Source organism: Callorhinus ursinus, unplaced genomic scaffold, assembly GCF_003265705.2.
Source record: "Callorhinus ursinus isolate GAN/ISIS: 27379988/994484 unplaced genomic scaffold, GSC_fseal_2.0 scaffold2, whole genome shotgun sequence".
Lineage (NCBI taxonomy): Eukaryota > Metazoa > Chordata > Mammalia > Carnivora > Otariidae > Callorhinus > Callorhinus ursinus.
In genome coordinates this window covers 103,784,735-103,856,823 of record NW_027397064.1, presented here as the reverse complement: position 1 = coordinate 103,856,823, position 72,089 = coordinate 103,784,735, and the positions used below count along the sequence as shown (strand labels likewise).

At 39.0% G+C, this 72,089-nt stretch overlaps 1 pseudogene; it reads left to right on the top strand.

Moving 5' to 3' along the window:
• Nucleotides 1-21,819: 21,819 nt before the first annotated feature.
• LOC112811236 (double-stranded RNA-binding protein Staufen homolog 1-like) lies at nt 21,820-63,894 on the top strand (annotated as a pseudogene).
• Nucleotides 63,895-72,089: the final 8,195 nt, after the last annotated feature.

Genomic DNA, 72,089 nt, shown 5'->3' with positions numbered 1-72,089 from the left:
AGAAGAGCCTTACATGCACAGAGACATGAGCAGTTGAGAAAAATCAAACACACAAACATACCTCACTTAGTGGTCTGACCCCATATTTTGATGTTGTGTCTGCTATCCACTTTTACTCTCACTCTTCCTCATCTCCTTGTGCCCCACTTCTGGGCAAGTGGATAAGAAAGCCTGGCTGCTCTCTCCTTTGGTGCCAGTGGATGATGCTATCCACGGGAGTCCCTGGCTGCACATGAAAAGCCAGCCCCACCCCAACCACAGTAAGCACCCAGGCCACTCTCCTTCCCGTGCCCTCACCAGCCATTTTGGAACCCTTAGAGAGGCATGCCCTGCTCGCCCCAGAGCCGTCACTTATGTAAGTGATAAACCTTCCACAGCCTCTTGGTATGTGTGCAGTGTCATTAGTCTTGATAGATTTTGAGAACTGATCACCCTGCTTTTGCAGAATGACCATAACACATACATATACACCTGAAATTTATTTGGTTAACTATTAAATGCTAGATAGAAACACTCTTCAATTGAATGATTGCAGCACATGTCTGTCTTTTTTTCTGTGCGAAAGCCCTCCTTTCGCCGCTCTTCTCCCCTGAATCTTACAATGTGCAGATTGTCCAATCTGTTTTTTTCCTTTTTGTAACGCTTTTATTTAAATTCCAGTTAATTAATATACAGTGTAATATTAGTTTCAGGTGTACAATATAATGATTCAACAGTTCCATATAATACTCGGTGCTCATCACAAGTGCCCTCCTTAATCCCCATCACCTGTATCACCCATCCCCCCCATCACCTGTATCACCCATCCCCCCAGCCTCCCCACTGGAGCAGCCACTCTGGAAAACAGTGTGGAGTTTCCTCAGAAAGTTAAAAATAGAGCTACCCTACAATCTAGCAATTGCACTACTAGGTATTTAATCAAAGAATACAAAAATACTTAATTGAAAGGGATAAATGCACCCCAATGTTTATAGAAGCATTATTTATGATAGCCAAATTATGGAAGTAGCCCAAGTGTCCATTGACTGATGAATGGACAAAGAACATGTGGTATATATGCACACAACGGAATATTACCTACTCATAAAAAGAATGAAATCTTGCCATTGGCAACAACATGGATGGAGCTAGAGAGTATTATGTCCGATCTTTTTTTTTAAGTTTTATTTATTTAAGTAATCTTTACACCCAATGTGGGGCTTGAACTCATGACCCCAAAATCAAGACTCACATGATTTTCCATCTGAACCAGCTAGGTGCACCTGTCCAATTTTTTTTTTTTAAGTCATGCTCAAGGAAATCAAACTGATGATACAAATTAACATTACAGCGGAGCAAATTGGCGGAGGAGTAGGAGACCTAGATTTCCTCTGGTCTCAGGAATTCAGCTGAATAGGGATCAAACCATTCTGAACACCTACGAACTCAACAGGAGATCGAAGAGAAGAATAGCAACAAATCTCTGAACAGAAATGCGACCACTTTCTGGAAGGTAGGACGTGCGGAGAAGTGAATCCGAGGCGATATTTGGGAGGATAGATGGCGGGGGAGGGGGCCTCCGTCGGCCGCTTCTGGCAAGGGATAGGACCGCGGAGCACAAAATCGGACCTTTTAGAAGTAGGCTCTGCTGAGGGACGTCGCTCCAGTGGCTAAGCGGGGAGTGGAACCCTCGCGGGACAGTGTGCTCTCAGGACCCTCAGGGTCACAGAAAGATCGGGGGTGCCTGAGTGCGGCAGAGCTCCCAGGTATCGGAGCGGGGAAGCCGGCTGCAGAGACGGAGCCCAGGCGCGGGCTCTCAGCCAGGGGTAGCCATAAACTGTGATCCGCGGGCCACTAGGGCCACTGCTCCTCCAGCAGGGACCTGACAAATGGCAGATCTGGGGAGACTCCCCTTCTTCCCCCGGGAAGAGCAGCGTGGTAGCACACCGCAGGGATCTGCTGGATTTGGAGACTCCACATGGGGTTGGGTGCCAGAGATAAAAACGTTCCGTCACAGCCCGGTGAGCACGGAGTGCAGCTGGAGACCAGGGAGATGGGAGTGACTGCTTTTCTCTGGGGGCACACTGAGGAGTGGGGCCCCGAGTTCTCACCTCCTCCGGGCGGAGATTGGGAGGTCACCATTTTCACCCTGGTCCTCCAAAGCTGTACCAAGAGCTTGGAGGGAAAAAAAGCTCCTGAGAGCAAACCCAAGCAGCTTGCTTAGCCCGGACTGACAAGGGCGGGGCAATTCCGCCTCCGGGAAAGACATTTGGGAACCACAGCAACAGGCCCCTCCCCCAGAAGATCAGCGGGAACAGTAAGCAAGCCAAGACCAAGTTTACCGATCAAGGAGAACGGGAGAACTCCAGCGTTAGGGGAATACTGCCCATAGAATTCATGGCTTTTTTACCATAATTCATTAGTTTTTCAAAGTTAATTTTTTAACTGTTTTATTTGAATTTTTCTTTTTCCCTTTTTCAACCAACATCTTATCAATCCCTTTAAAATTTTTTTTTTCATTTTTAAAGTCATATTTTTATCCCTTCATAGTAGTTACCCTTATTTTTGGCATATATATATATATATATATATATATATATATATATATATATAAGTTGTTCTCTCTTTAAAATTTTGAGATACAGTTTCTTCTAACAGATCAAAATATACCCTAAATCACTAGTGTATGGCTTTGTTCTAGTCTCCTGCCTGATCACATTCTCTCCCTTTTTTTTTCTTTTATCTTTTTTTAATCTTCTTTCTTTTTAAAAACAACTTCTTATCTTATCAATTCCTTTTATAAAATCTTTTATAATTTTCATCTTTACACTCATCTTCCATCCCTTCATTGTATCAACCCTTATTTTATACATATATAAGTCTTTCTTTTTTGTTAAGATTTATTTATTTATTTGAGAGAGAGAATGAGATAGAGAGAGAGAACATGAGAGAGGGGAGGGTCAGAGGGAGAAGCAGACTCCCTGCCGAGCAGGGAGCTTGATGCGGGACTCGATCCCGGGACTCCAGGATCATGACCTGAGCTGAAGGCAGTGGCTTAACCGACTGAGCCACCCAGGCACCCTACATATATAAGTCTTTCTTCCTTTAAAATTTTACCAGGCACTTTCTTCTAACAGACCAAAATATGCCCAAAAGCTAGTGTGTGGCACTGATCTATGCACAAGCCTGATCATATTTGATCATATTCTGTTTTTTGTTTTGTTTTGTTCTGTTTTTGTTTGTTTTTATCTTTTTCTTTTCCTTTTTTTTTTCTCTTTCTTCTTTCTTTCCCTTTCTTGTCCCGTGGTTTCAGGTCTTTTCTGATTTGTATAGAGTATATTTGCTGGACACATTGTTAACCTGTTAGCATTCTGTTTTCTCATTCATCTATTCTCCTCTGGACAAAATGACAAGATGAAAAAAATCACCTCAGCAAACCGAACAAGAAGTAGTACCATCAGCCAGGGACCTACTCAATACGGACATTAGTACAATGTCGGACCTAGAGTTCAGAATCATGACTTTAAAGATACTACCTGGGCTTGAAAAAAGCGTGGAAGTTATTAGAGAAAAGCTTTCTCTAGAAATAAAAGAACTAAAATCTAACCAAGTCGAAATCAAAAAGGCTATTGATGAGGTGCAATCAAAAATGGGGGCACTAACTGCTAGGATAAATGAGGCAGAAGAGAGAATCAGCGATATAGAAGACCAAGTGATGGAAAATAAAGAGGCTGTGAAAAAGAGAGAGAAACAACTACAGGATCACGAGGGCAGAATTCGAGAGATAAGCGATACAATAAGACGAAACAACATTAGAATAATCGGGATCCCAGAAGAAGAAGAAAGAGAGAGAGGGGCAGAAGGCATATTGGAGCAAATTATAGCAGAGAACTTCCCTAATGTGGGGAAGGAAACAGGCATCAAAATCCAGGAGTCACAGAAAACCCCTCTCAAAATCAATAAAAATAGGTCAACACTCCGACATCTAAAAATAAAACTTACAAGTCTCAGAGACAAAGATAAAATCCTGAAAGCAGCTCAGGAGAAGAGATATGTAACCTATAATGGTAGAAACATTAGATTGGCAACAGACATATCCACAGAGACCTGGCAGGCCAGAAAGGACTGGCATGATATCATCAGAGCACTAAAGGAGAAAAATATGCAGCCAAGTATACTATATCCAGCTAGGACTACATTGAAATTTGAAGGAGAGATAATAAACTTCCAGGACAAACAAAAACTAAAGGAATTTGCAAACCCGAAATCAGCCCTCCAAGAAATATTGAAAGGGGTCCTCTAAGCAAAGAGAGAGCCTAAGGGCAGCATAGATCAGAAAGGAACACAGACAATATACAGTAACAGTCACCTTACAGGCAATACAATGACACTAAATTCATAGCTTTCAATAGTTACCCTGAATGTAAATAGGCTCAATGCCCCAATCAAAAGACACAGGCTATCAGATTGGATTAAAAAACAAGACCCATCAATATGCTGTCTGCAAGAGACTCATTTTAGAACCAAAGACACCCCCAGATTGAAAGTGAGGGGGTGGAAAACCATTTACCATGCAAATGGACACCAAAAGAAAGCTGGGGTGGCAATCCTTATATCAGAAAAATTAGACTTTTAAACAAAGACTGTAATAAGAGATGAAGAAGGACACTATATCCTACTTAAAGGGTCTATCCAACAAGAAGGTCTAACAATTGTAAATATCTATGCCCCGAACATGGGAGCAGGCAATTATATAAGGCAATTAATAACAAAAGCGAAGAAACACATTGACACCAATACAATAATAGTGGGGGACTTTAACAACCCCTGACTGAAATGGACAGATCATCTAAGCAAAAGATCAACAAGGAAATAAAGACTTTAAATGACACACTGGACCAAATGGACTTCACAGACATATTCAGAACATTCCATCCCAAAGCAACAGAATACATATTCTTCTCTAGTGCCCATGGAACATTCTCCAGAATTGATCACATCCTAGGTCACAAATCAGGTCTCAACCTGTACCAAAGATTGGGATTATTCCCTGCATATTTTCAGACCACAATGCTTTGAAACTAGAACTCAATCACATGAGGAAAGTCGGAAAGAACTCAAATACATGGAGGCTAAAGAGCATCCTACTAAAGAATGAATGGGTCAACCAGGAAATTAAAGGAGAATTAAAAAAATTCATGGAAACTAATAAAAATGAAAACACAACTGTTCAAAATCTTTGGGATACAGCAAAGGCAGTCCTGAGAGGAAAGTATATAGCAATACAAGCCTTTCTTAAAACAAGAAAGGTCTCAAATACACAACCTAACCCTACACCTAGAGGAGCTGGGGAAAAAACAGCAGATAAAGCCCAAACCCAGCAGGAGAAGAGAAATAATAAATTTCAGGGCAGAAATGAATGAAATAGAAACCAAAAAACAGTAGAACAGATCAACGAAACTAGGAGCTGGTTCTTTGAAAGAATTAACAAGATTGATAAACCCCTGGCCAGACTTATCAAAAAGAAAAGAGAAAGGACCCAAATCAACAAAATCATGAATGAAAGAGGAGAGATCATAACCAACACCAAAGAAATACAAACAATTATAAGAACATATTATGAGCAACTCTATGCCAGCAAATTAGATAACCTGGAAGAAATGGGTGCATTCCTAGAGATGTATCAACTACCAAAATTGAACCAGGAAGAAATAGAAAACCTGAACAGACCTATAACCACTAAGGAAATTGAAGGAGTCATCAAAAATCTCCCAACAAACAAAAGCCTAGGGCCAGATGGCTTCCCAGGGGAATTCTATCAGACATTTAAAGAAGAATTAATACCTATTCTCCTGAAACTGTTCCAAAAAATAGAAATGGAAGAACTTCCAAACTCATTTTATGAGGCCACCATTACCTTGATCCCAAAACCAGACAAAGACTCCATCAAAAAGGAGAATTACAGACCAATATCCTTGATGAACATGGATGCAAAAATTCTCACCAAAATACTAGCCAGTAGGATCCAACAGTATATTCAAAGGATTATTCACCATGACCAAGTGGGATTTATCCTTGGGCTGCAAGGTTGCTTCAACATCTGCAAATCATTCAACGTGATACAATACATTAACAGAAGAAAGAACAAGAATCATATGATCCTCCCAATAGATGCAGAAAAAGAATCTGACAAAGTACAGCATCCTTTCTTGATCAAAACTCTTGAGTATAGGGATAGAGGGTACATACCTCAATATCATAAAAGCCATCTATGAAAAACCTACAGTGAATATCATTCTCAATGGGGAAAACCTGAGAGCTTTTCCCCTAAGGTCAGGAACGCGGCAGGGATGTCCACTCTCACCACTGCTATTCAACATAGCATTAGAAGTCCTAGCCACAACAATCAGACAACAAAAAGAAACCAGAGGAGACCCCGAATAGCCAGAGGAATATTGAAAAAGAAAAGCAAACCTGGTGGCATCACAATTCCAGACTTCCAGCTCTATTACAAAGCTGTCATCATCAAGACAGCATGGTACTGGCACAAAAAACAGACACATAGATCAATGGAACAGAATCGAGAGCCCAGAAATGGACCCTCAACTCTATGGGCAACTCACCTTTGACAAAGCAGGAAAGAATATCCAATGGAAAAAAGACAGTCTCTTCAACAAATGGTGTTGGGAAAATTGGAAAGCCACATGCAGGAGAATGAAACTGGACCATTTCCTTACACCACATACAAAAATAGACTCCAAATGGTTGAAAGACCTAAACGTGAGACAGGAGCCCATCAGAATCCTAAAGGAGAACACAGGCAGCAACCTCTTCGACCTCAGCCGCAGCAAAGTCTTCCTAGAAACATCGCCAAAGGCAAGGGAAGCAAGGGCAAAAATGAACTATTGGGATTTCATCAAGATAAAAAACTTTTGCACAGGAAAAGAATCAGTCCACAAAACCAAAAGACAACCGACAGAATGGGAGAAAATATTTGCAAATGACATATCAGATAAAGGGCTAGTATCCAAAATCTATAAGGAACTTATCAAACTCAACACCCAAAGAACAAATAATCCAATCAAGAAATGGACAGAAGACATGAACAGACATTTTTCCAAAGAAGACATCCAAATAGCCAACAGACACATGAAAAAGTGCTCAACATCGCTCAGCATCAGGGAAATCCCAAGCAAAACCTCAATGAGATACCACCTCACACCAATCAGAATGGTGAAAATTAACAAGTCAGGAAACGACAGATGTTGGTGGGGATGTGGAGAAAGGGGGAACCCTCCTACACTGTTGGTGGGAATGCAAGGTGGTGCAACCCCTCTGGAAAACAGTATGGAGGTTCCTCAAACAGTTGAAAATAGAGCTACCATACGATCCAGCAATTGCACTACTGGGTATTTACCCCAAAGATACAAATGTAGAGATCCAAAGGGGTATGTGGAGCCCAATGTTTATAGCAGCAATGTCCACAATAGCCAAACTGTGGAAAGAGCCAAGATGTCCATCGACAGATGAATGGATAAAGAATTAGTGGTATATATACACAATGGAATATTATGCAGCCATTAAAAGGAATGAGATCTTGCCATTTGCAACGATGTGGATGGAACTGGAGGGTGTTATGCTGAGTGAAATAAGTCAATCAGAGAAAGACATGTGTCATATGATCTCACTGATATGAGGAATTCTTAATCTCAGGAAACAAACAGGTTGCTGAAGTTGTGGGGGTTGGGAGGGATTGGGTGGCTGGGTGACAGACATTGGGGAGGGTATGTGCTATGGTGAGCACTGTGACTTGTACAAGACTGATTAATCACAGATCTGTACTTCTGAACTAAATAATGCAATATATGTTATGAAAAAAAAAGTAGATAGCAGGAGGGGAAGAATGAAGGGGAGTAAGTCGGAGGGGGAGACAAACCATTAGAGATGATGGACTCTGAAAAACAAACTGAGGGTTCTAGCTGGGAGGGTGTGGGGGATGGGTTAGCCTGGTGATGGGTATTCAAGAGGGCACATTCTGCGTGGAACACCGGGTATTATGCACAAACAATGAATCATGGAACACATCAAAAACTAATGATGTAATGTATGGTGATTAACATAACAATAAAAAATTATAAAAAAACAATTTAACATTATAGAACAGCATGTTTTAATCATATTGATTAGGCACACTGTAAAAAGATGGATAAAGTCCAATTGGTATACGATATGGACATATTCACATGATACTAGTGGAGTTTAGCCGAATAAATGAAAAGTCTGAAAAATTATGCACCATTATCACAACACTGGATGATATGAGGTTGTTATTTATGTTTATTTTATTCTTTGTTCTGCTGAATTTTATTGTATATTTCATAAATTATTGTCTCTCAATGGGTGTTTCATGGACTTTTGCAGCCCCAAGACACTTCTATGGGTCTGCAAGGTCAAAATTATTTTCATAAAACCAAGATGTTAGACTTTTGTGTTAATGGTGCAAAAGTAATGATGAACAAAAGGCCTTAGCACAAATCAAGCAGAAACACCAAACTCAGTGCTAGTTGTTATTGTCATTCTTCCCCACTGTGTACTTTCAGAGAAAAACAAAATATGCCACTTTCACTTAAGAATATTTTTGATGAAGAAGTAAAAATTATTTGTAATTAATTATGACTCAATAGGATACATTCTTTTAATATTTTGGGTAAAAAATACCAGAAGAACACATGAAGCATTTGTGATGCATATTGAAATATAATGGTTGAGTCAAGGAAAAACAGTTGTGTGACTTGTAAGCTAAACATGTTTCTTTTTTCATGAAACCCGATTTTTACCCAAAAGAAAGACACAGTGGTGGTTATTTAAATTTGGGTATTGGCAGACATTTTGAAGAAAATAAACTGAGTTTGTCACCTCAAGGACAATAACTGAAAGCATTTTTGCCAATGATAAGTTTCAAGTTTTCAAATGAAAATTAGATTTTGGAAAACCAGTATTGGTCAATATGAATATGATAGCCTCACAATATTCAAAATTTTCCTGATGAGATTGGAAATATTATTAAGGACTGGGATTTTTTGATATTGTATGATAAAATGTGTCAAAGTTTGGAGGATATACATGAATTAGTGAATTGATATGTTCTAAGTGAGCAAATTACAATGTAACAAATTCATACATGGATAAAAGATTTATTTAAAATTCAAGATTCCCCAATTAATTTTAATGTAACATATGAGTTAAAAAGTTTTTTGTAATGTTTCCTAATAGTACACTGTAACAAATCTTAAGAAGTAAACCAGTTGTTGAGTTCTAATGTAGTAACAAAGACAGTTATCCACATGAACTGAAATGCCTATTCAAATAAATTTTATTTTCCAATGACATACCTATGTGGATTATATTTTCTTCATATACTTAAACCAAAGGAACAAATTGCAATTTACTGAATGTAGGTATGAGAATATAGCTGTCTTCTTTCAGACCAGATCTTAAAGAGAGATAAAAATGTAAGCAAGCCAATGACACTCTTTAATAAATTGTTCTTATTAAAATATATGTAGTTATCTTTCATAAAATAGTGATAAAATATATGTTTGCTGTAACTTTTAAATGAGTCAAATTCATATTGAAATTAAAAGTTAATTTATAATAATAATATTGATAGCCATAACTCATATAAACATTCTGCAGGGTCCTCAGAATTTACTGGATTATAAATGAGGACTTGAATCAAAAAAATTAGAGAAACACTTCCACATGACAAAGAGATAAAGGGTATGATAAAGTTACCTATAAACCTCCTCCCCTATGAAAATTTCTCTTATAACACCCTGGATGTAGTTTCTCTTCTTTGTTCTCTTTATATCTCATAGATAGATCAACGAATCACACGTGGTTTTATGTCACTCTGTCAACTAAATTAGTTGCTCTTCGAGAACAGAGCCCAAACCTAACTTCTTATTTAACAGTGTGTTTAACTGCACCTGGCACTGTGCCTTGCTTGAAAGGCATGCTTATCGCAGATTTGTGGAACTCAGTTAAACTTGGTCACTCTTTTTTCCGACTTATTTTGATTATTTAATGTCCTATCGACAGAGTCTTGGAAAATAAGTTCATGGCGGGGAAAGACTCACTTTATCATCAATAGTTAACTCCCTTTTGTGCTACCCTTAAGGAGAAAGATTGCATAGAGAGGCCATCTATTCAACAAGTATTTATTTGAGGTAATGACAGTAGCTGCAGGGTCTGCTGCTTTTTGTGTCGCTTTGGCACAGCTCTATAATTCAAACAGGGCCATCTCCCTTTCTATCAGCTCTTGCCTGTGAGGCTCCATTGCAAAACCCAACTAGCTGCTGATGTCACTATAAAAATGACTCAAGTGAATTACCTACATGCACACGCAGTGACAGGGATATAAGGACACAGTGTGGCTGTTACATATTCCTTGGCACTGCAAGGTAGGGCATGGTGGGAGAATGTCCTCCTTTGTGTTCAACTCTATGGGAAATTCGGGTCAGCAGATTGGTGCTTGTATTCCCCGTCTGTGCTTAAGGTAGGAGAGAGTGATGAATATAATGTAATAAATTGTTGGCTTTATGTTTTGTCTATGATTTTATCAGTGCAATAGGACCATCTTAATACTTTGTTAGAGGCTTGAGCAACCATGGTGGCCACTTTCTAAAGTTTATGAGTTCAAAAACCATATAGAGCATATAGTTGCCTAGTAATAGTATTACTTGTATTTTTTTTTCTAATTGGCTCAAATATTTCAATTCTCCCGCTAAAAAGCCTAAAATCTTGAAGATAATGGCACACGTTTTACTTCTTTTAATTCTCTCACTGTAATGTTCACATATGAATTAAATAGCTTTGTTTAAAAACTTCTAGATGACGGGGCGCCTGGGTGGCTCAGATGGTTAAGCATCTGCCTTCAGCTCAGGTCATGATCCCAGGGTCCTGGAATCGAGCTCCACATTGAGCCCCACATCAGGCTCTTGGCTTAACAGGGAGCCTACTTCTCCCTCTCTCTCTGCCTCTCCCTCTGCTCATGCTCACTCTCTCTCTCTCTCTGTATTCTGTGTCTCAAATGAACAAATAAAATCTTTAAAAAAATTTATAGATGAGGGTAGGAATAATTCAAAGGCATTTTGCTCCTTATCAAGTCCAATGTAACAGTAAAAAGTAGGATTTTTCAGAGGATTCCTTATACTTTGAACCAAAGTATTCGATAAATGTCTAACTTAGTGCATGCCCAGTAATATAATGGCAACTCCTTAAGGACAGATATTTGAAATATTATCTGATACTCAAAGAGGGAACCACACAACAGATTAGGAAGATTACAGAGTAAAAACACCAGTTACAATCATAAGGAAAGAAACAGCATTTAAAAATAGAGAAAGTATGACCTTTCTTGAAGGTGCTCTAAGTGCCTCACTAGTCATAAGTAGGAGACACAGAAATCTATTAACATTTCAAGAGGAAAAATGTCATATAGATGGCAGCTTCCTATTATAACTGCCAAGAATATTGAAGAAACATATTTAAGCGGCTGCCTCACTCACTTAAGGGGTGCCATCTATTAACCTCCTAACGAGCACTTGTAAATTATGCAAATGCTCTACATTATTGATATAACATAGTCACTTTATTGGATTTTGATAACGTGTCAAAACATCTTGAGCCTCATCTATCCAAGGAGCTCAGTTCACCACTCTTGTTCAGTTTCTATGCAGTTCATTGGCACTGGAAAGCTGACAAGAGTCAGTCTTACATAGTTGTCACATATTTAAACCCATCCAGAATCAGTCAATCTATATTCCCTGGGCTAGTCCCTCTTATGGGAAAAGGATGTTTTCAGAAGGAAAGAAGTTCCAGAATGACATTTAGGAAGGGGAAGCTCTCATGTGCTAGAAAAAAACAGGCATACTGTGTAGGGTGGTCGCTGAATGCACAGTATTGTGGAGGATGTACATTCCATACAGGATGTTCATGTTTTGTGGACAACTGGGTTTATTCAATGTCTTCTCCCTGTAACCAGTAAATACACTGTTTTCACATAGAGACCATGCATTTGCTTAATATATATATAAATATTTAATTCTGAGATCACTGGGTGCCTGGGTGGCTCAATAGATTAAGTGTCTGCCTTTGGCTCAGGTCATGATCCCAGGGTCCTGGAATCAAGTCCTGCATCGGGCTCCCTACTCAACAGGGAGTCTGTTTCTATCTCTCCCTCTGCCCCTCCCCCTGCTTGTGTGCTCTCACTCTGTCTCTCTCAAAATAAATAAAATCTTTAAAAAAAATAAATACTGAGGTCACCTAAACAATACCTTAGTTGTGGTAAACAATCAATGAACATGAATAATGTTATTCATTAACCTATATAAACTAGTCTTCATATACAATTTAAAGACGTTTTGTAGTGAGACTAGTTTTTCCCTCCATCTCTTCCAGTATGTATTTCACCTAGAGAAAGTGCCTGGAAGATACACTTAGTGAATTGAAATCAAGGCTTATCCAGGAGAAAAGCATCTTTGATGACATTGAATAGGGCTTAATTAAGAGCAGAGAACAAACTGCTTTGTTGAGTAACACAGTAACACCTCATGTGTTAACATGGTGGGTGAACTTGGGTGATTGGTTTAACCTCGATGACTCTCACATTTATAAACGAACTCATTAAAAACCTGAAGAACAATTTGGTGGTGCGAGCAAAGGGAAGCATCCATAGTGACCACTACCTGAAGAAGGGGCATGCAATGGTCTGCACATGGTTCAGGTGAACATCACTTCTGTGCTGTGTTAATGTGTAACCCCAGGGAGAAGAAAGTGCTTATTATCTTGGACTAGCATAAAAGGGACAACACAGTTTAAAAGGAAACAGCTGGAGTGTGATCTAATCTCCCTGTTCCAATTTACTTATGTATAAAACATGCATAAAAAATTAAACCTCACTGAACAATTTGTCTCCTCTCTGTTCCTGGCATGCCTCAGCCCTCCAGAGGAGCAGTCCTGGCTTGAGAGAACCCAGGGATGCCTTTAAATAATACATAGATTATTTAGAGAACATAGCTTTTATAAATTCAATATTAATTTGACTGTACCATGGTAATTATATCTGAATCATAAATATATCCTGGTGTTCAGGCCTCCCTAGTTGATACCACTTGACCCCCCCCTTAACTATGACAACAAAAATGGTAGAGATCTGCCCCAGCTTTGGGGAGTGACATCAGATTAAATTAAGCACTCATACGTTTATGGATCAGCATACAAAAGCAAAACTACATCCATAAGGGATGAATAATTCATCAGAAATTTGCTATGTAGTTCCTTGGTCGTATGTAGATAATGTGAACTAGTGGTCCTGCATGAAACTCCCAATATGTTTATAATAACGAGAGTCTGTCCTTTAAAATTTTACACTGTATGTTTCAATATTTTTGTAGAAATTATTTATCAGCAAAGGGATATTTTCCCACCAGTATAATTTTCTATCAATGAGATATTATAAATCAAATACTTACTATGTGCCCAAGGCTGTGTTAAGCAAAAAGCAAACAAACAAGAAACACTCCCCAATCCTTAAGAAACCTAAAACTTATATGTCACTTCAAAAAGCATTAGGATGGCTATTCTCAAAAAAAAGGGAATATAACAAGTGTCAATGAGGATTTGGAGAAATTAGAATTCTGTGCACTGGTGGTGGGAATGTAAAATGGTGTAGCTGCTGAAGGAAATGGTATGGAAGTCACTAAAAAAATTAAAAATAGAATTATAACATAATACAGCAATTGCACTTCTTAGTATGTTATGGAACCTGGACTGGATCACCAGATGGAAGGACCAAGCAACACCCGGAGATCTCGGAGGATAGGAGGTTTATTTAACACTGGTGGGCTCAGAGGAGGGTGATCTCCAAAGGTCTGAGCCCCAAACACAAATAAAGGGGGCAATTTATACACTTGTACTTCTGCATACTTGGCACTTTTGGCATGTACGTGAGGCAGGGCAGGGAGAAGAAACCGGAAGAGCCCCAGGACAAGGACTTGGACTCTCTCACTGGCTTCGTCGGCCATCTTAGGACACAGATTTTCCTTATCATCCCCCCTTTTGATGCCCCTTAAAACACCTAGTTTAGAGGGCATCATTTTCATCTTCTACGGGGTGATAACAAGTAAGGAGTAACTGGAGTCTGATTTTAGCAAATTGAGTAGTGATAAACCTAGTAAGGGCATTAGGAATACAAGGACCAAATGCTACCATGAGGAAAAGCAATAGGAGTGGGCCGATGAGGGGGGCGAACCAAGGGAACCTCTGTGAGAGGGTATCCCACCAAGTTGTCCACTGGAGTGTTTCCCACTGGCGATGTACTCGTTCCTGTAATTGGGTCAGAGTTTCTTGGACCACCCCTGACTCATTAGCATAGAAACAACATTCCTCCTGTAAGAAGAGGCAGAGCTCCCCCTTGTGTGGCTGTGAGCAAGTTGAGCCCGCACCTGTTTTGAAGGACCACTGAGGGCATTGAATTGAGGTGTTGCTACAAGGCCAGGGCCGATTGAGTGAGGGCAGAAAAATCTGCCGTGAGTTGTTTAGTTAACCCCTGGTAGTGAACCTGAGACATCCTGATGCCAGTGGCACTGAGGGCAACACCTGATGTGACCAGCGGACTCATGATAAGAGGGATGGCCATGGAGAAGTGACAAGGGCAGCTAGGAGGTCTCCATATGAGTGGGGCACCGCTCCCAGGAAGGACTGAAAGATTGGGTAAGAGACTGACAAGCATGCACGATTGATCCAGCGGGGTGATGCAGATGTATACACCTTGATCACAAGCCAGAAAAGTTTTGTTAGGTGCACAGACCCGACTGTGGCCCATGTTGGGAGAGGAAGAGTTGCCATACAGTGGTACTGGAGCCAGAAAGGGATAATCTGAGGTCTCTGGTCCCGAAGTGTGAGGTGACACAGTAGATTTGGTTGAGGATGACACTTAGGTATTGGATGGGACAGGGCTTCATACAGATCCAACAGTCAGACACTAGGGGTGGATTTGAGTGGTTAAGGGCTTGGTGGGAGGCATTAATCATAACTAACAGCTGCGCTGTAGATGCTTGCTGTGTGTGGATGGGGGACCCAGGGGTGTGCCAGGGCAAGTTATTTTCTGTCTGACTCTGGTTGACTGTAAGGCTTGGAGTGAACATGGACTTAATCATAAATTTGGCCATGGGGTCGGTCCCCATAGGGTGATATTGGCCCAATAGGAGAATGATTCCTGTAGCCCATGATGTGGCACTGGGTTCTAAGACTGAGAGGGTGAGTGGTATACAGTGATTGTTAGGGCAAGAGGATGGGATGGCGTTTTGTAACAAGGAAATCTGGATGTCACTGCGTTGTTTGAGGCGCCACCTGGTGGACCGTCGTTCCATTCCTGGCCAAGTCTCCAGCCATGACTCACATCCCCAGGCTTTCGAGCAGAACCGAGTGCAGGTGTTTGGCTGTTGAGGTGTAGGGACCCCACAGATGTAGATATCTACCAGCCGGTAACCTGAGTGAGGGCCATGGTAGGAGAACCGTCTATGACGTTCCCAGGAGGTATCAAGAAGCTGCCATCCATCAAAATGGAGGGTAACATTTGGTGTGTGCCCATCCCAGGTGGAAGAAGTCAGTGGGGGTGCTGGTGCGGGATTGAGGGGGATAAGCTGGAAAGTCCATTTGCCAGTAATGGTGATATGAGAGTTTGTCCCCCTTGTTTGGTCAGGCAAGCTAGAGGCCGTGAGGAGGAACAGCACACCAGGTAGCTGAAGACCAGGATTGACTGGGGCAAGGAAAACCATGGTGAAATGTGCCCAGGAGTAGACAGCAGAGGGCCAGTAAAAGTGTGATCTATGACCTTAGGTAGAGGGAGACATCATGACTAACCTGTCAGCAGATAAAACCTGTGGACAAGTAAGTGCAGTAGTACACCCTAGGGACACCCAATAAGGAATGACAATAGTAAGCCTCTGGGGAGAAGTCCAGTCAGGAGGGGCAACAGTGTAGAGTCCTACTCCAAAGATGAGGGAAATCATGCTGATGAGAGCCAGGGACCACAATAAGCAGGGATCCATCAGTCAGTGGGGTCTTGTCAAAGATGAAGCCAGAGTGGGTTTGTGAAGTCTGGCTGGACTCTCCACTGGCATGGCTCCTCATCTGAATGATGAGCTTTCTTCACTCTGGAGTAGTGGACCCACGGGATGACACCTGAGACCTTGAGGGCAGTAGGGGCAGTTAGAACAACAGTGTGGGGCCCTGTCCACTGCAGTTTGAGGAGGTCTTTCTTCCAATCTTTGTTCCAAACTGAGTCCCCTGTCTGGAAGAAGTGTACCTGAGACCCTGAGGAGATTGGGGCCCTCTCAATGGTGTACTTTTGTAATTTATTTAGGGTGGCCCCCAGGCCTGAAGCTGCTCCTTTATCCCTTTATCTCCAACATGCTGCAAGTTTCCTGGAAGGCTTCCCAAGCACAAGGGAGGCTGTCTATATATTAATTCAAATGGGGAGAAACCTGATGTCCTGGGGGTGCAGCAAGCATGCAGGAGAGCTAGGGGTAGCAGATCCGGCCATGAGAGGTTAGTCTCTTGACAAAACTCTGCTAAGGTTCCCTTGAGGGAGTGATTCATTCACTCTACTTTCCCTGAACTTTGGGGCTGTGTGTGGAGTCTCCAGGTGATGTTGAGAGATTTGGTCAAGACCTGAATAATGTCTGCCACAAATGCAGGTCCATTGTCACTATGGATTGTTAATGGCAGGCCAAACTGGGGCATGATCTCCCACAAGAGGACTTTAGCTACTTCAAGGCTTTGCTTCGTCCTGGTCGGGAAGACTTCAACCCACCCAGAGTTTGTGCATACTATTACTAGAAGATATCTGAACCTCCTGCTCAGCTGCACATCTGTGAAGTCTACCTCTAGATCTTCAAAGGGTGTTGCTCCCATCCTCTGGACACCTGGCGGGGTGGTGCAGACCGAGCATTATATTTAGCACATGTTATGCATCATTCACTCGTTACTCGGCATAGTACTGGCAGCTGACTGATGTAGTAGTGCTTCTTGAGAAGGGCTTCTAATGCAGTTTTTCTCAGATGAGTGAGTTGGTGGTATTCCTTGACTAGATGCCCTCCAGTTGTTGAAACAAAGATGTGCCTGTCTGGCATTATCTACCATCCCTTTTCAGTCAGGGTGGCTCCCTCAGCCATGGCCCATTCCTTTACCTTTTTAGTGTAACTAGGTGGAGAGACTTCTTCCAGGGGTGTTAGGGCCATGGTGAGGGAAATGGCTCTGTCCACATCCTCACTGGCTGCAGTCTTGGCTGCCTCATCTGCTAGATGATTTCCCCACGCTATGAGGTCGTCTCCTTTCTGGTGTCCCTTACAGTGCAGGATTGCTACTTCCTTTGGAAGCCAGATGGCTTCGAGGAGTCTCAGTATCTCCTCCTTGTTCTTCATAGCTTTGCCTGCTGCAATTAGGAGGCCCCTTTCCTTGTAGTTGGCCCCATGTATATGTACAGTAGCAAAGGCATACCAAGAGTCAGTATAGATGTTGACTTCTCACCAAGGGTGAGGGCTCAGACTAACGCATATAATTCAGCCCATTAAGCTGACCATCCAGCTGGTAATTCCTTAGCTTCTAGGACTTCAGTGGTTGTGGTTACTGCATAACCCACTTTCCGGCCACCCTCTTGTAGGTAACTGCTGCCATCGCTGAACAGCGTGAGCTCTGGATTCTTTATGCTTGATCCTACAGATCTGGACAGCTCACATAGATTTCATCAGTCACCTCAGAGCAGTCATGGTCTCATTCCCTCTCTTCTGTGAGGAGAAAGGTTGCTGGATTTAATGTCCTTACTGTCTTGAGGGTGACCCATGGGTTTTCACAGAGGAGCCCTTGGTATTGTGCTAGCTGAGAGTTGGAAAGGAAGTGGTGTCCCTGTGCGTTCATGAGGGACACAACTTCATGAGGGACCTTGATCTTAAGTTCTTGCCCCAGGGTAAGTTTGTCTGCCTCCTTGATGAGTAGGACTGTGGCTGCCAGATCCCTGAGGCACGGTGGCCATCCCACTGCCACAGGGTCCAGCTTCTTTGACAGGTAAGCAACTGGCCTTTGCCAGGATCCAACAGTCTGGGTGAGTACTCCGAGTGCCATTTTTTCCTTTTCATGCACAAAGAGACTGAAGGGTTTTTCTACATCTGGTAGGCCCAGGGCTGGAGCCTACCCCAGGGCAGTCTTTATCTCTGTGAAAACGGCTTCTGCTTCCTCAGTCCAGGCAGGCGGTTCTTGATCTGGTCTCCCTAAGAGATCATAAAGGGGTCTTGCTATTGCTGAGAACCAGGGATCCAGATGTGGCAGAATCCTGCAGCCCCCAGGAATTCTTGTAGGCCCCTTTTTGTCTGGGGCTGTGGCAGGGAGATGATAACCCTTTTCCTCTCTGGCCCTAGTTCTCTTTTCCCTTCAGTGAGGAGGAAACCAAGGTATCGGACCTGTTGTTGGCAGATTTATTCCTTCTTCCATGAGGCTCGGTATCCCGAGTCTGACAGGAGCTGTAGGAGGGCCTTTGTTCCTTTTGTGCAATCTTCTTCTGTGTCACTGGTGAGGAGGAGGTCATCCACATACTGGAGGAGGGTGCATCGTGTGGCCTCTCGGGAAGCTGGTGAGGTCTGCAGCCAGTGCTTCCCAAAGAGGGTTGGTGAGTTTTTAAACCTCTGTGGGAGGCGTGTCTAAGTCTTTTGCTTTTGGCGCCCTGTATCAGGTTCAGACCATTCAAAGGCAAACAGTGGCTGGCTCTGAGGTGCTAAGTGGAGGCAGAAGAAGGCATCCTTCAAATCTAGGCAAGTGAACCATCTAGTCAACCCTGGGATTTGGCTGAGGAGGATGTATGGATTTGGGACCACTGGGTGCAGAGAGATGATCACCTTACTGATGGCCTGCAGGTCTTGGACTGGTCAGTATCCCCCTCCTGCCTTCTTGATTGGCAGGAGTGGGCTATTTCAGGCCAACTGGCACTTGACTAGAACACCCGCTCCTTTGAGTTTGGTCAGATGTTCTTGGATGCCGATCTTAGCTTCTTGTGGAAGGGGGTATTGCCTTTGCCTCTGAGGTTGGGCTCCTGGGATCAGTTTAACAATGATAGGAGCCTGATTCCGGGCTAGTCCAGGTGGGTTGTTTTCAGCCCATACTGAAGGGAAGGCGAGTCTGAACTCTGGCGGGCTGCTCGGTTGGCCCTGGGCATAGAATAACCTCCATTCTTCTTCCCTTGGTGTGGTTAATTGCTAGTATTGGAGACCCCATCTCCTCTTGCCTTGGGTTCAATCGGAGGCTAGTGTGTCCAGTGGGCTCAAATGCTATCTGAGCCCTAAGCTTGGAGAGTATGTCTTGGCCCAGGAGAGGGATGGGTCAATGAGGCAGATAAAGGAATTCATGTTGGACCTTGTGGCCCCCAGGGTAGCACTGGCAAGCCTGACAAAAGTGCTATTGTATCGCCCACATCCCGGTGTCCCTGAGGATGGTCTCAATCCTTTTGCTGAAAGGTGCCCCTGGGGATGTGACAACAGAGTACTCAGCCCCAGTATCAACCATAAAAGTCACTGGTTGGCCCCCACCTTCATTTTGACCATGGGTTCATGGGGGCCAAGGAGGAAAGAGCCTGGTCCCCCTCAGTCTGAGTCCATTCCTGCAAGGCCTATGAGGTCCTCCTCTCAGGGTTCTTTCTTGTAGTGGCTGGGCTTTTGAGTCTTTCCCTGGCTGGGACATTCATTTTTCTAATGCCCTTTCTCTTTACAGTAGACTCATTGATCCTTTCCCAAGGGGGTTCTGGTTCAACCACCTTTGGTGGTTGGGGTCTCCCTGTCTTTGTGTTGCCCTTTTCTCTCAAGGCAGTGGTGAGGAGGCTGACTTTTTCATCTTTTTGTTGGCTTCCCATTGAGCTGCAACCTCCCTGTTCATGTAGACCTTATTGGCAATCTCTATTAGTTGGGTGATGTTCATCCCGGCAAAACCTTCTAGTTTCTGAAGTTTTTTTTCTGATGTTTGGGGCGGCCTGAGCCACGAAGGAGGTGTTTACCATCTGTTGGCTTTCTTGTGCCTTGGGGTAGAATGGAGTGTATATCCTATAGGCTTCACATAGTCTTTTGTAGTAGTCCCCGGGGGACTCCCCTGGTTGTTGAGTGACCGAGGATACCTTAGTCATGTTCATGGGTTTCTTAGCTCCTGCCCGGATTCCCTGGAGGAGGGCCTCCTGCTACCAGCGGATGTGGGCCTGTCCCTCAGTTGTGGTGAAGTCTCATGCTGGGTGCTCTTTGGGTGTGGCTGTATTAACCCAGGCATTAGGGTGAGTGACTCCCGCTGCTGCATGCTCTTCCGGGTACTGCTGTGCACCTTTCATTATTCTCCTCCTTTCCTCTGTGTTAAACAAGGTGCAGAGGAACTGTTGGCAGTCTTCCCAGGTTGGCTGATGAGTCTGGAAGAGGGATTCTATGAGGTCTACCATCCTGCAGTTTCTTCAGAGTAGGATGGGGTGTTATGTTTCCAATTGAGAAGGTTGGTGGTAGAGAAGGGCTGATAATACAACATGGAACGGCCGGGTTGGACCATCCTCTCTTCATCGTGCTTCTCGCGTTCCCACGTCTCTCATACAGGCATTTGGAGGGCGCCTGCACCTGGCCTGCGGCACAGCCTGGCTGCTGTCCTGGAAAAAGTGAATCTTTTGGGCCTGGGGGCGCTGGTGGATCCTCTGGGCCTGGGGGCACCAGTGAAACCAATGGTAGCAGAGTGTCTGGAGCTGAAGGGCCAGGTGTAGACAGTCTTGTGTACATAGAGTGGGGGCAGGGTCAGTTCGCCCTCGAGATCTCCAACTAGGATTTGTGGAGACTGGGGCTTTCGCTGATTTTCTTTAGGTCACTTGGATGAGGCAATTAAGACCCTGGCCCGTCCCTGCCTATTGCAAGCAAATTGCACCCAGGGGGGAAGGATCTGAGCAATTCTTAGCCAGGAGTCAAGGTACAAAAACTGGTCAGGGTGTCCTGGTTCTCCTGTTATGATTCGCCATACTTGATGAATCATTGGGACATCCAATGTCCCTTCTGAAGGCCACCTGACATCAAAGATGGGCCATTCTAATTCACATAGGGTTCTCAACTTGCCAGGGTTAATCCTGACTCCATAGTCTCCCAAAACCCCTCCTTGAAATTTTTGATCATGGTCTCTAGAACCATAGGTTTACTCTGCCCTGACCCCATGGTGATGTCCCCGTGTGTGGTGGCGCAGAGACAGACAAAGTGGGGGTGCCTCCTGAGGTGAGGATGCCATCTGGCTATGTCCTGAAGGAGCTTAGGTGAGGCTTAGCTGTAGTGGTCTCTGTGTTGTGACTTATGATCAGAAACTATTCCAGAGCCACCATAGACTGTATGCCATACATCAAGGAATCACAGACGGGCCCACTCAGACTCTGTAGGCTTCTGGGGACATTAAGGGTGCCCACCTGTGGAGTCATAGAATCAGTCTGCTTGAACAAGCCAGGTCGGACTGCACATTCATTCACACATTCACACTCCAGAAGTTATTACATTCCCTCCCTGGGAATCCCTACCTATGAGACCTCTAAGAGGTCTCTGGGAGGTGATCAGGTTTCCCTTCCACCCCAATGGGAGTGGGCCTATCTGGGCCTTACTGGAATCTGACGTCGGGACCAGGTCCTCACCTGCCAAGTCCCCTCGCATCTGGTGGAAACAGCAGAGCAGGGCCGGCCTGAGGTGACCAGGGTGGGAGACTGCCAAAAATTAGGCAGGGTGCGCCTTTTCCGTTATGACCCCTCGTTCCATCACCACCTGCCATTGCCCCCAAACTGGTGGCAACAATGGGTCATTGCGGTTGGGTTTCCCGGTCAGGAAACCAAAAGTTATAGAACCAGGACTGGATCACCCGATGAAAGAACCAAGTGGCACCCAGAGATCTTGGAGGACAGGAGGTTTATTTAATGCTGGCAGGCTCAGAGGAGAGTGATCTCCAAAGGTCTGAGCCCTGAGCACAAACAAAGGGGACAATTTATACACTTTTACTTCCGCATATTTGGCACTTTTGGTGCGTGCGTGAAGCGGGACAGGGAGAAGAATCCGGATTGGTGCATGTGGGAAGCAGAGCAGGGAGAAGAACTAGGAAGAGCCCTGGAGCAGGGACTGGGACTCTCTCGCTGGCTTGGTCGGCCATCTTAGGACATAGATTTTCCTTATTAAATATATATTCAGAATAATTGAAGCAAGATCTCAAAGAGAGATTTTTTTAAGATTTTATTATTTATTTGACAGAGAGAGACAGCGAGAGAGAGAACACAAGCAGGGGGAGTGGGAGAGGGAGAAGCAGGCTTCCCGCTGAGCAGGGAGCCTGATGTGGGGCTCGATCCCAGGACCCTGGGATCATGACCTGAGCTGAAGGCAGACGCTTAACGACTGAGCCACCCAGGCGCCCCTCAAAGAGATATTTGTATAACCATATTTGTAGCAGCATTATTCACAATAGTCAAAAGGTAGAAGTAACCAGATTGTCCATCTAGAGTGGAATGGATAACAAAATGTGCTATATACACACAACAGGATATTATTTGGTATTAAAAGGAAAGAAATTGTGATACATGCTACAACATAGATGAAACTTGATGACATTATGGTAAGTGAAATAAGCCAGTCACAAAAAAACTATGTGATGCCTTTTATATGAGATATCTAGAACAGTCAAACTCATAGCAACAGAAAGGTGAATGATAGTGGCCAAGAGGTGGGGGTGGAGGGAATTGGGGAGCTGTTGTTAGTCGGTATAGAGTTTGTTTTGTAAGATAAAAAAGTTCTGGAGACTGGTTGTACAACAATGTGAATATGTTTAACACTATTCAACTATACCCTTAGAAATTGTTAAGATGATAAATTTTATGTTATGCATCTTTATCACAATAAAATATATTTCAAAGTCTGTATCAATAATAAAGTCATATACACATGATACAATTATAGAATTATATAAGTAAGTATATGGTTAGACACCGAATATACACCATAAGTATATACAGAGAGCAGATACTTAGCTGTTCTGATTGATCAGCCATTTATTCTAGGCCATTAAGTGTGTCTGGTTCCTGCTCACTCTGTATCAGTACATAAACACACACACACACATATTAAACATACACATTCACAGTATCTCACCCCTACAGAGCTGGACAGAAGAGGGAAGGAGGGGTGGCACAGAAACAGAGAAGCCTGATCCCATGTAAATCAACAAAACCTGAAAAAAAGGGGGGGGCATGGGGAGAATGAGTGAGTGCATATCCTCCCTGCTCATGAAGTCTGAGAAATACAAAGAGCTTGAAATAATGTGTAATTATGTTTGGCCACTGAAAACTTGTTCCTGCATAATTCACACTCCCAAAAATTTTTTAAAGTGTGAATCACAGGAGAGATCTCTGTGTCAGCTTCAGAGCTTGCTATACCCGGCCTGACAGAGAGGGGTCCTGTTATAGATTTAAACAGGCCAGGTTTGAACCTTCTCTTCATTTCTAACTACACAATGATCTTTTATATTACCAATGCAGGAGCCAAAATCTCTGTCTTAATCTCTGTCTTAATCTGTTTCAATTTGCTGAAAGTTGTTATTGGGGAAATGTGCTAGGTAGTGACAAATGGTTTTTCTGCATATTGGGATAGGCATAGGGTTTTATCTTTCTCATATTTATTAATATTGTGATATGTGGATTGATTTTCAACTGACAAATCAATCTTATGTTCGTGAAATAAATGGCACATGGTCGTTATATCTTATCTCTTTAATATAGTGTTGGATTTGATTTGCTGAAATTTTATTTAGGATTTTTACATGTTTATGAGGAATACTGATCTCTATTTTTCTTTATTCAATATTGGTTTTAGGGTAATTCTGATCTCAAAGAATGGGATAGGAAATATTCTCTTCATTTTTTAGAAGAATTTGTATAGTATTGATATTATTTCTTGCTTAATTGTTTGATATACTTCACTGGTATTTTTGTAACAAAATTTTAAATTACAAATTTAGCGTTTTTAATAAATTTAGGGCCATTCAATTTATTAATTTCTTCTCGAGTAAGTCTGGTAGTTTGTTTTTAAAAAGGAATTTGAACATTTTATCTAACTTCCTTGTTTATTAGCATGAATTTGTTAATAACATTGATTCATTATCTTTTAATAACTTTAAAATCTACAGTATCACCTCTTTCATTCCTGATATTCGTCAATTGTGTCATCTCTTTTTCCTGATCATCCTGCCTAGAGATTTATCAATTTTATTTATCTTCTCAAAGACCTAGGTTTTGTTTCATTGACGTTCTTATAATTTTACTTTTTTGTTTCAATAATTTCCTGTGATTTTTCCTGTGATTTCTTCTGCTTTCTTTCAGTTTAATTAGGTGATGTTCTAATTTTGGGACCTTTTTTCTGTTCTAATATTTCCATTCTGTAATGTAAAATTCTCCTATGAATTGCTTCAGCAGTGACCCATTAATTTTTGATATCATGCAATGCATTTTCATTTTGATTCAATTTAAAATATATTTTAATTTCCCTTTGATTTATTTTTTGTCCTGTGGATAATTTAGAAACATGTTATTTAGTTTTGAAAATTAGGGGATTTTGGGGGCACCTGGGTGGCTCAGTCATTAAGCGTCTGCCTTCGGCTCAGGTCATGAACCCAAGGTCCTGGGATCAAGCCCTGTATTGGGATCCCCGCTCTGTGGGAAGCCTGCTTCTCCCTCTCCCACTCCCCCTGCTTGTGTTCCCCCTCTCGCTGTGTCTCTCTCTGTCAAATAAATAAATAAAATCTTAAAAAAATGGGGGGATTTTTTAGAAATCTTTCAAAACAACAAAAGAGAAGCAGCTCATCATGTACAGGAGATTCTCAATAAGATTAATAGCAGCTGATTTCTCATCAGAAAACTTGAAGGATAGAAGTGAATGGAATGAAATATATAAAGTGCTGGGAGGAAAAAAAACCTAAGAAATCTATAACCTGAAAAACTATCCTTTAAAAATGAAAGAGAAATTAAGACATTCACAGATGAACAAAAGATAAGGGAGTTAGTTATCACTATACTTGCCCTACAAAAAACATGAAAAAAGAGTCCTTCAAATTGAAATGCAGTGAATCTAGCCACATGAAGATACTAAAAGCCACATGAAGAAATAAAGATCTCCAGTAAATATAAATAAATAGGCAAGTATAAAAGTCAGTGTTGTATTTTTGGATTGTAACTACACTTTATTTCCTATAGGATTTAAAAGACAAATGTATAAAAATAATCATAATATGTTATTGGGCACACCATATTTAAAGATATAATTTGTGACAACAATATTTGTGGGGGATGGTAAAAATGTATAGGAGTAGAGTTTCTGTATGCTGCTGAAATTAAGTTGATGTCAATCTGAACTAGACTGCTATGGATCTAAGATGCTAAGTGTAACTCCCATGGTAACCATAAAGAAAATACCCTAAAAAATATACATGAAGTAAATAAGGAAAACATAAGGATTCCCTACTAAAAAAAAAAAAAAATCAAATTAATACAAAAGAAGTCAATAATAGAGAAAATAAGAAACACAAATATGTGAAAGATCTAGATACATACAGAAAAAATATTTAAAAAAATCTAAATAGAGAGGTAAGTCCTCTTTTATCAGTAATTTCTTTAAATGTAAATGTATTACTTCTCCATTCAAAAGGCAGAGATTGCCAGTTTCTGGTCCAGCATGTCAGGAGTATGGAATTTGCTACTCTAACCTAAGAAATAAAATCAGAATGAACTGAAAAATCAACAATACTTCTTAGATTCATCAGAAAAGTGAGGTCACAGGGCAAACAACTGCCACAAAAAATAGAGACAGGGGAATAAAGAGAATGATGACTTCCTGGAGCAAATATGTATGAGGAGAAACCTCATGGGATCCCATAAGATGGAAGGAAACCCTGAACTATAATTAAGGAATTGTTGGAGGCTTGGCATGAACAAATATGAGTTAAAAAAAATGGGGTGACCTAATAATTGGGAGCCTTGACACTTTTGTGAGTTTAACATCTAGTTATCCTAATAGGTTCTCACATTGGAGATTTGAAAAAAATTTCCTATGCTTCTGGCAGAGTGATGGAGAAGTAGCCATTTTGAAATCAATAACAGAGTTGGAAAATCTCAAAATATATGAGTTAACCAATTTGTTCTAAATAAAGCATGAGTCTAAAATGAACTCTAAAGAGAAATTTTAAAAATATTTGGACTAAATGAAAATGAAAACATTACTTATCAAAATTTGTAGGATGCAGCAAAAGCAGAGCTTAGAGGGAAATTTATAGCACTGAATGCTTATGTTAGAAAGAAAGATCTAAAATCAGCAACTTAAACTTTTATCCTAGGAAACTAGACAAACAAGTGAATTAAATCCAGAGTAGGCTAAAGAAATGGTTAAAATTAGAACAGATAAATGAAATTTAAAACAGAAAGTCAATAGGGAAGATCAATAAAACCCAAAGTTAGTTCCTTGAAAAGATCAATATATTGAAAAATCTCTTAACAGGATGAAGAGAGAAGACACATATTACTAACATCAGAAATGAAAGAGGGATACAACTAAAGAGCCTGTGGGCATAATAATGATAATAAAGGAATATTATTAACCCTATGCCCACGATGTTGATAGCCCAGATGAAACTAATAAATTCCTTGAAAGACACAATCTGCCAAAACTCACATAAGAAGAAATACATCAAAGAGGCTTATATCTACTAAAGAAATTCAATAAATAACCTTCCCAAACCAGAAAACATCAGACTCAACTGGGTTTATTGATGAAATCAATCAAATATTTAAGGAAGAAATTATACAAATTCTCTCTAATCTCTTTTAGAAAGATAGAAGCAGAGAGAATACTCCTTAACTCATTCTATGAAGCCAGCATTACCCTAACGCTAAAACCAGACAAAGACATTACAAACAAAACAAAACCAAAAATCACAAACCAGTATCTTTCACAAACATAGATGAAACATCCTATACAGGGTGCCTGGGTGGCTCAGTTGGTTAAGCGACTGCCTTCAGCTCAGGTCATGATCCTGGAGTCCCGGGATCGAGTCCCACATCGGGCTCCCTGCTCAGCGGGGAGTCTGCTTCTCCCTCTGACCCTCTTCGCTCTCGTGCTCTCTATCTCTCATTCTCTCTCACTCAAATAAATAAATAAAATCTTTTAAAAAAAAAGAAACATCCTATACATATTAGCAAATTGAATCCAATGATGAGAATTATTTACCACAACCAAGTGAGATTTATTTAAGGTATGCAAAGCTGGTTAAATTTTTGAAAGTCATTAATGTAATCTGTCAAATCAACAGAAGAAAAAAATTAAAATATCATCTCAATGAATGCAGAAAAACATGTGACAAAAATCCAATATCTATTCATAATAAAAACTCTTAGTAAACTAAGAATAGAAGGGAACTTCCTCAATTTGATAAAGAAAACCTACAAAAAACCATTGGTAATATCAAAACTGATGGTAAGAGAGTAGAGGTTCTCCCATCAAAATCAGGAACAAGGCAAAATGTGCCCTGTGAATATAAGAGTATTGTACTGGAAGTCCTAGCTAAAGCACAAAGGAATGGGAAGGGAAGGGAAATGGAGGGAAGGGAGGGGAAAGGAAGGGAAGAGAAGGAGGAAGGGAGGGGAAAATAGGAGAGGGGAGGGGAAGGAAAGGGAAATGGAGGGAAGGGAGGGGAAAGGAAGGGAGGGAAGGGACAGAAAAGAAGGAGAATAATGAGAGGAAGAGAAAAAGAAAGGAAACAATGTGCACAGATTGGGAAACAAAAAGTAAATTTTTTCACAGATGACATGATTGCTTATGTAGAAAATCCAAAATAGTTCTAAAGAAATAAACTCTTAGAACTAATAAGTAATTACAGCAAGATTTTAGAATAAAAGGTTACTATACAAAAATCAATCACTTTCCTATATACCAGCAAGTAGAATTTGAAATTACATTTTTAAATGTAATGCCATTTATATTAGCACCTCCCAAATAAAATATTTTTATATAAATCTAAAAAAATGTACAATATCTAGATAAAGATCTAGTTTCTACAAAACTATGATGAAATAAATAAAAAAGAACTAAATAAATGGAGAAATGTTCCATGTTCATGAATTGGAAAACTCAATATAGTCAAGATGTCAGTTATTTCCAACTTGATCTATAGATTCAACATAATCTCAACTCCGACCTCACCAAGTTATTTTGTACATATCCATAAACTGATTCTAAAGCTTAAATGGAGAGGCAAAAGACCGATAATAGCCACCACAGTACTGAGAGAGAAGAAAGATTACTGAGAGAACCTGACCTTAAGACTTGCTATAAAGGCATAGTAATCAAGACAGTGTAGCACTGGTGAAAAAATAGACAAATAGCTAAGTTATACAGAATGGAGTCCAAAAGTAGGACCAAATAAATATAATCAACTGATCTTTGAAAAATGATTAAAAAAATACAGTGGGGCAAAGACTGTCTTTTCAATGCATGATGTTGGAACAACTGAATATCAACAAAAAAAAAAAAAAAAAAAATCTCTAGGCCCAGGCCTTTCCTTCCAAAAAAAAAAAAAAAAAAAAAAAAGAGACACAGAATAGATATAAATATAAAACACAAAATCCCTAGAGGAGAAGATAAGAGAAAATTAAGATGATCTTGGGTGCAAGGATGACTTTATTTTTTTATTTATTTAATTTTTATATTTTTAAAGGTTTTTTATTTATTCATTTGAGAGAGAGAGAAAGCAAGAGCACAAGCAGTGGGGAGGGTCCGATGGAGAGGGAGAAGCAGACTCCCCACTGAGCAGGAAGTCCAATGTGGGGCTCAATCCCGGGACCCCAGGATCATGAAGGAATGAAGGAAAGAAGGAAGGCAGGCAGGAAGGAAGGCAGGCAGACGTTTAACCAACTGAGCCACCCAGGTGCCCCACGGATGATTTTTTTAGATATCATGCTAAAGGCACAATCTATGAAAGACATGATTGATAAGTTGCACTTCATTACAATTTTTAAAATCTGTTCTGTGAAGGACTGTAAGAATGACACAATAAGCCACAGACTGTGAGGAAGTATTTATAGAAGAGGTATTTGACTAAGAACTGTTATTAAAAATATGTAAAGAACTCTTAAAATTCAACAACAGGAAAATAACCAGTTAGCAGATTCCTACAGCTAATAAACAATCCTCTTCTTCTCCTGAAAGTGCAATTGTCAAATACAAACTAACCAATCCAGAGCCCACACTCTTACCACCATCTTGATCAGGCTTTCACACTTCTGGGCCACTATTCACTTGCTCTAACCACCCAGGGGTCCGGTTCTAAACAACGAGGGACAGCCTCTGTGCCCCAGAGCCCACTGAAATGATTTAAACTAACCAATCCTAAACCTCTTTATCCTGCTTTCCCTTTCTTTCCTGCAGAAACCAAAATAAATCGTCTGACCCATGGTTCTTGCCCCTCTCTACCTCCTGACAGACCTCAGTACTTTACCATGTTTGGAGTGCTGACAACACGGACTCCATCTTTGGTCTTCCATCTTATTCTCCTCTCTGCCTACAGGCGGTGCTACTTTATATAACTAGAAGGGAGCCTCTGGAGCACCGATGGCCCCAGTTTAGATCACTACTCTGTGACCTCACCACCATTCCGCTCATTCCATAAAAGCTGGGGATTAAGTTCTGGATAGGGGTGGAGAATAGGGGCGGAGAATGCTGGTATACTGTCTGTCTGCCTGATTGCCCCTGTCAGTAAGTTACCCTGAATAAAACTCTGTGCAAATGGCATGGAGTGGCTTGCTTCATTTTTCAGCATTGAAGTGTCTTCTCAGTTGGGAAGATACATTACTGACCCCCTTCCACCTTCTAATACCATGTGCCCCAGACCAATATCCCTTATAAATATAGATGCACAAATCCTTAAAAATGACTAGCAAAATGAATCCAGCAGTATATTAACAGAATTGTATATCATGGCCAGGTGGAATTTATCCCAAGGAGCAAGGGGGTTCAAAACAAGAAAATCAATCAATATAACACACTATTTTAAACGGAATTAATGAAAACACACAAACACTCATGATGACCTCAACTGATGTGGAAAATGCATTTGATAAAGTGAACACCCTTTTATGATAAAAACACTTCAACAACAAGGAATAGAAGTGAACTTTCACAATATGATAAGAAGCATTAATGAAAACCCTACAACTAGCATTATGCTCATTGGTAAAAGACTGCAATCTTCTCTGCTAAGATTAGGAACAAGCCAAGGATACCCACTTTCATCATTGCTATTCAACATTGTCCTGGAAGTTCTAACCAGGGCAGTTAAAAAACAGACAAAATAAAAGCATCCAAATTGGAAAGAAAAAAGTAAAGCTATCTCAATTCACAGATGTCATGATCCTAAATATAGAAAACCCCCAAGAACCCCCGCCAAAGCTACTAGAGCTATTAAATAAATACAGCAAAGTGGAGTGATATAAGATCAAAATGAAAAAAAAAATTGTGCTTCTATACTCGCACAATGAACACTCATAAAAGGAAATTTAAAAGCAATTCCATTTATAATAGCATATAATAGAACAAAATATCAAGGAGTGGCTGAGTGGCTCAGTCTGTTAAGTGTCTGCTTTTGGTTCAGGTCATGATCCCAGGGTCTTGAGATTGAGTCCTGGGACGGGCTCCCTGCTCAGCAGGGAGTCTGCTTCTCCCTCTCCCTCTGCTGCTCTCTCTCTCTCTGTCAACTAAATAAAATCTATTAAAGAAAAAATAATAAAATATTGAGGAATCAATATAACTACAAACTGAAATACATGTACAATGAAAACTATAAAACATTTTGAAAAAATCAGGGAAGACCTAAAATTAGTTGATAGCTAGTCCACTGTTCACAGCTAAGAAGATTTAATATTTTAGAGATGCCAAAACTACCTAAAGGGGTATCTACAGCTTTGACACAGCCATTTATTTTTTTTTCAAAAATGGAAACACAGGAATTCTTTAAATTCTCATGAAATTACAAACCAAGTGTATATCAATTGACAAAGAATATATATTCAATGGATATTATTCAGCTATACAAATTAATGAAGTTCTCATACATGTTATCACCTAAACCTTAAAAACATTATTCTAAATAAAATAAGCCATTCACAAAAAAATATATATTGTGTGAATTCATTTAAATAAAATAAATGGAATACAGAAATTCATAGAGATTAGAGGTTACCTGGAGCTGGTGAAATGGGAACAATATATACAGAGTTTATGTTTGGAAGGATGAAAGGTTTGGAATTAGTGGTGAAGTTAACACAGCATTGATTGTAATTAATGTCCTGGAATCGTTCACTTAAAAATTGGTTAAAATGGAAACACACACACACACACACACACACACACACACACACACACACACACAAATAACAATAAAATATTTAGACAAATAAACAAGTCTAGGTTTAAACTCTTAACATTCTTTGTTGAATTTTTTATATTAGGTCATTTAAACTTTCTTATTTTATCCATTTAAAAATTGGAAATAACAATGTCCTCCTACATGCTTTTATGAGACATAAAGTAAGTAAATTACACTGAATATGCAATGTGTCTAGAAGAACACCTTGCACATACTGGATGTTCCAAATATACCCATTTTCATTTTCTTTCCTCACTTTCCCACTTTTATCTTTTTGTGTGAATTGATAAATTTGTTTTTACAAAATCACTCAGTCAAACTTCTGGTTGTATTTTTAGATAAACTCTTTGTTATTTTAGAATAGTTTTTGATTTTTAAGAAAGATGTGGAGAGTTCCTATTTAACCCATGTCCAGTTTCCACTATTATTAACATCTTATATTAGCATAGTATTATTTGTTACAGTTAGGAGATTAATATTGACTTATTATTTTAACTGAAGTCTATACCTTATTTAGATTTATTTATTTTTTAACTACTATCTTTTCTGTTGCAGGACCCCATTCAGTATGTATATATACTTATTTTATTTTATTTTATTTTATTTTATTTTATTTTATTTTATTTTATTTTATATTTTATTTTTTGCTTTTGTTGTCCTTGCTTTTGGAGTCAGATTCAAAACGTCATTGTCAAGACTGATGTCAATAAGCTTACTCCTTAACTTTTCTTCCAAGAGTTTTATCATTTCAGGTCTTACATTCAATGTTTGGTCCATTTTTTGGGGGGGAGGTGTCCATTTTGAGTTAATTTTTGTGTATGGTATAAGATAGTGGTCCAGTTTCATTATTTTGCATAGGACTGTCTACTTTTCCCAACATTCTTTATTGAAGAAACTATTTTTCCCCATTGCATAGTCTTGCCTCCTTTGTCATAAATGAATTAACCATATACATGTGGGTTTATTTCTGGGCTCTTTACTCTGTTCCGTTGATTAATGTGTCATTTTTATGACAAAGCCATATTATTTTTGATTATTATAGCTTTATAGTGTAGTTTGCAATCAGGGAGTGTGATGTCTTCAGGTTCATTCTTTTTTCTCAAGACTGGCTTGACTCTTGAGGATCTTTTGTGGTTCCATACAAATTTTAGGATTATTTGTTCTATTTGTTTGAAAGATTCCATTGGAATTTTGATAGGGATTTCATTGAATCTGCAGATTGCTTTGGGTAGTATGGACATTTTAACAATATTAATTCTTCTACGCCATGAGCAAGAAATATTTTTCCATTTATGAGTGTCTTCCTCAGTTTCTTTTATCAATGTTATAGTTTTCAGTGTAGATCTTTCATCCAGTTTGTTAAATTTATTCCTAGTTTTTTTTTCATTTTTTTGAGTTTTTTGATGCAATTGTAAATGTGGTTGTTTTCTCAATTTCTCTTTCTGATAGATCATGTCAGTGTAAAAGAATGCAACTGAGTTTTGTATATTGATTTTGTACCCTGCAAATTTACTGAATTAGTTTGTTTACTAGTTCTAACAGTTTTGGGGCAGGGTCTTCAGGGTTTTCTATAAATAAACTCATGTGTCTGCAAATAGTTTTACTTCTTCCTTTCCTATTTGTATACTTTTTTATTTATTTATTCTACCTAATTGCTCTGGCTAGGCCTTCCAATACTATGTTGAATAAAAGTGGTGAGAGAGCATTCTTGTCTTATTTTTGATCTCAAAGGAAAAGTACTATCTTAAAAAAAAATGGGGCGCCTGTGTGGCTCAGTCCTTAAGCATCTACCTTTTGCTCAGGTCATGATCCCAGGGTCCTGGAATTGAGCCCCATGTCGGGTTCCTTGCTCTGTGGGAAACCTGCTTCTCCTTCTCCCACTCTCCCTGCTTGTGTTCCCTCTCTCGCTGTGTCTTTCTCAAAAAAATAAATGAAATCTAAAAAAAAAAAAAAGAAAAAAGAAAAGTACTCTCTTTCACCATTAAGTATTGTGTTAGCTGTCATATATGGCCTTTATCATGTTGAAATACATTCTGTCTATACCTACTTTTTGAGAGTTTTTATCATAAGTACAAGTTGAGTTTTTTTTTTCAAATGCTTCTTCTGTATCTATTGAGATGATCATAAGGTTTTTGAGCTTTATTTTGTTAATGTGGTGTAGCACATTGATTTATTTGTAGATATTGAACCATCCTTGCATCCTGGAATAAATCCCACTTGATCATGGTATATGATCTTTTTTAATGTATTGTTGAATTTGGTTTGCTAATAGTTTGTTGAAAATTTTTGCAACTATATACCACAAATAATAATTTTACCATCTTAAAAATTTCTCTGTATGTCCCCTATTTAAACCTCACTATTGCCAAAAGTGTGTTAAATGTTGATCTGTGTAATTATCTCTTTTAATTTTGGCATTTACAGAATGCCATATAAATGGAATCATACATTATGTAGACTTCAGACTTGATTTTTTAGAATTTCCCAAATATTGGGTCAACAATTCTAAAATCACAATTCATTTATAATGGAAATTAAAAGGTATGTAATAAATGGCAGATAGTAGAAGCCTAGTTTCATGATATTGGAGTAGAAGATTACATCTTTTACATTGATATTTAGCAATATGCATTTAAAAATCATCCACATATTTGTATGGCTTAATGAGATATTCCTCTTTATCACTGAGTAGTATTCCCTTGTACAGATATACAAGTTTTGTTTTCTATTCAACTGTTGAATGACGTCTTCATTGCTTTTATTTTCTGGCTATTATGAATAACGTTGTTATAAAAATTTGCATGCAGTTTTTATATAAACAGATGTTTTCAAATCGTTGGGTATATAACTAGGAGCATGATTGCTGGTTCTTATGGCAATACTATTCATCTTTCTTCCTTTCTTCCAAATACTATTAATCTTTCTTCCAAAGTGGAACAGAAACTTTTGCAGTTTCTTCCAAAGTGGTTGTACCGTTTTAAACATTCATGAGCAATGAGTAGAGTTACTTTTGTCCTCCTTGAGATTGCACTGAATCTATAAATTAAGTTGAGAGGAATTGATTATCTTCATGATATTGAATCTTCCAATCAATGGGAACAAAATCTTTCCCTTTCTTTGATTTGTGATCTTCCATCAGTGTTTTGTAGTTTTCAGCATGCAGATTCCATATATGTTTTGTAATATTTATCCATGAACTTCAATTTTTGGTACTATTATAAATATTATTATTTTTTAAATTCTAATCCAAAATATTCATTTCTGGCTTATAGGAAAGTAATTGGATTTTGTATACTAAATTTGTATCTAGTGACCTTGCTACACTTGCTTATTAGTTCTTAGGGTATTTGTATAATTTTTTCTAGAAACATAATCATGTTATATTGTTATTATTTAATTTGTTTGTTTGTTTAAGTACTCTCCATAGCCAATATGGGGCTCAAACTCAGGAACTTGAGATGAAGAGTTGCATGTTTTATTGACTGAGCCAGCCAGGTACCCAACCATCTTATATGGAACTAAACACTCCAAGTAAATTTTGACAGTTTTAACTTTAAATTGTTGATATTTCACGTTTCTATTTTATCTGAAGTTATAGTATTATTAATAGTATTAATAGCAGTAATAATAATAATAATAATTAAAGCATAAAATACTTATGTGCCACACATTATTCTAAACATTCTTTGTATATTACTTTTTATGTAATTTCTTCCATTCTAAGTTCCTTCCAGTTTTTACTGTGATGTATATTCAAGTATTAGGCTGGAGGAGAACACTATATATGTTGGCACTTGCAAGTGAGAAATTATTTGCACTTGCCTATGATTCTGAGGCAAGTCCATTTATTAAATCTCTGCAACACTTCAATTCTTAAATATGTTTCTTAATATTAACTCATTTTTATTAATATCTGTTCTTTTTTTATTCAGTAGCCATTTTTCATGCCTGCTATTTTCGAGGCTTATTAAAATATATTTTATTTTCAGACTGTTTTTAAACACAGGTGGGTTATCAGCTATAAGAATGGACAGTCTTATCATTTTATTGTAGTCTGGTTTGACTGAAGGACTTCGAGTTTTTATTTAAATAAATGTTTTGAAACTTTAGTAATTTTAAAACCTCTCTTCTTTACTAAGAACTAAGCTAAAATGTACCTATGATTCCTTAAATGGAAAAAAAAAACTAATTCAAGAACACTTACTGATTGTTTTGTATGTATGTGCTGCTGAACCTACAAATGATGTGTAGGAAATGTCATTTAAAGCAATGGTATTAAAAAAAATTGCTAATTAAAAGTAAATTCGGACCCAAGAAGCACTTTTTCCAAAATATCCTTGAAAAGTTATGACTGAAAAATCACACTTCTAAGTCTTTTCATTAGCATGTAAACTGCCTTCCTGAATAGATTTCCAGGTTTAAAGGAAATGTGGAATTTCATTTTGCAGTTACTAATACCATGCTCATTAAAAACAGGGACTCCATAAATGTTGATGATCTGGCTGTCAAGGGAAGACACAAGAAAGTCACCCGCAACTCTCTCTTACTGGTATGAATCTTATTCCACTAACAGATATACAAAGCTATAGTTTTCTTTACTTACCTGTTTAATTCAAATTTATTTATATTGTTGCTCTTATTTTTGGGGGGGGGATAGGCATTCTTAGAATCAGAATATACCTGCATCTTAGAATTCAGTCTGAGTTGATTAAGTCAGCTTCTTTTTCCTGGGGTGAAGACAGTGCTTTGTGCATTGTTGGAAGGAGAACATCAATTCAAGGACAGGAAGTGGATGGTGATGGATCTCTAATCTGGGTAATAGGAGGTCTGATAATACTGGTAATGCACCAGCGGAGACCTTTCCAAGCTTAGCAGAATCAATTCCACTTGGCTGTACCTTCTCTGACTTGTTTTCCTTCACTGTAGATAATTCTGAATGGGGTCCATGTTTTTTTAACTAGTGTTTTTGGAATGTTTTTTTCTTTGTAAGTCCTTTTTTTTTTTTCCCTCCAAGTGCAGTGATTAAAGTTTTCACAAAAATGAAATTTTCTTTTTCTTCCAGGGCTGGTCATAGCTAAGGTCTGACTCCAAAGACATGATGGGCTTCTTGAATTCATCATCCATATCTTCCTCTTCAACTTCAGGGAGGAAGCCCACTGACTTTTTATTCAAATTAGAAGTTTTTAGTTTCCCTTCTTAAGTTTTTAGGTTATCAGAAACCTCTTTTCCCTGGAATCCTTTCCTGTGTTTTTACTCTGGAGTTTGCTTGTTTGGTTTGATTTGGTTTTCTCTGATACTATAATTTGCCTTTTTAAGATGGTTGTCTAAATCTCCAAGGGGAGTAAAAACTTCTTGATGCTGATGCCTTTCTTTCCTTCCCTTTCTTGACACCACTAGGGAGTGATTTCTCCTTTGTTCTATCCCCGAGAGTTGCCTTTGGCTTTCCTCTTTGGAGACCACCTTGTGTGATTTCTTGATGATCAAAGCAGGGGAATTCTCACCACCTTGGTATCCTCCAAAAGTTTCTCCTTGTGGGCACAGCCCCTTTCCTCCGGGGCTCACCCAGGTGCCATTACTGACTGAGTCCCAGTCTGTCCTGGGATCCATTATGTGGCCAGGCTTCTGGTGTGGAAGAGTGTGCTGGTGGTCCTCCATTGGAGATCTGTAATGGTCCATAGATATCTCATGAGGACAGGCAGATGATAAAGGTGTCTGAAAATGGTAGTCATCAGCAGATCCCTGGTCTGAGGAATAAGAATAAGCTGGTGAAACTCTGGGATGCCTTTTTCCCTCATCTCTCCTCTCACAACTGTGAGACACTTTGTGAGGTCTCTCCAGCTCTGGGTTTTCTAAATTTTGTTTTTTCCCTTGTCTGTGGTCAAAGATGTGGATCAGCTTCTGGAGGCTTTCCAATTTTCTTGGTAGTCCTTCATTTTCTCCTCCTTCTGAAGCTCCTCCCTGGGACACTTTCAATAATTGCTCTTTTTCAAGTCCTTTTTATCAGTCTCAGTGTTCTGTTATGCAGAAACCAACTTTTTCCACTGGGTCACTAAGTCCCTGGTAAAACTTCCAATGTGTTCACATTTTCGCAAAATATTTACTGTTCTCATGACTGCTCTCCACAACAATGGCTACTCTAGTAGGCAAGATGGAGAGTTTCTTTAAATATTCCCATTGCTTCTTAGGGTTCAAGTTCACAACCGGGCCGTAGGCTCCACAATTTGGAGTGCCAACCCTGTGGGCAGCACTATGACTGTTCCAGCAGTGCCTCCTCAATGGAAGTGGGCTAGAGCAGTCCTATGATCACAGTTCTGCTTTCCATGAATCCTCGGTGGAGACTGAGGTGCTCCTGGCCTCATGTGGGCTTCACACCTGTGCCTGGATGCACATGCCACTGGGAACCATTCCGCTTGGCCCTGCTGGCTCCTTGCTGGCCTTTGGGCAGACACACTTATTGGTGGAACAACTTTCCAGTTTGTCATCCAAGACTGAAGGAAACACCCGAACCAGACTCTGGACTTACAAATCCTAACCACATATTCCCTGCACCTCTGCAAAGCTCTCTTAGTCATGTCTTAATTAATACTTATCAATGGTCCCTGGGCTGGCTGCCCCACTCTGGGGCCAGAGAGTCAGCAAGATCAATCAATCATTCATAACTACCCTAGTTTGAAACTATCTGTCAGTGGTTATTTTAATTTTAGCCTCAACGCAACCCAAGGAAATGGGTTATATTATCTCCATTTTACAGATGAGTCAACTGAGGCTCAGGGAGATCAAATTAACTTTCACACAATCACATAATAGACAGAAGCAAAACTAGAATTTGAATCTAAGCAGTGTAGGTCCTGTGTCAGCACCCAGAGAAAGAAAGGGGTGTGTCTAAAGTTGAAGAGATTAGCCCTAGAAGGCAATAATAACCCATGTGTCTTGTTTTTCCCCAAAGCAGAGTCTGATACATAGGCACCAAATAAATTTGCTTGAAGGAATGAAAGAATGAGTCAATGGTCATTTGCTCTAATGAACCTGCCCATCAGATTTGGGTCTTAAGTCAAGCTAGCCCAGGCACCTAGCCTTAACCTGAAGGATTAATCTTTACTCTTATTATTCTTACAACTAAAGAGAACTCAATAATCTTCAAATCTCATCATTGATTGTAGCTCCAATGATTGGATCAGAAAAGATCAGATTAGATCCCAGCCAGAGCTCTAGCAGTAGTGGCAGGCAACTGGACTGACATTTCATCCAAAGTGAAAAGCCCCATGGTTGTTCTTCCTTAATCTTTTCCTTTTTATATAGACTTTATTTTTTAGGGCAGTTTTAGCACAAAAGCAGTAAAACTGAGCCGAGCTGCAGAGTTCCCATATGCCCCGTGCCCCCATACATGCAAAGTCTCCCTCACCACCAGAGTGGTACACTTGTTATAATTGATGAACCTACTTTGGCACATCATTATCACTGAAATGCCATAATTTACATTAAGGTTTACTCCTGGTGTTATACATTCTATGGGTTTTGACAAGTGTATAATGGTATGTATCCACATTATAGCATCATATAGAATAATTTTAGTGCCCTAAAAATCCTTTGGGCTTTGCCTAGTCATTCACTTTCAGATAACACTATAACCACTCCATGGATAATGCAAGTACTTTATAATAATACAATATTCCAATTGCTCTCTCCCATCCCTTGTACCACTGCTGTCATTGATTTAATTTATACTTATGTAAGTAAATATATATATATATATATATATGGTTTATATATATAACATATATATACTTTACGGTATATAAACAAACATTAACATACATATAAGGTTATAAATATTTTAAACAAATTCTCTTCTGTTAGATCAATTGAGAAAAAGAAAAACAGGGCTACCTGGGTGGCTCAGTCATTGTCTGCCTTCAGCTCAGGTCATGGTCCCAGGGTCCTGGGAATGAGCCCTGCATCAGGTTCCCTGCTCGGTGGGAAGTCTGTTTCTCCCTCTCCCACTCCCCCTGCTTATGCGCGCGCGCTCTCTCTCTCTCTGTCAGTTAAATAAATAAAATCATTAAAAAAAAGAAAAGCACATATTTTTTCTCTAGTATTCTTCCTTTCTTTACATAGTTCTGAATTTCTCACTTATATTAACTTCCTTCTCTCTAAAGAATTTCTTTTTAACACTTTATGCAAGGTGGATCTATGTGCAACACATTCTTTCAATGTTTGAGAAATTCTTATATTTCTCATTTACTTTTTTTTTTTAATAAACTGTACACCCAAGGTAGGTCTTCAAATCACAACCCTGAGATCAAGAGTTGAATGCTCTACCGACTGAGCCTGCCAGGTGTCCCCTCAATTACTTTTGAAGGATAATTTTGCAGTGTACAGAATCCTAGGTTGGTGAATTTTTATTTCAACAATTTTATCTCCAGTCTTTTCTTGCTTGTATGGTTTCTGAGGAGAAGTCAGATGTAATTCTTATCTTTACTCCTGTATAGATAAAGTCATCTTTTACCAATGGTTTCTTACAGAATTTTTTTTTTCTCTATCTTCATTGTTCTGCAATTTTAATATGACACACCTAGGTGTGTAGTTTCCTGTTGTTTGTTTGTTTGTCTTGGTTTCTTTCTTCTTTCTTTTTTTTTTTTTTTTTGAATTTGTCTTGTTTGATGGTCACTGGGCTTTCTGGATTTCTGGTTTGGTTTCTGACATTGAATTAGGGGAAATTCACTGTAATTATAGTTTCAAATATTTATCTGTTTTTCCTTCTCCTTCTACCTTCTCCCTCCCCCTCCTCATCCTTCCCCTCCCCTTCCTCCTTCTCCTTCCCCTTATTCTTCTGGTGTTCCCATTACAAGCATCTTAGATAGTTGTCCCTCATTTCTAGGATTTTCTTTTGCTTTTTCTTTTCTTTCCTTTTCTTTTCTTTTTTAGTATGTTTCTCTTTCTTTTCAGTTTTGGAAGTTTCTATATATATATTCTTTTTTTTCTTTAAATTTTTTATTGTTATGTTAATCACCATACATTACATCATTAGTTTTTGATGTAGTGTTCCATGATTCATTGTTTGTGCATAACACCCAGTGCTCCACGCAGAACATGCCCTCTTTAATACCCATCACCTGGCTAACCCATCCCCCCACCCCCTCCCCTCTAGAACCCTCAGTTTGTTTTTCAGAGTCCATCGTCTCTCATGGTTCGTCTCCGCATCCGACTTACTCCCCTTCATTCTTCCCCTCCTGCTATCTTCTTCTTTTTTTTTCTTAATATATATTGCATTATTTGTTTCAGAGGTACAGATTTGTGATTCAGCAGTCTTGAACATCCCCCCTAAGGTCAGGAACGCGGCAGGGATGTCCACTATCACCATTGCTATTCAACATAGTATTAGAAGTCCTAGCCATAGCAATCAGACAACAAAAAGAAATCAAAGGCATCCAAATTGGCAAAGAGGAAGTCAAACTCTCACTCTTTGCAGATGATATGATACTGTATGTGGAAAACCCAAAAGACTCCACCTCAAAACTGCTAGAACTCTATGTATATATTCTTAAGTTCAGAGATCCTTTGCTCAGTCACATCCAGTATACTAATGAGCTCATCTAAGGCATTCTTCATTTCCACCACTGTTTTTGATCTCTAGCCCCCCCCCTTTTTTTTTTGGTTCTTTCTTAGAATTTCAGTCTCTCTGTTTTTCATTATCCATGTTTGTGCATGTTACCTGTTTTTATGTTAGAGCTCTTAGTCTATTAATCATAGCTTTTTAAAATTCCTTGTCTGATAATACAAAAATCGCTGCCATATCTGAGTCTGATTCTGATGCTTGTCCTGACTCGTCAAACTGTGTTTTTTTCCTTTTATTATGTCTTGTGTTATCTTGTTGAAAGCTCAATAGAATGTCATAGGCAAAAGTAACTCTGGTAAATAGATGTCTTTGGCTATGTGCTTAGGTGTGTGGAGAGGGGAACTGTTCTGTACTCCTATGATTAGGCACATTCTCTTAATGAGCCTCCGCCTCTTAGCTGTAAAACTTACAAGTGACTCTCTGTTTTTTCCTACTCCCTCTGATGGAACAGGATGACTGGAGGGAGTTGGAGTAGTTTTGTTCCCTATGTGGAAAGCCAGAATGGGCTGGAGTTGGGTATTTCCCTTCCGCTAGGTCAGTTAGGATCTGACAATACCCCAATAGGTTAGGCACTGGTAAAATAGTTTCTTTTAAGGGCAGACCTTGTTAAAAACAACAGACTACTCCAGCATATTTCAAAATGGCCACTTTTCCCTTTTCCCCACCAGAAGCATGAGGAGATTTTTCTCTGATCTTCAATGTGAGAACCCTATAGAGCTCTAGGAGGTAAACCCCCTCTGGAACTTTTAACTCCCAGATTCATACACACTAAGCTTCCAGCAAACTATAGTTTAGATTTTTCCACCCCAGCATTACCTCAGGGATGAGATCCTACCTCAGTATCTGATGTCTTCAGCCAATATTCTCAAAAGGTTCAGCTGTGTTTTGTTCCTTTGAAAGCCCTTACATAATATGTTCCCATTTTTATTTAGGTCAGTTTATTTCATGTGTGTGTAACCTTGACAAAGACAAAAGAACACTGCTTTGCTGATTCAGGAAGAAATCAAACAGTTCCTGGGAACTGCCCATATGTTAGCAGTGAGACTGAAAGATTCATAGTATGCTCAGTGCAAAACTCAGAATGACTAGGATATGTGTGAGTGTGTGTGTGTATGTGTGTGTGTGTGTGTGTGTGCACGCACTGGACAAAAAGGAAGGGAGAAAGAGAGCACTGAGGTGTTGAGCCTGGAAAACTAGGTTAGAGAAAGAGTGTAGTGGGATTTGGAGCTGTAAAACAATAGGGAGCTGTCAGTTTGTCTGCCTACTACTACCTCACATAAACAACAGAGACTGGATACAAATTCATGTTTTCCAGCTTCTAAACCAAGATTTTATCTACTGCTCAGTATGCCTCAAAAATCACTGAATTTAGCTTTTATCCCATTTTTAATGGCAACAAAGTCTTCTCTAAAATCTCCAAGTTTTATAAGTAAGTGATATTTTCAGGTTTAGTCAGTATGTTGGTTTGTATCCATCCAAATGAGAGCCCAATTTGCCCAGTGTTCTGGGATTTAGAAGATTCAGAGACACCAAATAGATGTAATGAAACCTTGGCTTGCAAATAGGATTGGATCATGTTTGTGGTAATTAGTAGGACTGATGCATCAAGTATGTTTGATAGAGGAAGTTGGAATAAAATCTTGGAATAAAGTAAGAGAACTATGACTAGGGTTCAAATCCCAGCTCCACCAATTACCAATTATTTCTAAACAATAACAACAAAACAAACAAAACCACAAAAATATGAAACCATTCTTCTCCTCTGAGCCTATTTAAAGTGAATAAAAAATAATATTTGCCTTTCCTTTATAATACCATGCACTTATTATAAATACAATATATGTCAGGAACCAGATTTATTTCTTATAATTTTAAATCTGAACAAATAAAAATAGCACTTGTTTTTTTACCCAATTATAGATTTTGAGTAGAAAAGCAATTCCCAATAATTTAATTTTCCAACCATATTTCATCAACATAATGCAAATGTTTTCAAGGATGGGGTAAATACTGCTTGCGAGGTGTGTGGCACAGTTCTGTACAACTACAAAATGCCCAGCTAATGTTTTTGGTTTAAAATACATTAAGCACAGGGCGCCTGGGTGGCTCAGTCATTAAGCTTCTGCCTTCGGCTCAGGTCATGATCCCGAGGTCCTGGGATCGAGTCCCACATCGGGCTCCCTCCTTGATGGGAGGCCTGCTCTCCCTCTCCCACTCCCACTGCTTGTGTTCCTGCTCTTGCTGTCTCTGTCTCTGTCAAATAAATAAATAAAATCTTTAAAAAATAAATAAATAAATAAATAAAATACATTAAGCACAAGTGAAAGATATAGAGACCAGGATGGTGGGCCTTGATAATTCAGTTAATGAAAGAAAATGGAATTATTTAGTACCTATGTGTGGACCAATAGTGCAAGGCAAGAAAAAAAAAAGTCCTAATAAAGCTAATCTAACAAGCCAGGCATATTTATTAGAAGTCTTTGGTGTCATTCCTCCAAAAAGCTCCAAATGTTGTGCATGAAATTTTTAAAGCATGGAATATTCAAAAATAGCACTGAAATAGTTGGGAAAAGAAAGTTGGGAGAGTAAAATCAGTGATGCTTACGAAAAGTTGAGAAGAGCAGGCCACAGCAACTTTTTTAAAAATTAACTTTATACTGTGAATTTTAATACATACAGTAAATTGTATGAACATATGTATAACCTAGCAAACTACTCTAAAGTTAACAGACACTTTATATAACTACCTCCATCAAGGGAAAAGGCATTGTCAGCACTCGCAGAAGGTTCTGAACACCCCTTCTGGATCACAACCTCTCCTCTTCTGGAGGTAACCATATCCTGCCTGGAAAGTAAATCACTTACTTGCCTTGTTTTGCCACCTTATGCATCCACTAAGGAAAGTATTTAGTTTTGCGTGTTCTTGGGTTATATAGAAATGGCCTCATGTTACGTGTATATTTATATATTTTAATCAACATTAACATTTTAAAATATCACTATGGATTCATGATGTGTTTTCTCTTTGAATATATATATATATATATATATATATATATATATATAAGCTCTGTGCACTGACAAGTCCTACAAAAAATGACTGAGTCAGTAACAAAGAGCATCTCTTGCACCCAGATAATATAATATTGTACCTAAAGGAACCAGGAACTCTTAGATAAATGGCCAATTCCAGGTCTGGAGCAAGAAATGTATTAGATGAGCCTGAAATGATTTATAACTCAGAATCAAACACATTAGGAAGGGAAAGCATGTGCAGGGCAAGAAGATGAGGAGAAAGGAATGAATAAATTTAAATGAATTAAGCAATAGACAAATGATGGATGGGTGGATGGATGGGTGTGGATGGGTGGATGGATGGGTGCATGGATGGGTGGATGAAAGATTGGATGGATAAGTGGTTGATGAATATACATTCAGTTAAACCTCATTGTAGTCCTCCATGAGCTTGTGAAGATTTTATGCTGTGCAGATTTTAAGGTACTGTTGAGATCTTAAGTACTTCATAGATCTTTTCCTGATTCCATGATGATTTGGTTGATGACAGCTATCAATTATAGTTACATAATAACAGCAATAGATGTTTAAAAGAAAAAAATTCCTAAGAATCATAAAGTTAGAGTATAAAATATGTCCACCCCCCAAAAACATGTCCCTAATATTTCATAATAGTTATTTTAGGAATCTTTGGTCCTTAGTTGTTTCCTTTCACCTAACAAAATTTATTCTTTATGTCCAATGATGTAATTTCCTTGGTTAAAATCTTTCAGTGGCTCTGCATTACCCACAGGATATAATTCAAGCTCCCTCTATAGTTCCAATTCTCTGGTTCCTTCCTACATTTCCTTTCTTGTCTTTCTCCTGCCTTACATTTTATTGGCCAGCAATTCATAACCACATTATCAGTTCCCTGTGTATGCTATGCCATTTTAATTTTCAATGACTTTACTAGGAATCATAACCATTACCTTCTAGCCCTGACCTTTGCTCTAAAACAGTGAACTCCTGCCATCCCCTTAATATACAAGACTGCCTCCCATAGGACATTTTCCCAACATTTCTGATTATTACCACTGGACATCACAGATAGTGCTTATTCTCCAGGGCCTAGCAAATGGCCTAAAGTGTTCAGAAAATTATTTATTTATTATGTTTTGTAATTAATGTACATAGTTTTGTACTTTTTTAAAAAATTGTAAAACAGGAAGCCTTTTATTATTTGAATCAGGTCTGGTGGACTGTCAGGGATACTTAAAGTATTTATGTATACAGATACACAATTATACATGGATTCTGCACATCTAACTGCTTAAAACATGACAGGATTTTTAAAAATTAGTATATCTAGGAATGCCCAGGATCTCAGATTAAGTCAGCAAAGTCTTATTTATAAGAGCAGAACTACAAACAAGCACTTGAATCAGGACTGAGTTAAGATTTGCCTACAGTTTTTATACCTGAGCCTAGGGTGAGTCTTTAGCCAGAAGAGGCACATTTATATACAATCAGACAATCACAAGAAACCTTCAAATAAAATAATCGCTTTGTGTAACACAAGGTGAAGTAATAGGCTTGAAAATTTGTCCTGAAACAAAGTAAATCAATCACATTTTGGGACATCCTATAGCCATATATTGTAATGCTTTCTCCTCTGCCCTTAATTTCATACATTTTTAAGCCCAGTGAGAAATCTCAGTTGAACTAGTTATTTTCTCTTTTCTGTAGAATTTATTATGATAGTTTTTATTGAAATTTGTTTTACCTCCTGAAGTGCTAAGATATTGGTTATGTGTATCAATCAAAATTTTATTGCATTATATTGTAACCTTTTAAAATAATTGATCACAAAATAAAAATAAAGATGGACATTAATTATGTTGAGGAAAGGTCTACTTCTTTTCAACTTGACACATTTTTCTTCCCCGAATGCTTTGAAATTGCTAGGAATAATTTGAAGATACCCATAATAAATTTGGGGAACAATGTTGAGTAGATATAAAATGACAAACTTAACTGCACTTATATTAAAGCATTTTTCTGCTCATCAGAGTGAGATGAGAAAATTAATATGTAAACCATTAAGTTATACCCAAATGCATTGTGTTCTGCAGCTGAAATAGGTATTTGGTGACATTATCTCCAACAGTTTATTGCAATTTCAAATGGAAAATGCTTTAGAAAAATTACATGATGATCTTCAAAAGATGTTCATTAAAATATATATTTTGAAAGATCTAACTCATGAATTATGTGACTTGTTTTCTATGTCCTTTTTATGTCTTTTTACATATTTTTATGCATTATTCTATTTTCTTGGCTGTTTTGTTTCCACATTTACACTTTCAGTATGGAAGAGTATATAACTGGTTCATCAGAAAAGTTTTGACTCATGTCATAATTTTCTCTTTAATTCTTAGCTACCTTAAAAGTAAAATTAAATTTTAGAACTAAATTGTATGCTTTCTTGAAAAATTAAAAAGGGGAGAGTGGGGAAAAGATGGTGGAGGAGTAGGGGACCCTATTCCAACTGGTCCCCTGAATTGAGCTGGATATCTACCAGACCACTCTGAACACCCATGAAATCAGCCTGAGATATAAGAAGATATATCTGGATCTCTACAAACAGAATATCATAGGTAGTTGGTTTTGAGGTATGAAGCGGGGAGCCATGATTCTGCAGGCAGATATCAGTAGATAAACGGAAGGGGGAGGGAGCCATGGGGATCCTGCACAGCCTGTGCACAAAAGCCTCCTGCACTGGGTATGGGGCATAGACTCGCAGACCGGTAGCAGTGGGGAAAGGACTTTAGGGCAGTCCTCCCCTACCACACACTGAAACCTGGAGCAGTGGGGCTGTGAATGCAAACTGGGGGCAGCTGGTGGTTTTAGAAACACAAAAGGCAGAGATGTGCCCCAACCTGGAGGAGAGTACTGGGAACTGTTCTGTCTGAGTGGGAACTGTCCAGCAACTCTGGAGTGCTGCTGTGGGGCACACAACCCAGGATGTTGCAGTTTTTAGCAGCACAGACAGAAACAGAGATAGTGTGGCCTGGAAAGCTCACTGAGGAATAGATTGTGATCTCTCTGCTCAGAGGCACAGGGTTGGAAATGGTCTCTTCTTCTCTGACTCTCAGAAGAGATGTGGAAAGCCACCAGGGAAATCCGCCAGAGAACAAAAGCCCCCCAAAACTGGTTTTCACTGAGCCTGTCCCCCACACAGGGGGCAGGGCAACTCTGCCTAGACAGGGTTGCCTGAGTGACAGTGCAGCGGGCCCTTCCCCCAGAAGACAGGCTGGGAGAACAAGAGGCCGACAACTCAAAGGTCCCTATAAAACAGGTGCATCTTGCTTGTCGTCAATAATTTGGACTCCATACTCCCTCAACCACCCCTCAACTGAATGACTAGGAGGAGAAACCCCCAAAATAAGAAAGACTCAGAGACTGTAACTTCTGCCATAGATTTACAAATGGATACAGATATAACCAAGATGTCAGAAATAGACTTCAAGGTAGCAGTTATGAAGATGACAGCTAGAATGGAGAAATCGATTAATGGCAACATAGAGTTTCTAAGGCCAGAAATGAAAGCTGAACTGGCAGAACTTAAAAATGCTATCAATGAGATCCAATCTAATCTAGATACTCTAATAGCTAGGTAAAGGAGGCAGAAGAACAAATTAGTGATCTAGAAGACCGATTGATAATAAAATAAGGAAAAAGAGGAGGCCTGGGAAAAACAGCTCAAAATCCATGAAACAGAATTAGAGAAATAAGTGACACCATGAAACATTCAATGTCAGAATTACTGGGATCCCTGAGGGAGTGGAGAGAGTGAAAGGACTAGAAGATATGTTTGAGCAAACTATAGCTGAGAACTTCCCTAATCTGGTGGATGAAAAAAACATTTGTGTCCGAGGAACAGAGAAGACCCCTCCCAAGATCAAGGAAACATACCAATGACCTGCATATAATAATAAAACTCACAAATCTTAGAACCAAGGAAACCATCTTAAGGGCACTTAGGGGGAAGAAATTACTTACGTACAGAATAAGGAACATTACAATAATGTCAAACCTATCCACAGAGACCTGGCAAGCCAGAAAGGGCTGGCAAGACATATTCAGGGTACTAAATGAGAAGAACATGCAGCCAAGAATACTTTATTTGGTAAAGCTGTCATTTAGAATGGATGGAGAGATGCAGAGCTTCCAAGATTGGTAGAAATTGAAAGAATATATGACCACTAAAATTGCCTTGCAAGAAATATTAAAGGGGGTTCTTTAAAAGGAGAAAGACCCCAAGAGTGATATAGAACAGAAATTTACAGAGACAATCTATAGCAACAGGGACTTCACAGGCAACATCATAAAAATAAATTCATATCTTTCAATAATCACTCTCAATCTGAATGGCCTAACTTCTCCTGTAAAACAGCACAGGGATGCAGATTGTATAAAAAGACAGGACCCAGAGTTAGGAGGGGAGGAGAAAGATGGCAGAGGAGTAGGAAAACTGGATTTCGTCTGGTCCCAGGAATTCAGCTGGAAAGGGATCAAATCATTCTAAATACCTACGAGCTCAACAGGAGATCAAAGAAAAGAATAGAAGCAACTCTCTGAACAGAAAAGTGACCACTTTCTGGAAAGTAGAACGGGTGGAGAAGTGAAAACGAGGCAATATTCAGGAAGATAGATGGCAGGGGACGGGGCCTCCGTCAGCCGCAACTGGCAAGTGATAGAGCAGCAGAGCACAAAATCGGAACTTTTAGAAGTCAGCTATGCTGAGGGACGTCCCTCCACTGACTAAGTGGGGTGGGGGGGAACCCTCACTGGGATAGTGTGGTCTCAGGACCCTTGGGGTCACAGAAAGACCAGGGTGTCTGAGTGTGGCAGAGCTCTCAGGTATCGGAGCAGGGAACCCGGCTACAAAGAAGGAGCCCAGGAGAGGGCTCTTAGCTCCGGGTTGCCGTAAACCATGATCCGCGGCATATTCGGGCCACTGCTCTTCCAGCAGGGACCCAACAAGCGGCAGATCCGGGGAGACTCCCCTTCCTCACCCGGGAGGAGCAGCACGGGAGCACACTGCAGGAATCTGCTGGGTTTGAAGACTCCAAACAGGGTCGTGTGCCAGATATAGAGAAGCTTGGTCACAGACTGGGTGAGCACAGAGTGCGGCTGGAGATGGGGAAGACAGGTGTGATTGATTGCTTTTTCCCGAGGGAGCACTGAGTAGTGGGGCCCTGAGTTCTGGACTCCTCTAGGGGGGAGATTGAGAGGCCGCCACTTTCACTCTAGTCCTCCAAAGCTGTAGGGAAAGCTTGCAGGGAACAAAGGCTACCGAGAGCAAACCCCAACAGATTACTTAGCCCGGCCCCTGGCAAGGGTAGGGCAATTCCGCCTCCAGCAAAGATATTTGAGAATCACTGCAACAGGCCACTCACCAGAATATCAGCAAGAACACTCAGCCAAGACCAAGTTTACCGATCAATGAGAATGGCAAAATGACAGCACTAGGGGAATACAGCACATAAAATTCATGGCTTTTTTCCCCTTGAATCTTCAGACTTTCAAAGTTAATTTTTAAAATTTTCTTATTCTATTGTTTTCTTTTTTAAATTTTTTCTTTTTCCCCTTTCAACCAACATCTTATCAATCGTTTTTTAAAAAATCTTTTTTGTTTTTCATTTTTAGAGTCATATTCTATCCCTACGTAGTAGTTAACCTTATTTTGGGTATATATATATAAGTTGTTCTCAGTTTAAAATTTGGGATACAGTTTCTTCTAACAGATCAAAATATACCCTAAATCTCTAGTGTATGGCTTTGTTCTAGTCTCCTGCCTGATCACATTCTGTCCCCCTTTTTTTAAAATTCCTATTCTTTCTTTTTTCAACCAACTTCTTATCTTATCAATTCCTCTTATAAAATCTTTCATAATTTTCATCATTGCATTCATATTCCATCCCTTCATCATATTTACCCATATTTTTGTACATATATAAGTTTTTATTTCTTCAAAATTTTGGGAGGCACTTTCTTCTAACAGACAAAAATACACCCAAAATCTAGTGTGTAACACTGATCTATGCACCAGTCTGATCATTTGGATCATATTCTGTTTTATTTTAATATTTTTCTTTTTCTTTTTTCTTTCTTTCCCTTTCCTTTCCCCCAGTTTCAGGTCTCTTCTGATTTGTTTAGTGTATATTTTTCTGGGGTTGCTATACCCCTGTTAGTATTTTGTTCTCTCATTCATCTATTCTCCTCTGGACAAAATGACAAGATGGAAAAAATCACCTCAAAAAAGAACAAGAGGCAGTACCGACTGCCAGCGACCTAATCAATAAGGACATTAGTAAGATGTCAGAACTATAGTTCAGAAAGACAATTTTAAAGATACTAGCTGGGCTTGAAAAAAGCATGGAAGTTATTAGAGAAACCCTTTCTGGAGAAATAAAAGAACTAAAATCTAACCAAGTCAAAATAAAAAAGGCTACTAATGAGGTGCAATAAAAAGTGGATGCTCTACCTGCTAGGATAAATGGAGCAGAAAAGAGAATTAGTGATATAGAAAACCAAATGACAGAAAATAAAGGTGAGAAAAAGAGAGATAAACAACTACTGGATCACGAGGGCAGAATTTAAGAGATAAGTGATAGCATATGATGAAACAAATTTAGAATAATTGGGATCCCAGAAGAAGAAGAAAGAGAGAGAGGGGGGAGGAAGGTATATTGGAGCAAATTATAGCAGAGAACTTCTCTAATTTGGGGAAGGAAACAGGCATCAAAATCCAGGAGGCACAGAGAACCCCCTTCAAAATCAATAAAAATAGGTCAACACCCCAACATCTAATAGTAAAACTTTCGAGTCTCAGAGTCAAAGAGAAAATCCTGAGAGCAGCTCAGGAGAAGAGATCTGAAACTTAAAATGGCAGAAACATTAGATTGGCAACAGACCTATCCAAAGAGACCTGCAGGCCAGAAAGGACTGCCGTGAAATATTCAGAGCATTAATGAGAAAAATATGCAGCCAAGAATACTATATCCAGCTAGGCTGTCATTGAAAATAGAAGGGGAGAGAAAAAGCTTCCAAGACAAACAAAAACTAAAGGAACTTGCAAACATGGAACCAGGCTTACAAGAAATATTGAAAGGGGTCCTCTAAGCAAAGAGGGAGTTGAAAAGTAACATAGACCAGAAAGGAACACAGACAATATACAGTAACAGTCACCTTACAGGCAAAACAATGGCATGACATTCCTAACTTTCAATAGTTACCCTGAATGTAAATGGGCTAAATGCCCCAATGAAAAGACACAGGCTATCAGATTGGATAAAAAAACAAGACCCATCAATATAATGTCTGCAAGAGACCCATTTTAGACCCAAAGACAACACCAGATTGAAAGTGAGAGGGTGGAAAACCATTCCCCATGCTAATGGACACCAAAAGAAAGCTGGGGTGGCAATCCTTATATCAGACAAATTAGATTTTAAAACAAAGACTGTAATAAGAGATGCGGAAGGACACTATATCCTACTTAAAGGGTCTATCCAACAAGAACATCTAACAATTGTAAATATCTATGCCCCTAACATGGGAGCAGCCAATTATATAAGCCAATTAATAACAAAAGCAAAGAAACACACTGACAACAATACAATAATAGTGGGGGATATTAACATCCCCTCACTGAAATGGACAGATCATCTAAGCAAAAGATCAACAAGGAAATAAAGACTTTAAACGACACACTGGACCAAATGGACTTCACAGATATATTCAGAACATTCCATCCCAAAGCAACGGAATACACATTCTTCTCTAGTGCCCATGGAACATTCTCCAGAATAGATCCCATCCTAGGTCACAAATATGGTGTCAAACACTACCAAAGGATTGGGATTATTCCCTGCATATTTTCAGAACACAATGCTTTGAAACTAGGACTCGATCACAAGAGGAATGTCGGAAAGAAAAATACATGGAGGCTAAAGAATATCCTACTAAAGAATGAATGAGGCAACCAGGAAAATAAAGAAGAATTAAAAAAAAATTCATGGAAACAAATGAAAATGAAAACACAATTGTTCAAAAACTGGGATGCAGCAAAGGCGGTCCTAAGAGGAAAGTATATAGCAATAAAAGCCTTTCTCAAGAAACAAGAAAGGTCTCAAATACACAACCTAACCTTACAGCTAAAGGAGCTGGAGAAAGAACAGCAAATAAAGCCTAAACCCAGCAGGAGAAAAGAATTAGTAAAGATCGGAGAGGAAATCAATGAAATTTAAACCAAAAGAATAGTAGAACAGATCAACAAAACTAGAAGCTGGTTCTTTGGAAGAATTAACAAGATTGATAAACCCCTGGCCAGACTTATCAAAAAGAAAAGAGAAATGTCCCAAATCAACAAAATCATGAATGAAAGAGGAGAGATCACAACCAACACCAAAGAAATACAAACAATTATAAGAACATATTATGAGCAACTATATGCCAGCAAATTAGATAATCTGGAAGAAATGGATGCATTCCTAGAGATGTATCAACTACCAAAACTGAACCAGTAAGAAATAGCAAAACTGAAAGACCTATAACCACTAAGGAAATTGAAGCAGTCATCAAAAATCTCCCAACAACAACAACCCAGGGCAGACGGTTTTGCAGGGGAATTCTACCAAACATTTAAAGAAGAATTAACACCTAGTTTTCTGAAATTTTCCAAAAGATAGAAATTGAAGGAAAACTTCCAAACTCGTTTTAGGAGGCCACCATTACCTTGATCCCCAAACCAGACAAAGTCCCCATCAAAAAGGAGAATTACAGGCTAATATCCTTGATGAACATGGATGCAAAAATTCTTACCAAAATACTAGCCAATAGGATCCAACAATACATTAAAAGGATTATTCACCACAACCAAGTGGGATTTATCCCTGAGCCACAGGGTTGGTTCAACATCCGCAAATCCATCAATGTGATACAATACATTAATAAAAGAAAGAACAAGAACCATATAATCCTCTCAATAGATGCAGAAAAAGTATTTGACAAAGTATAGCATCGTTTCTTGACCAAAACTATTCAGAGTATAGGGATAGAGGGTACATACCACAATATCATAAAAGCCATCTATGAAAAACCCACAGTGAATATCATTCTCAATGGGGAAAAACTGAGAGCTTTCCCCCTAAGGTCAGGAACATGGAAGGGATTGTGCACTATCACCACTGCTATTCAATATAGTATTAGAAATCCCAGCCACAACATTCAGACAACAAAAAGAAATAAAAGGCATCTGAATCAGGAGAGAAGTCAAACTCTCACTCTTTGCAGATGATATGATACTTCATGTGGAAAACCCAAAAGACTCCACCCAAAAACTGCTAGAACTCATACAGGAATTCAGGAAAGTGGCAGGATATAAAACAAATGTACATAAATCAGTGGCATTCCTATACCCCAACAACAAGACAGAAGAAAGGGAAATTAAGGAGTCGATCCCTTTTACAATTCCACCTAAAATCAGAAGATACCTAGGAATAAATCTAACCGAAGAGGCAAAGAATCTATACTCAGAAAACTATAAAATACTCATGAAAGAAATTGAGGAAGACACAAAGAAATGGAAAAATATTCCATCCTTTTGGATTGGAAGAACAAATATTGTGAAGTTGTCGATGCTACTTAGAGCTATCTACACATTTAATGCAATCCCTATCAAAATACTATCCACTTTTTTCAAAGAAATGGAATAATCCTTAAATTTGTATGGAACCAGAAAAGACCCTGAATAGCCAGAGGAATGTTGAAAAAGAAAAGCAAAGCTGGTGGCGTCACAATTCCGGACTTCAAACTCTATTACAAAGCTTTCATCATCAAGACAGTATGGTATTGACAGAAAAACAGACACATAGATCAATGGAACAGAATAGAGACCCCAGAAATGGACCCTCAACTCTATGGTCAACTAATCTTCGACAAAGCAGGAAAGAATGTCCAGTGGAAAAAAGACAGTCTCCTCAAAAAATGGTGTTGGGAAAATTGGACAGCCACATGCAGAAGAATGAAACTGGACCATTTCTTTACACCACACACAAAAATAGACTCAAATGGTTGAAAGACCGAAATGTGAGACAGGAGTCCACCAAAATCCTAAAGGAGAACACAGGCAGCAACCTCTTCGAGCTCAGCCACAGCAGCTTCTTCCTAGAAACATTGCCAAAGGCAAGGGAAGCAAGGGCAAAAATGAACTATTGGGACTTCATCAAGATAAAAAGCTTTTGCACAGCAAAAGAAAGATTCAACAAAAGCAAAAGACAACCGACAGAATGGGAGAAGATATTTGCAAATGACATATCAGATAAAGGTATCCAAAATCTATAAAGAACTTATGAAACTCTAATATCCAAAATCTATAATGAACTTATCAAACTCAACACCCAAAGAACAAATAATCCAATCAAGAAATGGGCAGAAGACATGAACAGACATTTTTCCAAAGAAGACATCCAAATGGCCAACAGACAAATGAAAAAGTGCTCAACATCGCTCAGCATCAGGGAAATGCAAATCAAAACCTCAATAAGATACCACCTCACACCAGTCAGAATGGCGAAAATTAACAAGTCAGGAAACGACAGATGTTGGCGGGCATGCGGAGAAAGGGGAACCCTCCTACACTGTTGGTGGGAATGCAAGCTGGTGCAGTCACCCTGGAAAACAGTATGGAGGTTCTTCAAATAGTTGCAGTTAGAGCTACCATATGACCCAGCAATTGCACTACTGGGTGTTTACCCCAAGGATACAAATGTAGGGATCCAAAGGGGTATGTGCAACCTGAAATTTTTAGCACCGATGTCCACAATAGCCAAATTATGGAAAGAGCCAAGATGTCCATCGATAGATGAATGGATAAAGAAGATGTGGTGTATATATATATATATATATATATATATAATGGAATATTATGCAGCCATCAAAAGGAATAAAATCTTGCCATTTGCAACAATGTGGATGGAAATGGAGGGTATTATGCTGAGCGAAATAAGTCTATCAGAGAAAGACATGTATCATAAGATCTCACTGATATGAGGAATTCTTAATATCAGGAAACAAACTGAGGGTTGCTGGAATGGTGGGGGGTGGGAGGGATGGGGTGCCTGGGTGATAGATATTAGGGAGGGTATGTACTACGTTGAGCGCTATGACATGTCTAACATTGTTTTCTGCTTTTTTTTTTTAATGTCTAACACTGTTGAATCACAGACCTGTACCTCTGAAACAAATAATACATTGTATGTTAAAAAAAAAAAAGAGGAAGATAGGAGGAAGGGAAAAATGATGGGGGGGACCTCAGAGGGGGAGCTGATCCATGAGAGACAATGGACTCTGAGAAACAAAGTGAGGGTCTAGAGGTGAGTGGTGGGTGTATGGGTTATCCTGGTAACGGGTATTACAGAGAGCATGTACTGCATGGAGTACTGGGTGTTATACGCAAACAATGAATCATGGAACACTACATCAAAAACTAATGATGTAATGTATGGTGATTAACATAATATAATAAATAAATAAATAAATAAATAAATAAATAAATATTCTTGGTAAAGAGGGCACATACTGAATGGAGCACTGGGTGTTATACACAAACAATGAATCATGGATCACTACATCAGAAACTAATAATTTAATGTATAGTGATTAACATAATAATAAAAAAAGACAGGACCCATCCATATGCTGTCTACAAGAGACTCATTTTGAATGTAAAGATACATCCAGACTGAATGTGAAGTGATGTAGATGCATCTTCCACGCCAACAGACCTCAAAAGAAAGCTGGGGTAAAAATTCTTGTTTCAGAAAAATTAGAGTTTAAGCTAAAGACTGTAGTTAGAGACACAAAAAGCCTCTATATCATTTTTAAAGCATCTATCCAACAAGAAATCCAACAATTGTAGATATATAGGCCCCCAACTTGGGAGCAGCTAACTACATAAGCCAACTGTTAACCAAATAAAGAGTCATATTGATAATAATACATTAATTGTAGGAAACCTCAATACTCCACCTTCACCAATTGACAGATCATCTAAGCAGAAAATCAATAAAGAAACAAGAGCTTTGAGTGACACACAGACCTCATAGATATATACAGAACATTCCACCCTAAAACAACAGAATATTTATTCTTCTCGAGCACACATGGAACTTTCTCCAGAATAGACCACATACTGGGTCACCAATCAGGTCCCAACCAATACCAAAAGATTGAGATTATTCCCTCATATTCTCAGACCATAATGCTTTAAAACTGGCACTCAATCACAAGAAAAAATTTGGAAGAAATTCAAACACTTTGAAGCTAAAGACCACTCCGTTCAGGAATGTTTGGGTCAACCAGGAAATCACAGAAGAACTTAAACAATTCATGGAAAACAATGAGAACGAAAACACATTGGTCCAAAACCTATGGGATACTACAAAGTTGGTCCTAAGGGGGAAATACATAGCCATCCAAGCCTCACTCAAGAAAAAAATAAAAAAAAAGAAAGAAAAGAAAAGAAAAGAAAAATCCCAAATTCACCAACTAACTTTACACCTTAAAGAACTGCAGAAAAAGCAACAAGTGATGTCTAAGCCATGCATTAGAAGAGTAATTAAGATTAGAGCAGAGATCAATGAATTAGAAACCAGAAACACAGTATATCAGATCAATGAAACTAGAAGCTGGTTTTTTGAAAGAATTAATAAGATCGAGAAACCACTGGCCAGACTTATCCAAAAGAAAAGAGGACTCAAATTAATAAAATTATGAATGAAAGGGGAGAGATCACACTAACACCAATGAAATAGAAACAATTATTAGAAATTATTATCAACAACTATATGCCAATGTATTAAGCAACCTGGAAGAAATGAATGCCTTCCTGGAAACCTATAAAGTACCAAGGCTGAAACAGGAAGAAATTGACAACGTGAATAGGCCAATAACCAGTAGCGAGATTGAAGCAGTGATCAAAAACCTCCCAAAAAACAAAAGGGTCTGATGGATTCCCTGGAGAATTCTACCAAACATTCAAAGAAGAAATAATACCTATTCTCCTGAAGCTGTTTCAAAAAATAGAAAGAGAAGGAAAGCTTCCAGACTCATTCTATGAGGCCAGCATTACCTTAATCCCCAAAACAGGCAAAGACCCCATCAAAAGGGAGAATTTCAGACTGATATCCCTGATGAATATGGATTCCAAAATTCTCAACAAAATCGTAGGTAATAGGATCCAACAATACATTAAAAAGATCATCCACCACGACCAAGTGGTATTTATCCCTGTTATGCAAGGGTGGTTCAACAATTGCAAATCAATCAATGTGATAGAACACATTAATAAGAGGAGAGAGAAGAACCATATGATCCTCTCAATTGATGCAGAAAAAGCATTTGACAAAATACAGCATCCTTTCCTGATTAAAACTCTTCAGAGTACAAGGATAGAGGAAACATTCATTATTTTCATAAAATCCATCTATGAAAAACCCACAGTGAATATCATTCTCAATAGGGAAAAGCTGAGAGCCATCCCCATAACATCAGGAACAGGACAAGGAAGCCCACTCTTGCCACTATTGTTCAACATAGTACTAGAAGTCCTAGCAACAGCAATCAGACAACAAAAGAAATAAAAGTATTCAAATTGCCATCCCGATCAAAATTCCAGTGACATTTCTCAAAGTCCTGGAACAAACAATCCTAAAATTTGTATGGAATCAGAAAGGACCCCGAATCACCAAGGAAATGTTGAGAAAGAAAAACAAAGCTGGGGACATCACGTTGCCTGATTTCAAGATGTATTACAAAGCTGTGATCACCAAGACAGCATGGCACTGGCACAAAAACAGACATATAGACCAATGGAACAGAATAAAGAGCCCAGATAAGGACCCTCAACTCTGTGGTCCAATAATCTTCGACAAAGCAGGAAAAAATATGCAATGGAAAAAAGATAGTCTCCTCAATAAATGGTGCTGGGAGAATTGGACAGCTATATACAGAAGAATGAAACTCAACCATTCTCTACCATCATACACAAAGATAAACTCAAAATGGTTGAAAGACCTCAATGTGAGACAGGAATCCATCAAAATCCTAGAGGAGAACATAGGCAGTATCCTCTTCAACATCAGCCAGAGCAACTTCTTTCAAGATACATCTCCAAAGGCAAGTGAAACAAAAGCAAAATGAAGTTTTGGGACTTCATCAAGATAAAAAGCTTCTGCACAGCAAAGGAAACAGTCAACTCATGGAATGGGAGAAGATATTTGCAAATGACACTACAGATAAAGGGCTGGTATCCAAGATCTATAAAGAACTCAAACTCAACCCCCGAAAAACAAGTAAGCAAGTCAAAATTGGGCAGAAGACATGAATAGACACTTCTCCAAAGAAGACATACAAGTGGAGGGGGAGATGAACCATGAGAGACTATGGATTCTGAGAAACAAACTGAGGATTCTAGAGGGGAGGGGGTGGGGGGATGGGTTAGCCTGGTATTAAAGAGGGCATGTTCTGCACGGAGCACTGGGTGTTATATGCAAACAATGAATCATGGAACACTACATCAAAAACTAATGATGTGGGCGCCTGGGTGGCTCAGTCGTTAAGCGTCTGCCTTCGGCTCAGGTCATGATCCCAGGGTCCTGGGATCGAGCCCCACATCGGGCTTTCTGCTCGGCGGGAAGCCTGCTTCTCCCTCTCCCACTGCCGCTGCTTGTGTTCCCTCTCTCGCTGTGTCTCTCTCTGTCAGATAAATAAAATCTTTAAAAAAAAAAAAACTAATGATGTAATGTGTGGTGATTAACATAACATAATAATAAAAAATAAATAAAAAAAGACATACAAGTGGCCAACAGACACATGAAAAAATGTTCATCATCATTAGCCATCAGGGAAATTCAAATCAAAACCACATTGAGATACCACCTTACACCAGTTAGAATGGCAAAAATTGACAAGGCAAGAAACAACAAATGTTGGAGAGGTTGTAGAGAAAGGGGAACCCTCTAACACTGTTGGTGGGAATGCAAGTTGGTGCAGCCATTTGGGAAAGTGTGTGGCAGTTCCTCAAAAAATTAAAAATAGGGCTACCCTATACCCAGCAATTGCACTTCTGGGTATTTACCCCAAAGACAGAGATGTACTGAAATGAAGGACCATATGCACCCAATGTTCACAATAGCAATGTCCACAATAGCCAAACTGTGGAAAGAGCTGAGATGCCCTTCAACAGATGAATGGATAAAGAAGATGTGGTCCATATATACAATGGAATATTACTCAACCATCAGAAAGCATGAATACCCAACTTTTACCTCAACATGGATGGGGCTGGAGGAGATTATGCTAAGTGAAATAAGTCAAGCAGAGAAAGTCAATTAGCATATGATTTTACTTATTTGTGGAACATAAGGTATAGCATGGAGAACATTAGAAGAAGGAAGGGAAAAATGAAGGAGGGGAAATCGGAGGGGGAGACAAACCATGAGAGACTATAGACTCTGAGAAACAAACTGAGGGTTTTAGAGGGGAGGGGGGTGGGGGGGATAGGTTAGCCCCGTGATGGGTATTAAGGAGGACACATATTGCAAGGAGCACTGGGTGTTGTATGCAAACAATGAATCATGGAACACTACATCAAAAACTAATGATGTACTGTATGGTGACTAACATAACATAGTAAAATTATATTAAATTAAAAAAAATCTGATGCAAAAAAAAAAAGAAAGAAAGAAAAATTAAAACAGAAAACTTCTTTCTTGCTCCTGGGAATGTTTTATGATGAAATCAGATAAATGGAAGTACAATGTAATTTAAAAAGTTGTAGGATATTTCTGGGCTTTAGGTTTTCCATTTATAAAATTAAAATATATTAACACCTATTTTACAGTAGCATCATTATGAGATTAGTGGACTATTCTTTTTTTTTAAATGAAGTGCCACGTTTATTTATTTATTTATTTATTAAGATTTTATTAATTTATTTGACAGAGAGAGAGAGCACGAGCACAAGTAGGCAGAGTGGAAGACAGAAGCAGACTTCCAGGTGAGTAGAGAGCCTGACATAGGGTTTGATCCCAGGACCCTAGGACCATGACCTGAGCTGAAGACAGACTTATAACCTACTGAGCCATCCAGGCACCCCTTCACCAGGTTATGAAGTAATACTTCTGGTAATATTACAAAACACAGTGGCTTTGGGATCCCATCCTTCTTGACTGTTGGAAACCAGTTTTTCACTAGTTTCTATAACACCAGATATTTCTGGGTACACCCTGGGGATAACCATAAGTAAAATCTAGTTATTCTTCACACCTTGATCATTCATCTGACTCAGGACTGATCTCTTTCCTCTTGGCATTCCTGTTTGCTTTGTTGTGACCATATGTATGAGTTCTACACTGAAATTTTCCCTAGGGTATTTTTTTCCCATAGTATTTCAAAGCTTAGATGGACACTGTTTGTCTCTTTCCCAAATATATCATTTGAGGTCATGGTGGACCTTTGATATGACTCAGTGATAATGAAAAGTAAAACCTACACAGTAGCTTATAGTTAACGTTAATATGTCTCAATACTCATGGGTTAAGGCATGACAACATACATGTACTTATTAAAAAGTAGACTGGGTTCAGGTAGTTTGGGAGTTTCTGGGTAGGATAATTTTTATGGGATGCTCAAGGATAGATTCACTTAAAAAATGACATTTGAGTGTAGATTGGAAGGGCTAAGAAAATTAATTCTGTAGATAAATTGGGACAAAATGTTCTATGCAGAGGAAACAGGCAGTGCAAAGACTGAGTGGAAATCATGCTGGATTTTTTTTTTGCATTTTTTAAATATTTTTTTTTAAGTGGGGCTTGCCCACTTATGCCCAACGTGGGGCTTGAACTCTCAACCCCAAGATCAAGAATCATATGTTTTACTGAATGAGCCAGCCAGATACCCCTTTTGTTTTTTACCTTTAAAGCATTGTTTTTATTGTGGCAAAGTATGTATAACATAAAATCTTCAATTTAGTTCATTCTTAGGTATGCAATTCAGTGGGGTTTATATTTTATTGAAGTATAATGAACATACAGTGTTATATTAGTTCCAGGTATACAGTATAATGATTCAACAATTCTATACATTTTTCAGTGCTCATCCAGATAAGTGTACTCTTATTCCCTTCACCTATTTCACCCATTCCCCCTGCCCACCTCCCCTCTGGCAACCACTCATTTGTGTTCTGTTTTTAAGAATCTGTTTTTTGTTTGTTTGTTTGTCCCTTTTTTTCCCCTTTTCATCTGTGTCTTTTTTTTTTTCTTAAATTCCACATATGAGTGAAATCATAAGGTATTTGTCTTTCTCTGATGGACTTATTTCACTTTGCATTATACCTTCTAAGTCCATTTATGTTACTGCAAATGACAAGATATCATCCTTTTTTATGGCTGAGTAATATCCCATTCTTTTTCCAATCATTTATGGATGAATACTTCGATTGCTTCAATATCTTGGCCCTTGGGAATAACACACAATAAATATAGAGGTGCAGAGATCTTTCCAGACCTACTATTCAGAAAAAAATATGACTGCCCATTGACAATGTACCAAGTCACTCAAGAGCTCTGATGGAGATGTACAAGGAGACTGATGTTGTTTTCATGGCTGCTAATGCAACATCATTTCTAAAGCCCATGTATCAAGCAATAATTTTGACCTTCATGTCTTATTACTTTTAAAAAATGCATTTTGCGAGGCTATAGCTATCATAGTGAAATTTCTGTAAAATTGGTAGTAATGTCCCCACTTCATTTCTGATGTTATTTGCTTGAGTCCTCTATTTCTGTGTCAGTCTAGCTAAAGGTTTGTCAATTTTGTTGTTATTGTCAATGAACCAACTTGATTATTGATTTTATCTATTTTATATTTCATTTATCTCTATTTTTGTTTTTATTTTCCTTCCTCCACTAGCTTTGGCTCTAACTTCTTTTTCTACCTCCTCAAGGTGTAAATTCAGGTTGTTGATTTGAGTTAGGTCTCCTTTCCTTTATATTTTATTTAATGTAAACATTTACAGCTATAAATTTCCCTCTTACCACTGTCTTCGTTGCATCCCGTAAGTTTCGATGTGTTGTTTTCATTTTTTCCAAGATATTTTAAAGTTTCCTTTATTGTTTCTTCGACCCGCTGATTAAAAGTGTTTTGTTTACTCTTAGCGTTTGCGCCAGCGGTTGCTGCGTCTAGCTCAGCTCCCCCTTCCTCCGACCCCTCTGCCCCGCGGGCCCGCCTCCTCCATGGCCATTCTGCTTCTTCCTTCCGCCATTCCCTTCCTCCTCTCCCTTTTTCCTTCCTCCCTCTCCTCCTCGCCACCCTAGCTGCCCCCGCCGCTACCTCCACTGCCCAGGACCGCCGGCTGGGGGACAAGCCCAGGGCAGCAGCCAGGAGTTTCCTAACCACATAACCTCTCAGAACTGAACCAAAACAGCATTATTCCCGGAACACCGCTTTTTAAGAAAGCATAACCCCTACTGTAGAACTAAATGCACTGTGCATGAAACTTGGAAAAAAAAAAAAACAATGTAGAAGCCTGTTGACCCTTACTCTAGGATGCAGTCCACCTATAACTACATGAGAGGAGGTGCTTATCCCCCAAGGTACTTTTACCCATTTCCAGTACCTCCTTTACTTTTTCAAGTTGAGCTTTCTGTGGGAGGAGAGCAGTTTAACGGGAAAGGCAAGAGGAGGCAGGTCGCGAGACATGACACCGCTGCGAAAGCTTTGCAGACCCTGCAGAATGAGCCCCCGTCTGCCCCTGCCGGAGAGGCCGGAGGGAAGGCAGCCAGGCGAGCAGGTGAATGGAAGAGAATCAGAAGAAGAAAATCTCAGTAAATCGGAAATAAGTCAAATGCTTGAGATTGCACTTAAACGGAACTTGCCTGTGAATTTTGAGGTTGCCAGGGAGAGTGGACCACCCCCATTTGAAGAGCTTTGTGACAAGTTGGGGAGTTTGTGGGGGAAGGTGAAGGGAAGAGCAAGAAGATTTCAAAGAAAAACGCTACTATCGCCGTCCTCGAGGAGCTGAAGAAACTACCACTGCTGCCTACGGTCGAGCGAGTGAAGCCCAGAATCAAAAAGAAAACAAAATCCATAGTCAGGCTACAGAGCAGCACAGACTGCGGCCAGGGGATGAACCAATCAGCAGACTGGCCCAGATCCAGCAGGCGAAAAAGGAGAAGGAGCCAGAGTACATGATCCTCACAGAGCAAAGCCTCCCGCGCTGCAGAGAGTTTGTGATGCAGGTGAAGGTGGGAAACCATACCACAGTAGGAACAGGCGCCAACAAGAAGGTGGCTAAATGCAACACAGCTGAGAACATGCTGGAGATCTTTGGTTTCAAAGTCCCACAGGCTCAGCCCACCAAACCAGCCCTCAAATCAGAGGAGAAGACGCCAATAAAAAAACCAGGGGATGGAAGAAAAGTAACCTTTTTTGAACCTGGCTCTGGGGATGAAAATGGAATTAGCAATAAAGAGGATGAGTTCAGGATGCCTTATTTTAGTCATCAGCAGCTGCCCGCGGGGATTCTTCCCATGGTGCTCGAGGTTGCCCAGGCCGTAGGAATCAGTTAAGGACACCACGCCAAAGATTTCACCAGGGCAGCTCCAAATCCTGCCAAGGCCAGGGTAACTGCCATGATAGCCTGTGAGTTGTTGTATGGGGGCACCTTGCCCACAGCCGATACCATTTTATTTTTTATTTTTTTTTAAAGATTTTATTTATTTATTTGAGAGAGAGAGAATGAGAGATAGAGAGCACGAGAGGGAAGAGGGTCAGAGGGAGAAGCAGACTCCCTGCCGAGCAGGGAGCCTGATGTGGGACTCGATCCCGGGACTCCAGGATCATGACCCGAGCTGAAGGCAGTCGCTTAACCAACTGAGCCACCCAGGCGCCCAGCCGATACCATTTTAAAGAATAACATCTCTTCAGGCCAAGTACCCCATGGACCTCTTACAGGACCCTCTGAGCAGCTGGACTATCTTTCCAGCGTCCAGGGATTCCAGGTTGAATACAAAGACTTCCCCAAAAACAACAAGAATGAATTTGTATCTCTTATCAATTGCTCCTTTCAGCCACCTCTGATCAGCCACCGTATTGGAAAGGATGTAGAGTCCTGCCATGACATGGCTGCACTGAACATCTTAAAGTTGCTGTCTGAGTTGGACCAACCGAGTACAGAGATGCCAAGAACAGGAAATGGGCTAATGTCTGTGTGTGGGTGGTGCTGAACCTTTTCTGGCCACAAACAATTGTAAAACCCCAACATATATACTGAAAATACTGAAACTTTAGGTTTGAGAATTTGGAATTTCTGATACCTCCAGTGGGCTGAGAGACATGCTGGGTAAAGAACAGAGGCGGCAGTGGTGACGAAGCTGGTAACACAAGGAGGTGGTCTCGGCTGCGCTCGCAGGTGCTGTTTTGTCCTCACACACAGGCAGCTGCTTGGGGGGCACAGTGGGGTCTGCCAAGTGGCCCCGGACCCCTCCGTGCTTTGCTGTGGCCACTGCTCTTTGGGCTGTGTGAAGGAAACCGGGAACAGAGCACAACCCTTTCTCAGAGTGGCTCACTCAAACGCTTGGGACACACCCTGGACACCCACGCCGGGGAGCGGGGCCGTAGACCAGCCCCAGAGCCGAAAGCACCAGAGAAAATCAAATGCTTCCTACTCAGTACCAACTAACTATTCTAGTGTGCTCTGGCCCCCACCTCCCATGGCACCAACACTGTCATCACCACTGCTTTCTCTCCCAAAAGAGATAGATGTTCTTAGTTTTATTATTTTCTTTTGACTGAAATGACACTATATAAATTTTCATCTGAGAGTTTCTCAATTGTGTCTAGTTACATAGCACAGTTTAGAACCTTGTCTGAGACTGACTCTATCAGTAATCTAATCAGCAAAGATCACATCCATGTGTATGTGGTTACACGTTTTGATTTTATTGGACTAACCCAGGACCATTTCAGTGATGCAAACTATGTGCCCTCTGGTTTAGCTAAAACAGTCCTGGACTTCTCAGAGTCCTTGATGAAGTCTCCCACAGTTGTATAAATAGGACAATTTAGGAATTTTAAACTTTAATGATCATTTGGTTCCTTTTCTATTTTATTTTTGTTAATGCAACAGAACTTAAACAAATGAACTTTGATCTTTGTTTTAAAGATTATTTAAAAAAATCATGTGTACATACATATGGCTCTTGAGGACACATAGCTTTCACTACACTACAGGATATGGTCTCCATGTAGTACATATAAACCCACAGATGGATTTCCTTGAGAGCTTTGTACTTGATTACATCTCCTTGTAGGGCTGAAAAGAATGACCCATGTTTATCTCTGAAACTGTTGCTTTTGATGTTGTGTTACTGTGCACAGAATCCTGTGCAGTTAAGGTCCTGCATAAGGTCCAGATGAAAAGCACCATAGCCTTGCAAGTTAAGTACCGCTTTGATTCATTGTTTGCGCTGGAATTTTTTCTCCCCATAGAATGTAAGTAAAACTTAGTGTTTGTCACCAACAAATGGTAATACTAAAAAAAAAAAAAAAAAAAGAATGTTTTGTTTATTTCCACATATTTGTGGATTTCCCAGTTTTCCTGCTGCTAGTGATTTCAAGTTTCATTCCACTGTGATTGGAAAAGATACTTTGTATGATTTGAATCCTTATAAATTTGTTAAGATTCGTTTCTGTGTGTGGCCTAAAATGTGGTCTCTCCTGGATAATCTTCCATATTCACTTGAGAAAACTGTGTATTCTGCCTTTGTTGGATGAAGTGTAATTTCCTTCCCCCTGTGTCTGCAGGTCTGTAGTCCCATTTTGGCTTTCACAACACAGGCCCACTGCTAATCACAGGTCTTGGCCACTTGAGCTCTGAGTTAGGTGATATAGAGACAAATCACTCAGGCAGCCTGTGCACAAGGTATATATTTGCAAATTCTATTTGTTCTGTTCTCTGTGGCTCATGGATGGGAATTAGGGACCAGCCCACTGCTATCTCCAACCTGTGCCATGCTATGCCAGAGAAGAGGTGGAACAAGGGCAAGTAAAAACAACAAAACTTCCTACCATTTGAATTTTGTTTTCAACTGGGCATTCTCTTGGTTGCTGTAGTTCTTTTAATCATGCCCAAAACTCCTATAATGTTAGTCACTGTCTAGGTCTTTATTTTATGTCTCCATGGGAGAACAAGGGCCTGATGTTCCTCAATCCACCCTTTTGAATACAGCATTCCTAGCCTGGCATTAAAAAAAAAAAAAGTACAAAAAGTGGTAAAAACAGAATGAATAAAAAGGAGAAAAATGGGATTTAAGTTTAGAGAGGTAATGGGGAGCCAGTTAATAAGATAATATAGCACATTTTAGACAATTTAAACCATAAGAGACATGGTTTTTTACTTTGAGAGAAATGGGGAGCCACCACGGTGTAGAGGCTGCATAGTCACATGAACCGAGTTAAAATTAGCAGTAATACACTGAATGACATGTGAATATAATAGACTGTCCATGAGTAAGATGGAAGCATTTAGCAAGCTATTGTAATAATCATGCAATCAAGCCCAGGTAGTACCAGTGAAAATGTGAAGTGTCTATACTTTGGATATATTAAAGCCAGAATGGCTTCCTGAAGATTAAATGTGTGATGTGAGCAAAAGAAAGGGATCCAGGGTGGCTTCAAGCTTTTGGCCTAAGCAACTGGAAGGACTAATTGCCGTTGTTCCCAATTAACTTTTGGAGCAAAAAGTATCTGGAATCGTTTAGAACAAGTTATTTCCAGTTTTTGGAGAATCAGCTATTGCCCACCAAAGTGAATCCTTTTAAGAATACTCACCCTCTAGGAGTTCAACCACCTTTAAATTCCTAAAAGGGGAAGTATTTTCTCTCTCCATTTAATCTATGGTTGGCTTCCCCATTTCTCACCTCCCATCCAAAGTTAAGTCTCATCTCAGGATACTTCTGTTGGAAACATCAGTCTCCTTCAGAGAAAACCTCACCCATAAGTCATGTTCTCCTACACTGTCCCAATACAATAACAGCAAAATGCATAGTCCAACATCATCACTTTCCTTAATAATGCCATGTGTAGGGTATTCAAATTCCAACCCAGGTTCAATCATGGCAAACCCTTTTGAGCTCCTTGTCACAACCTTTCCTCTTGCAGGAAGAGAGAAGCATCTCTCATGCCCCTCTCCAGCAATTTCTACCTCAGCTTCTCATTTCCGAGGAGGAACTGCTCAAGTAAGAGCACACACGTGTCAAGATCCTGCAGTAATGTATAGGTCACATTGCACACTATATATACCCATCAGACAAAAACAAACAAAAATCTCTACCAAGTAGACCAAGACTTACCTGTGACAGCTAAAGCAGATATAAAATTATGTACCTTATCAAACCACATTGGACTCCTCAGTCAACAACACACATTCAGGATTACTTCAATTTTTCTTCAATAACAATGAGTATGGGAATACGTGTTTGACATTTTTGTTACCAAAAGATCTACGTCAAGCTGGCCCCAACCCTAGCTAAAGAAAAATTCTTCCCAGTTTGAATTTAGCTTCACTGCTTACTAGATAGAAACTCATCATAGGTCTTATGTACTATTTTTAACTTCACCATAATCTACTTATATATATTTCAATTAAAAGTTAGATCTTAGTTTCAGGCTGATAACCTTTTATATAATAATTAGAAACATCATTAGGAAAGTTTGTAACACAATTTTTGGGAATAAGTCTTTATTTGAATAAAATGATTGTAGATATTATTTTATTTTTAAGTAAAAGATCTATTTGTTGTTTGGCCTTCTTTCAGTTTGAGTAAATAAAAAATGGCAAACATGCTTTAATCTTTAGTAGAAAGTGAAGATGTCTCTATACTGTTGGGAAGGGTTTACTCTGAGGACCTCTTTCTAGGCTGTCGATTTTAAATAAAAGGAACAGGGGAGCAGGTATTGTATAACAAGCTCTGGCAAATCAGACTGGGAATTAGCCCCGAACTAGATGGATCCATACAGAGAAGAGTATGACTAAAGTCAGAGCGAGAAAAAAAAAAAAAACTCTAGGCACTGGGAGGGATAATCAATCCTTTCTCAGCTAAGTAAACAGAATGTAGTCAGAAAGGGATGACAAAACAAAAAGGTCTGGAAAAAAAGGGGAGGGCAGGTGCCAAATAGCCCTAAACTACACAGAAAGGAGAGGAATACAGGGTCCAAATCAAGAAAAACATATGGTGGGTTTCTGAGCCAGAGTTTTCTTTGTTGGGCCTTTATTGAAGAGGACCTAATTTTACGTGAGGTGGCCCTATGAGCATGGGGAAAAAAAAAAAAAACACTAAAAGCAAAACAGTGAATTATGCAGTTCCCATGCAGATGGAGGGTCTAGAAGCTGAGGAATTCCTAAAGCCACAAACACATACCACCTCAGTTTGATTTTTGACTTACTGCCCTCAACTTTCTAGATTTCAATTCCTACCTCTTCCAGAATTATTTTTTAACTCTGATTCTCCACTATTAAAGTATATAAAATATTTTGCAAAATAATTTGTAAGACAGTTCTTGAATAAAATAAAGCTTCAAATTTGGCACTATTACTGTCATATAGAAAGTCAATGGATGGAAAATATCGAAAACCATGTATTTTTTATGGTGTGTGTATTTAAATGCTTACATTTAATCTCCAAATAGAGCAAAGTTAAGCCATTCACTTTGATTTAGGTTTGATTAATGGTTTTCAGTCTTTCATTTAAAGAGTATTTTACTATTGATCTGACAAAGTATTTGTGCTATTTAAGTGTTTTGTGGGGGAAAAAAACAAGACAATTTAACAGGATATGTTGCAACCACCTTTAAAACTGTTCACCAAATTGCCTTACTTACAGCATAAAGGTTTGAAATAAAAGAAACTCAGAAGCCGGTGCTAACCAAAGATGACTGAAAAGTCTCACACATAATGTGAATCACAGGGAGGCAATCTAAGATGTTTCAACACTGTTTTCTTCTGCTTTACAGTTTGTTTAAATATATTAAAGTACCTCTTAATCAGTGATCCTTTTACAAGTTTTGATTCTTTCTAATTCCTGCAGTGGTTCAGCAGCATCATATCTTCTGTATGATTTTATGTCATTTTTGGAGTGTTTTGCATAAATGCTTAGCGATTTTAAAAAATACATTATAATGTTAATTATGCAATTATATATTCACATTTACGATTCTCAGGGTCTACAAGATAATGCTTTTTGGTAAATTTCTTTTATAGGTTTAAGTGCATCTTGAAATCTTGTATTTGCATGTAAGGGAAACAATTTCATTTTTAAAGAATTTGAATGTTTGTTTTCAATGGTTTTACAGAAATGACTTCCTTTTCTTTAGTCTGTTTAAAATGTTATTAGTATTCCCACACTTGAATTTTGGTGGATGTTAATTTTTTTCTTGCATAATCATAGCTACGGTAATAATAATTGTCATGTATTTAATACTTTGTAGTGTTTTCATATTGTCTATCAACTTCTTTTTTCCACACCAGATGTGAGTCAACAAAGATTGTAGCATGTTGGCATGTATATTATTGACTGATATAGAAGACTCTCACCTGTTCATATGTACATATATACACACATATATGTATATATATGCATACATATATAAAATATATATTATATATAATATATAATATGTAAATATGTAATGCATACAGACATACAAAATTCATATCCTGATACCTTGCATAATTGCAATGCAATTCCTTATTTGATCTTGTTCCAATTAATTGTGTGCCTGCAAGTCCTTGTCTAGACAAAAGTAGGATTAAGTAAGAAATTTATAGATATTATCCAGCTTTTTTTTTTTGTGACCAGAAAACAGTGATCAAATATCCCTTCATTCCTTTCAAATTTGAATAGATTATGATTCATTATTTTCTTTCCACCCATTTTTTTTATCAGATATTGGACAACTTAATCAATATCTTATTCAGATGGACGATCTTTATCAATGAATAAAAGTCCATAAGCAATCTTATCTGGAATGTTAATAGTTTGTTGGCATTTCTTTGGGTTTTTGTTCGTAACTTGTATTTCTTAATTAGATTTCAGAATACAAGTCAGATCTTTTAAACTCTACAATATTTATTTGGTATGTGTATCACTCAATTCCATTTCAAATGATAGAAAAAAAGGATAAAAAATAAACATTAGTAAAATGAAATTCATTTTCTCAGAAAAAAAAATCCTAGTGGTAGACTTCAGGAGTAATTGATTAGGATGCCCCCCAAAATGTTAAGAAGATCCAGTTTCTCTCTCCCTCCCTCTTTCTCTTGCCTTCTCTTTCCCTCAGCTCCACCTCCTCTATATTGACTTTACTTTTAGATTAATTTTTTCCTTCAGACAGGAAAATGGACATCAGTTCCACACCATATAGCTTCTCATCCTCAAGATCAAAGAAAAAAGACAAGCTTTGACTATCCATAAAAAAAAAAAAGTCCATGCCTGGCTCTCATTGATCTAAAATGGTGCATATGACCATTCTTGGTCAATTGCAATTGCCTGGAATATGGGACATGCCAGTTGGCTTAAGCCAGTTAGGGCCTACACCTGCAGACTGGAGAAGGCTATGACTACCCCAGCCTGGCTTAAGAGAAGGAATATTGGCACACTGATTTGCTAGGTTGAAAAGTAAAAAAAAAAAAAAAAATCCTCCCTATAATCACACTTTTTTTTTCTTTTCAACTAACTTTTTGACATCGATGGATAAAGCAAAGTGTTAATTTGGTGACATAAACTTTCAAGGAGAAATCTATTGAAAAATGAAGTTATAAGATATATATGACAAGTATGTAACTATGCCAGAAATGATTACAGTCATGTTTCCTCTTCTGTAGTATTTACTAAGTTGCCCCTAAGAAGATTCTCAGTCATGAGATCAATTTCCCAACTCTTTCCTTGCATGTAACTGTTTTCCTTGACTTTGTAACTAGATCTTGCCTATGAATATATCCCAAATTATATATGCTCTGTGGTCAGGGCTTCTAACAAAAGTTTGTGCTATCTCTAATCTTTTTTTCTTAATCTGCCATCTGGATGTGGAAAACTCTAAGGACTAAAAGATTTCAAAGCTTTGAAATGGAGGCACCCTGGGTCCCTGAATCACCATATGATGGTAAACGGCCCTAGTCACTAGGAAACACCAACAATGGACAAATACATAAGAAAGAAATAAACTTTTGAAAATTGGTGGTTTGATTATTGGCTAGTTGCTGGTACTCTAATTAATACAAAATCAAATGAAGATGGAATAATTTTTATATCAGCTGTTTCGAAGTATCACTGTTCATCCTATTATTAACACATTACTGGGAAAATGAACAAGTAGATGGACCTTAATTCTTTTTATAATATTTTGCCTTTTGAAATGGAAATGAATCCAATTTTTAAAACTACGTCCCTGGAGAATAAAAATGTGTTCATTCTATCTTGCATGTCATTATAAAAAGAAATTACTATTTGGAATAATTATCTCAGCATTCTACCCACAAGCAACTTAAAATTGTCTGTCTCACTTTAAAGGAAATTCCAGACAAATGACAGAGACCTAGAGGTCAACAGAATTGGGATATTTGAAGGAAATTTTGAGTGGTTATGACTCAGGATGTCTTGAGCCTGGAATATGACAGGAGAATTTTTACAATAATGCTGGAGAGTTGGCAGGGATCAGATCATGAAGGCTACTGAAGGTCAATGTAAGGACTTTAGATGAGCCCTAAAGATAGTAGAGTCACTGAAGGATTTTAAACAATGGAATCAGGATTTTGTTTCAAGTGGGCTAC